This window comes from Zonotrichia leucophrys, chromosome 2 (assembly GCF_028769735.1).
Source record: "Zonotrichia leucophrys gambelii isolate GWCS_2022_RI chromosome 2, RI_Zleu_2.0, whole genome shotgun sequence".
Lineage (NCBI taxonomy): Eukaryota > Metazoa > Chordata > Aves > Passeriformes > Passerellidae > Zonotrichia > Zonotrichia leucophrys.
The window spans coordinates 62607390-62679478 of NC_088171.1; the positions used below are offsets into that span (position 1 = coordinate 62607390).

At 40.9% G+C, this 72089-nt stretch overlaps 1 long non-coding RNA gene across 1 annotated transcript; it reads left to right on the plus strand.

Annotated features, from left to right (window-relative positions):
* Positions 1 to 28404: 28404 nt before the first annotated feature.
* On the plus strand, positions 28405 to 56922 carry LOC135443180 (uncharacterized). The gene is made up of 4 exons (XR_010438864.1): positions 28405 to 28516; positions 38911 to 39137; positions 53634 to 53857; positions 55230 to 56922. It is a non-coding gene; the product is annotated as an uncharacterized LOC135443180 (long non-coding RNA).
* Positions 56923 to 72089: the final 15167 nt, after the last annotated feature.

Genomic DNA, 72089 nt, shown 5'->3' on the forward strand with positions numbered 1-72089 from the left:
GTCTCTTGCAGAAGCTGATAAAAAAATAAGAATGTAATAAAGTGTTTGTGCATGTTTTGTTTTCATGTGCAGAGAGACAGATCTGTGGTACTGTTTGGTTTTGCCAATCCAGGCAGTAGGATGTTACTTTGTGCACTATGATCTGGTCATCTCTAGAAGCAGATATTAAATAGCCCAAATATAATTAGTATGATTCCATTTCTGGAAACCTTTTTCTAATCCTTGTTCAGGGCTTGCTGGAGGTGAAAGTCCTTGTCTCAGCGAGTGACATTAAGTAGCTGCGTCACCTCTTGAGAAGCTGCAGGCTTTCATTGTTGTCAAGTGGTGCATCCTATCAACATGTGTCCTCCTTCTTCCTGTTCCGCTTCTAGTGGCAGCTCTTAAATGTCCTAAACATCAGGGATTTATTTGAACCTATTACCTTGATGGGATTACACAAGAGAGTATTGTGCATGTCCTCCCTGCACTTATGGGCACCGCTCTATGTATCATACCAGCCATTTGTGATTTATAAATGAGGGAAAATACATCATTTGTCATTTCTTCATACTTTTTCCAAGGCTGCATTTAATTCTGCATAGAATTGCAGATCCATTTTGAGGGAGGGAATATGATACAACATCTTTTCTGAGAGAACTACATGGAATTACCTGGAGGCTGCCTGCACAAGTACCTGCATGAAGCACTGCTGTCTGATGCGCTTCTGAGGCATGGTGCTCCACTTGCCATGTGCCTGATCCACAAAGGATGCTTTAGCACACCTGCTGGACTAGACTTCTCAAACATCTTGAGGTTCATTTCTAAACCATGTTGGCAACTGTGAGTACCTGGGGCAGAGGGTAAAATCACCCAGGTTTTCATTTGACAGGTGCAATGTTTCATGGAGCAGTGCTTGTTTGTGGGTGCTAAAACACGGCATGAGTATCATGTATGCCTAAAGTCTGTTGACTTTTGGATTTTGGCTAAATCTTCTCTGCAATTTTGCAGCTTCTCAAACCATACTAATTGCCAACTTTGAAGAATGCTCCAAAGTTTCTCTCTTCCTGCCTCTCACCCTTGGTGTGAGATTTTATTTTGGAACAATTTTGGATTAAGTGACATTTCCTTGCAAGTTCTAAAATAGTAGTCATTTCCTCTGAAGGAATGATGTCAGGATGTTTGACAGAAATTGGTAAATCTAATGACCTTTGATTAAAGCCTGCAGCTGTATGATAATACAGGCAAAGATGACTTTGAAGATGGATTCAGAAGCCAGGCATTTAGAAACCATTTTCAACATTTCAGCCTACACAGATTACTAAATCGAGAATTTCAACAAGTGAGACAATGTTTTTGTTTGTAAAAGTGGGCGCTTAGTACAGCGGGGTGATGAATTAAGGACAGCCGGAATACATCAGAGTATACTTTCCCACACATCCAGTACAGTTGAGCATTAATACATTTTCATCCCTTTGTAATTATTTTTTCTTTGCAGCTATTTCTAGATTGTTACCATCTGCAACTGTGACACTTTTACAAGAAAATTAATTTAGTCAATTCAGTTTCTGTGATTTTTATTCTTGTTGTCATTGCTTCTAATCCAGAACCTTCTAACTTGGCTTGAATTCTTCAAACCTCTTATATTGTGCAACCAATAAACAACTTTTTTTTTTTTTCCAGAAACCTGAATTTTTGTTTGTTTGCTCTTATGACTTTAGATAGGCTCCCTAACAGACAATGGTCATGTCCTCTGGTGATATTCCAATAAAGGGATGAGCAGTTTTGCAAATTAAAGAGATTGGGGACCGAGGAGGCAGCCATTTCATAGCTGTTTTTGAAAGTTGTGCACTGGACAATGGAAGAAATAGCTGGATTGTAAACATGTATTGTATGACTGAGACAGGCTTTGGGGCTGGCTAAATTGAATTCTTTCAAGACAAAGGTAGTTTGAGAAACTATCCTTTGAAAATCCAGTCATGTTGTTGTACTTACCTCCTTATGAAATGCTAAAGTGTGTCACTTCCATTGAATTCAAGGGAATTGGAGTCCATTAGCACATTCAGGGCTCTTGATAGAAATTATCTAGACAACCAGAAAGTACAGATTTTTTTAAAACAATATAATGCACACCATTTGAAATTGGTCTATTTCCAATTAATTTTTCTATGCTGTGTTACACTAAAAACTAGACTCCAAATAATTTTTGAACAATTTTAAAAACAACTTTTGAAAATGCCAATTCACAAAAACAGTAGGGGTTACATTCTTTTTTAGTGAAGGCTAAGAAAAGACTGTTTGTAATGAAATAAAAATGTCAGTGATTTTGAAAATTGCTTCAAAATGATGTGAACATATAAAATAAAATAATGGGGAAACATTTCTTGTGAAAGATGAAAAAAGAATTAGTGACAATTTTCCAGTAATGCTGTTTCAGTGACAAAAATGGTGTGGGGACTATTTAAAAGACAAATGTGTATTGTGTGTGTGGGGAGGGAAAACCTTCTCTGTGATGCAGAGTTGGGTTGTGTGATTGCTGTGCTTGCTGGTGCATGTAGCATAATGCCTTTAGAGATGTATTATTATATATCTGAGTTAAACTGATCTAGCTGCCAGTTGTACAGGGGTTTTCTAAGCCTCTCCAAGCCGCTATGCTGAACGAGAAGCTCACGTGCAAGCTCTGGGTTGCAAAGAATCCCAGACTTTTGTGAGCTTCCATGTTTGGGCTGGATGAACATCCTTGCAGATCTGCAATTTCCCACAAGAGCTCTCCTGTGCGTGCCGGTTTCTGTTGGGGGAGTTAAAAAGGGGCTGACACTTATTCCAGAAGTATGGTATGAGCACCAGAAGGTTTTCAGTCACTGCAATCAGTTGTCTGATGGGTAAAGCAAAACAAGACATGCTCTTACATAAAGATATGACATAGCAGATGTCATCTGCTACGACAGGTGATTTACTTTGTGTTGCATATGATGCATCCTCCTACCAAGCAGCCTTCCTCATAGGAGTGTGTGTTGGTTTTGCCCCACGGTGATATTCCAAGTAATGGTTTCAGTGGCAGGTGGGCATTATTCAGGTCATGAATATTCCGGTCAGGTGTTGTATTTGTAGTGGCTGTACACGTAAAAGTAAAACACAAGAGCAAAAAGTGAAGTGATTTACAGAGGAAGACTCGACTTGTTCTCAGCAGCTTCAGTGACGAAGCCATTGTGGTAGGTTAAAACAGTTGCTACAATTACGAGTGTATAGATGTCATCTTGAAGAAAAATGAAGACAAAAAGAAGTGCCTAGGAGGCATTTTGTTTGGAAAAGGAGGAAAGACAAGGAGGTAGCCCTTTGACTGCCATGAAGGGGAAAAATGCATACTTGTAAAAGTCAGTGAAAGTTGTTGTCTTGTTGATTTCAGTGGGAAGGAAGATCATCCCCAAGATCAGGCAATTAACATTGGCACCAAAAATGGTTTGAATGATGAGCTTTCCTGTAAGTGGTGAATGTAGAATGGCTGGCTAGCTAATGATTAATGCATATTTCATATTAATAAATCATATTAATTGTTCTCTTCATCTCTCCCTTTGTGTTTTATTTCTCCCTGTATGTAAAAAGCACTCTATATGGGTCTGAAACCAAAACAATATATGAGAAGAGGCTATTATGCTTAGGTCAAAAAAGCATTAAAGGAGATTTGGACAAAAATTTCGTATTCCTTGTAAAACTACCAATCTGAATTGGTAGATATTTGAGATTATTGAGAGTTTTGGACTACAACCTGGATGTTTAGCAGTCTGGTTTTCGAAGGTGTGGCTTTTGTATTTCATGTTGTTACATGACATTGCGTTATTTATGGCCATTAATTGCTATGGACATGACTCATGTATTCCAAGAGGACATAAAATGGAGGTAACTATGAAAAATATGAATCCTAAATAAATAAAATAAATACAGAACATGAGCATATTTTCCACAATTCTTCTGAAACTGTAAAAAAGTTAACAGAAAAAGCTAAGATGAAAGTAGAATAGGTATTTACAAACAGATAATGTGAAATTGAACAGAGTAATAAGATACCTGAATAAAGTCTGAAGATTTGTGTATTCATCCAGTCTCTGAATCAGAGAAATGCTTTAGCATGTCCTTGTCCCTTAAACTTGAGGGTGGAATATGAGCAAACCCTTCATGTAATTCTTTGTTTTGGAAGTTCAGCATCTTCTGCGTACTCTAAAACTCATAAAAACACAAGGGATACCTTTTGGGAAAAAAGTGGATAAGGTTAGCCTGCAGTGACTTCAGATTGGTTCCTGTTTGTCCTCAGCCTCCTAAGGGAAACAGTGCAAAGTGATTACACTCTTTCCTGCTTGTACCAACAGTGGGTAAATAGCCCTGCCTTTGTCTCTCAAGTATTTTGAAGATGATTGTTGGGCATCAGGCAGCTGACATTTATGCTGTTGAAAATTATTTCCTTATATCAACTACCATGGTAACACTCAAAAGACAACTTGAAAACTTGTTTTTCATCAGAAAACATTCCAGAGTACTGCAAAATGTGCACAAAGTCTCCAAGCTGTTCCTTGTGTCCAATTTTACACAAAGTTCAGATACTCACATTATTAAGACCCACTTACCTGAGTAGGATGTTGCAGTATTAAGTCTTTAGTCCACTCCCAACATTTGCAGCTGTTTTTTTTTTCAAGTTTTGTACTTGAAAAGCTTTGTACTTTGTAAAGCTCCCTTTAGTGGTTATCTCCAACTGCCTGTAAGTTTCAGGCATGAAGTCTACAAAATTTGTAAATTGAGATACTAATAAAACAAGAAAGAGGCAGATTAGAGTGTCTGATGTAGAATACATTTTCACCCCATTTTTCCACTCCTTTATTAAGGAAAAGTGTTGTTGTGGAACCTGAAGCTCAGGCCACATTATAGGTTTTAAAGTGGGTCTCTTTTTTTTGTTTTGTGGTTTTTTTTTTTGTTTGTTTTGTTTTGTGTTTTTTTTTTTTTTATTTTGTTTTGCTGTTTCTGTGATGGCAAATCTGGAGATTCTATCTCCAGCAATCCTATGAATTCTGATTCTATGAAAAAATTAGGAAAGCTTTTTTAGGAGGTACTTAATGATAAAAGAGATAAAAATAAGCAAACTGTGGTCATTTCCTAGATGTCTGATTCATTGAAGGAATATCCAGATTTGAAAGTTCAAGAGGAAAATTTCAAAGGGTAATAAGAATTCCATGGAAAAAAAATGTCCAATGTCTGAATAGTTTTCCCTGTGTCCTTTAAGCTCTCTTGTCACAAGGAGTCTCCCCTTCAAGGCCAAATAACGCTTCATTCTTATTAGTCTTTGGCCTTTGGGAAGATTACAACTGGAGGCAGCAAAATGATGTCTTTAAAACAGTGAAGACCTGTTTTATTCATAGTGGTGAAGCATTATTAGATGAAGTAATGCAGGTTTTTCACTACTGACTTTTCCCTGATACTGCCTCTTGGTAATGTGTTGACTACTGAAACTAACTTGCTGAAGGTGGTACTGAGGTGGTCTTGTGCATGTAGCAAAGTACCCAAACACGTCTTGAGGCTGATAGAGAGTGGTGGGATACTTTTTTTAGTAATGGTGATCTCAGCAAATTTATGAGTTTACTGACACTGTTAAATATCACTTCTCTATCATCCAGAAGGACCATTATGTAATCTAAAAGTAGACTTTTCTTTTTGTTCATCTTACCGTTTTTCCTTGCTGGCTCTGAAGTCAACCTTCAGGTTCTTAGAATCAATTAATCTAATTAATTTGTGTTATTTAACTTTATATGGTTTTACTACTTTCAAAATAGTTGTTGTAAATGTGTGCTGGGAAAGAAATCAGCACCCTGAATTATTTGTTGCAAATGAATTATACAACAAACAACCTACTTTATATTGTTTGCAGACCATGCCTGTCATCTCTGTGTTGGTTGTAAGCAATAGGTGCATCTGTTTTGGCCTATGGATTATTCATGATGGGTTCACTCCAGCAAGACAATGCTTGTGATATATAATAGATTATCCAGTTCATATCCATCCTTTCCCTGTTTCCTCATTGGGTGACTGAAACTTTTCTTGAAGAAATGAATATTTGTGAAATAATCATGAGCCAGAAATATTTTGCAAATGACCTGGCAATTATCTGTACACAATGAATAATGCAACTTGGTGAATAATATCAGAGCTAACTTGTTTAATGACCTAGTTCTGAATTAGTTCACTGTTTGACCAGATCTACTTACTTTATCCAACTAGTTAGGAATGCAGATTGGTACTCTTTTTCTCCCTCACTGACTCCACTGGTGCTGACAGAAGTCTAATTCCCTGATCAGAGATGTAAATGATGAGAAGCATGTTCTCTGCATGCGACTGACAAATGACTGTGACCACACTCCGTACTGGATATTGCATTTATGCTCCTCTAGTGCAGTAATGACAGGTGAGACTGGCTCAAATCTTGCCCTAATATCACAGTGTTATCCCAGAGCTCAGTTATGCAGACAAGTTTACATGCAATGTTAATTTAAAAGAACATGAACAAATATCCCAAAAGGTTTTGTTATGTTAGGTATTAGTTCTTATTGACTAAAGTGCTGACATGGCACACGGATGACCCACCAGATTCTATTTGACCCACCAGTTAACACTTGAGAGTTGAAGAATTTGAAGTTGTCTACTTTCTTGGCAGTTACCCCACAAGACTGAGATTTTAGAAAGCTTCTTGGTGAGAAAAACGTAAGCGATGGTTATATGAGAAGTGCCTGTCATGAAAAGTCTTCAAGATTTTGGCTGGGTGGTCAGAAAACAAACCCGTTTCCTGTGAGTTTAGCAACTCTGTCATGAATTATCTCAGTTTGTTTAACACAGTTTTCAAAGGTGTGTTTTTTGTTAATACTGTGTATGATAAGTGCTGCAATGTTCCTGACAGCTTGGATAAGAAGTGATGAACACAGTGAATAAGCTCCATCAAGTGAGGCCAGGAATTATATCTGTTCTAGTAACGTCAGCTTGTCTTAATGCTGCATTACTTGGCACTATACCTATATCACATTTCATAGCTTTCTTTGCCTCTTCAATCCCTGCCCCCAGTTAGATTGTCTTCTGACACCTACATTTCTGTCACATTTCTGTATTTCTCTCGGTAAAATCCAGACCTGTTGAGGTATGAGATAGATGATCAAGTTACAGCATTTCTCAAGTTTGTTCCTTGTCAAAGCTTCATCTTTTGGAAATTTGCAATAGATCTGCTTCTCTTTATGCTTTTTTTTTTTTTTTAATTTATCATTTCTTGGCAAGTCACTTGTTTTCCAGTGAAAGCTGTTGCCTTTACTGTAAATGACCATTCAGAACTTTGAGCACCACAAGAATAATGTGTCTGTTTGGCTAGAAGACATGAGCCTGGGGATAATCTTCTACCTCTTCTCGTACAAAAAGATCTGTTAATGAGCCAGCACATTACTCAAGCGCTGGCAGCAGACAGCCTGCATTTTAGAATGAGATCTAACTTTAAAAATATCCATCAACTCAACAGTGTGTCAGGTAACTGTACCTCATGGCAAATGAAAGTCCAATTTGCTAGGTCATGAAGAATTAATTTTTTAACACAGATTGTTCTGTAATTTCTATAGAATTTTTTTATACACAAAATCTCTTGCAGCTTTTCTGCATCACTCTTCAAAATACTATTGGTACAAAGGAAAAAGTCAGTTTTGTTCTATCTTTTGTGAACTATAATAGAATTTTTTTATCTCCCAAATGGACTAGTTCTGAATATTAGCAGAATCAAATATGGTCTCAGCCTGGCCTCACTGCTTATTTTTTCATGTGTGCATGGCAGGAGCACACGCTGTGATATAAAATTGAAGAAACTTTCCACAATTTATGTGTTCCCCTGGCTATGAGCTAATTTCACTTTCTAGATCTTATCTGCCAATACTGGGTTGTTTTAAGGTCGTATTCAGTGCAGGGAGCTATTTAGATAAATACATCTCTTTGTTTAGGCAAATCACGGGACAGAAGTAGCCTGTAGAGTTTGGTATATGTTTCAGAAGTACTGTGTTCATTTGATTTATATCCACAGTAGCACATGAACATCTCCATATGACTGTCCCTGCTGACTGGAACAAGGACAGTAGAGAATCCACTAGAACTACATTGGTTGTCTTTTGAAATTTGCAGACTATTTTTACTAATTTAAGTAAACTGTCTAGATTTTTGCTATTTTTAATAATGGATGTCATATTTCAGATAAATTGCCCAGCTCAGCTCCTTGCACATTCTATGTCAAAAAGACGAGAATATTTTCCTTTTGTAAAGAGACACACGAGGGGCAGAAGTCATGGAGGAATCCTCATGGAATTACTCTAAATTTTCTGAATTTCTAAATTACTCCACATTTTCATTTTCAGATACAACTGAATGAGACAGCGCTCTCATTCAGGTACCAAATGAGATGGTGATTCAAGCAAGGCTGAGAGATGCAGTCCCAGAAATCAGAAGGACATATTAATGGCATGTTATGCAGCTTTTCCTTCACGGTTTAGCCCATCTCCTTCTGTTATGAAGGTAAAATCAGAAGTGCTTCTGTAACTGAATGGAGTTCCTCTTTCCCCACAACTGAGCTGTGCCATTCATATACAGCCATGTACCACAGGTTCTGCCACCACAAAAATAGATTCCATGTTTGTGTTTGCAGCCAGAAAGAGTCCAGGCTTGCACTGACAATTCAAATGGATCTTCTGGTTGGAGAACCTCCCAACACAGCTGAAAGAGTTATCTTTTATCTCAGCTGAAATCCCGTTCTCTTTGAATACGACTGTTCTCTGACTGTTGCAAAGTCCTTGCTGTTTGGCATTTTTCCTGGTGTTTTTATGATACTTGTTTTAACATACTGCCCATTTTTCATTCTGGGACAGTGCTCAAAAATTTTCCCATAAATGCCACTTTAACTGAGTGAATGCTGCTTTTTATCACTGAATTGCTAAAGGCATTTCTGGTGTTTTTCCAGACCATTGCTTTAGTTTGTTGATGTTGAAACCAATTTCAGCACAGGCACAATGGGTTAACATTTTCCTGCTTGTTTGTTCAGTGATTGATTGTTTGTCCGGTTATGAGACCAAACTGTAGCAGACAACAGAATACAGACATTTTATAAGAGACACACATAAAGATTTGCTCACATTTATGAGAGGGGCATTCTAGGGGACAGAGAAAGGAAAGAGACAGGAACACAGAAAAACTATGGTTGTTTTCTGATGAAATACAATGGAACAGGATTAACATTAATTCTCCCATTTCATGCCCTCCACAATTTTTCACTGTGAAGATTCTTGTATAGGAAAGGCTTCTGTTGATAAGGGGTGCCCAACTTTCAGTGCCCTCAGGTGGGGTACAGAGTTGAGGAGCCTTGAGGAGGGGGCAGTAGGAAATGAGTGCACACCCATGTTGTGCTATGAACAGAGTAGCACTGAACCATTGAATGACTCATTTCTATTCCAGCTTTTAAAAATGAGAACTAAATGGCAACAGTCTTCTCTTTGGTCCCTTTAATTTCATCTCCTTTCCAGATTAGCTGGACTGAACAGTTATAGAGTCACAGAATGGCTTGGGTTGGAAGAAATCTTAAAGCTCATCCAGTTCCATCCCCCTGCCATGGGCAGTGACACCTTCTATCAGACTAGGTAGACAAAAGGATGCAACATTCTCTTCTCTGACCCTCCATTAGAGGTGCCTGAGTAGCACAGGAGACTCAATCCACTTGCTTCACAGTGGGAGCCTGTCAGTGAGATTAGTCCAGTGAGATTAGGAACAGCAAGACTGGTCCCCGACAGCTGCAGCTCATGCCGGGGTTGCTTTCAACCCCAGGGGCTGCTGAGATTTTCTTTACAATCTACTGTGTGGAAAGCCTCATCACAAAAATCCTGCTTTGTTTTTCAACCAGATCAAGCAGATATTTTAATTAAAAACTAGCAGTGGCAGTACTGGTATAGTAGGGCACTAGGAACCCTTTCTCTGTGGCAGCTTCTCATCACAAATGATTCTGTGTGGTTGTGGTCACATATTTGATTGACTTGGTTCCCAAGCTGATGTTCACAGTGCTGTATTCATCTTGTTCAGATGGCTGTGACATGCTGCCTGAATGCACTGATGCTGACAGTCAGTGTGAGGAGAACCAGACAGTTGACAGCATCTCCATTTTTCAGAGCTGATGTAGGATGATCTATCACATGATGCTAGGCCACAGCCTGTCATTTATACAGCTACAGCTGTAATGTGGGTAAAATGAGCAGAAATGAGAGAGAAGTGACAAGAGGGGAGAAAGAAAAAGAGGGGAGGTGTTGACACTACTTTGCACGAACATATTTTATTTAAACGAAAACTATATTTATCCTACATCTCAGGTCTACCTGCTACTTCTATGTGTTGAAACAGCACTGAGAGCCCATCCTTGCCTGCTGTTTGGGGAAATGTGTCTGCCCAAGGGCAGGCACTGGAGATCTTTTGGGCTGGTCCCACACCCCATCCATCATGGCTGTTAGGGAAGCCTTTCTCAATGTTGCTTGGAATGCACAAGCATCAGCCAGAAATGCAAGGGATTTAAAAAAAAAAATCTCTTGAGCTAAATAACTGCATGCTCAAGCTGGGACCTGTAACAACCTTGTATATAAGAGGTGTAGATGAGGGAGAACCCTAGGGATGCATTCAATGCTGCTATTGAGCACATAAGATGGATATGGAGACCTCTTCTGGAAGCAGATTAATAGGTGACTTAAGTCTCGCTTTGAGGTCAAGCATAGCACCTCTGTGCAGTTACTGGGGAGATCAGCATAACTCTGTGTTTCCAGTTCTTTACCTGGATTTTTTCTTGTGCATCAACTAATGCTGTTCCCTGTTTTGCTGGCCTTCCCTGTAATTTGGGAAGAACAGTTCTTGTAGCTCTGGACTCTCTGGAGCTGTCTAAGGGAAATACTGCATTAGAAGGGCAGTTTTCAGGAATGTCTTCCACTTGGTGACTGCCTGTTTGCCCACCTGTTCCCATGCCATCCCAGAAACAGGAGGTTGAAACCTATTGTCAAGTGGTGTGGCATGAGCTGGACTGTTCCAGGCTTTGTGCTAAGAGCTGTGAGGCTGAATGGTATCTTGTGAGCCCCAGCTGACCCTCTAGTTCACTTTTCCTCTAGAACGTGCTATGCATTGCTGGTGGCCTAAATATGCAGGGAATGTGAGGTGCACTGGCTGCCACGCTGGGGGCTTAGGAGAGAAACAGAACAAAGCTCCTGCCCATTCCTCTCATCCTCTGATCACCTTCTCACAAGTGAATGGAAAGTCAGTGGCACTCAGCTAACTTGTCCCTGGTTATGGAGGTCACACCACTTGCAGAGGTGGGTCTGTGTGTGTGTGTAAGGAAGGCTGCTCCTGTGCATCTTTAAAGCCCTGCTTGGCTCTGTCAATTGCATTCTTGTGCCTAACTTGGGTTAAAAAGAAAGCCCCATGGTGTCTGTGGTATTTCAGTGACAAATGTTACATTTTTCTTAGAATCACATACTTCTGTTGAGATGACTGGAGCACCACACTTGACAATGATGAATTATTTACAGCAGACCGACAGCCATTTATCCTGTGGTACCATCTGCCATAAAGATCACATTTTTGTCTTAGCAGTTTTCTCCCTTTGTTACTCTTTGAAAGAATATCTGAAGATGTGGAGGCAGTGAGGAATGGATAACCACCTCTGGGCCATGGTTTCAGTGGTGTGCTCAGATGCTTCTGGACAACAATGTTAAAGGTTAAATGCTCTTGGCATTTGATTGGGAAAACTCTAGCAGAGGTGAAGTGAATGATGCAAGCCTAGCATGAGCTTTAACTGTTTAGGATGTTTCCCATGTGCATCCTTTGCTGGTCTCCTTGGTATGAGGGTCATGGTGTGGGCAAGGAGGAGGTGTGACTGGAGCAGAACTGGCAGATGGTCCCTTGAAGGTCGTTTCTTGTTGCTATCTCCTGTAGAGCTGCCATATGCTGTGCAGGGGGATGTTTCCTTCCTCTTCATGGAGTGTAAACTCATCAAAACAGCAAGTGCAGCATGCCATCAACCCTCAGCTCTTGAAGTTTCTGAATAGGTCTGTGGCTTTAAGACATTTTTAGTATATGGTCAAAGAGTAAATAGAACAAGAATTTTTGAAAATAATTTTTTTTTAATCTGTCCATTGTGAAGGTGAAGGGTTTCTTTTAATGATTTAACATTTTTCTCCTGAAATGGTCTTTCTGCTTATGAGAATTTTTATTTCTTTTCCCCTAAGACCTTTCTTGTAATATGTGAACATCCAGAGCATGGACAGTACTACATAAGAATTTTGGGGGGATTAAGTACTAGCATTGCTTCTGGAATCATAGCCACTCCTCTCAGCTGGTAACAGCACAAATTTCCAACAGAAAATATCTGAAGAAAACAGCCACACCAACTGGGGGGGTAAAAAGTGCATCAAACGTTATTGCTTATGTATTGAATTAAGTTGATATTTCTGAGCTGCTTGTGCAAATTTAAATCCATTTCATAGTGGAGTCTTTCTAAAACTGGGAATGAAAGCACATGCAAACCGTTGTTGCTCCATATAGAACATGATCTTTAGATAATCTGTTTCCCCCTTCCTTTTGTTATGTTAGTTGTGATTAATAACATCAAGAGTTGTTTATCCTGAAAGAATAGACAATGGTAAAAATGAGTTTGTAGAGGTACAAATCCTGCTATAATCTTTCAAGGAAATTTATTATCAAACTAAAAGACAGCAAGTCTGAGTAAAACAGCAGAATCAGGATGTCTTTGCCCATTCAAATGACTTGAAACCTTTCAGAAAGGGCTTGACTATCTTAGTGTTAGGCCACCTTATGCCACTAGAATTGGTGTTTAAAATTACTCAGTTATCAGTGCTGGCTATGACTGGGTTGGCTCTGACAATAATCATGAACTTTGCAGCTTTGAAGTGACTCAATCAACTGACCTAGAACTAAGGTAAAGACCCAAGAGTTTCTAGTAGTCAGGCCAGGAAGGCTCAGAATGATATAACTTTGATTTACTTTACTCTTCTCTTTAGCTCCTTAGGCTTCATTGACATATGTGTGTCCGTCTGTTTAGTTTGCTGTTAAAGCTATTTTTGAACACAGTACTTAATGAGGTAAATAGCAATAGGTGGGTTTAGGATTGCAAGGACTGCACATGAAGTTAAAAAATCAGTTAGCAAGCAGTGATATTTGATACTACTATTTAAAGCTGTAATATTTATCTGTGGGTTGTAATTAAATTCTACAGAATTACAGAATCACTTACGTTGGGAAAGGCCTCTGAGATTATTGATAGAGTCCAAACTATGACCGAGCACCACCATGTTAACTAGACCCTGGCACTGAGTACCACAGCCAGCCTTTCCTAAAACACCTTCAGGAATGGTGCCACCTCCCTGGGTAGTGCATTCCAAAGTCTAATCACCTTTTGTGTAAAGAAATTCTTCCCAATGTCCAACCTAAACCTCTCCTGGCACACCTTAATTCTGTGTCCTCTTGTCCTATCGCAGGTTGCCTGGTAGAAAAGCCTGACCCCACCTGGCTGCAGCCTCCTTTCAGGCAGTTGTAGAGAGCAATAAATTCCCCCCTGAGTTCCCTTTTCACCAGACTAAACACCCCCAGCTCCCTCTGACACTCCTCATCTGACTTGTGCCCCAGACCCTTCCCCATCTTTGTTGCCCTTCTCTGGACACACTGCAGCCCCTCAATGTCTTCCTTGTGGCGAGGGGCTCAGAACTGAACACAGCACTTGAGTGTGGCCTCACCAGAGCCAAGCACAGGGGAAAAATCACTTCCCTGGCCCTGCTGGCCACGCTATTGCTGACACAGGCCAGGATGCTGTTGGCCTTTTGGGCACTTGAGCACACTTTGGCTCATGTTCAGTCGCCTTCAACCAGCACCCCAGGTCCTTTTCTGCTGGGCAGCTTTCCAGCCACTGTCTCCTATAGTGCTGCATGAGACTATTGTGGCCCACATGTACAACCTGCTACTTGGTCTTGTTGAACCTCATACTTTTGGTCCCAGTCCATCCATCCAGCCTGTCCAGACCCCCCTGCAGAGCCCTCCTACCTTACAACAGATCAACACTCCCACCCATCTTGGTGATACCTGCAAATCTGCTAAAAGTACAACCAATTCCCTCATCCAGATTATCAACGAAGACATTAAGCACGACATATATAAGCAGAAATCCTAACAGTGTATGCAGTTATGCAATTTCTCTTAACAACAAATGCTTAGAAATAATTTACTGTATGTGTAAATGTTGATCCAATGATGGATATCATCCCAGTGTATCAAATTATTAACCTTGTTAAATGCCTGCATTTTCTGGGGCGGTGGGGGGGGGGTAGTGGTGGTGGTGTATGTAACAAGCTACATAATTTATGTTGCTGAACTGACCCTTTATCTATGAGACTTTTCTTCTTGGTTGTCCAAAAATCATAACCAAAGTTCATGTAGCTTCCTTGATCACTTCTGCCCCTGCAGCAAGGCAATACTTTTGTACCCTGGTAAGTTCAGACAAGTGGAAACGGCAAAGTTTAAAAGAAAACAATGATCCTAATAAATTTTGCCTTCTTTATCCTTTGACATTGAAAGATGATTATCACACTGACTCGAAGATATGGAAATTTAAAAATCATGGTCTGACTTATGTTTGTTTCATTCTCTTCTCTAGAATGGCAATTTGAAACACCAGTGTCCTTTCATTCCTGACCACTGAAAATACAACTTTTGCTACTACTTCTGACATGGCTTATTGTAGTGTTCTTGTTGAGGAGAAAAGTGATCTCCTTCTTATGCAGAAAATATGGTATGATATGGCCTGGCCTTCCTCTCTTTAAGGAAGAGGATTGTAGCCAATAGTTTTAGATGTGTTGCTGGGCTTTCCGTAGGTCTAAAAAATTTTGTAATTTGGTGGAAGCAACTCTTGTGTTTAATTTGGTTGAGATTGTTGTAGTATTATAATTGGCATGGTGGTGGAGAAGGATTTTAGAAATATTCAGAACACCCAGGTACAAAGTGTTATGCAGGAAGCTGGGGAGATGCAATTAATCTTCAGGACAAATGCAGCTTCTCTGGCTGAGTGCATTGATGGAGCATCTCAATGTGAAAAGGCCACCTGTAGCACCTGCTCCCCATGCCCATCATCCACAGCAGCCAATTACTTCACTAAGAGTAAGTCTTTGTGTTAATGGGAGTGTATGACAATGTAATGTGACTTTTGGAAGCATTACAACAAGTTCTGAATGATAGATGAAATGAAAAATCCCTGTCTGGTGAAGAGAAAGCATGTACTGCTCTGGATGATACACTGCCAACTGTTCTAACAAGAGGCTCCTTCACAGATTTTCCACCTCAATCAGCAATGCAGTTGCTGTCCCCTGAGCAAAATCTCTCCTCTACTTTTTTTTTCTGTTCTGCGCAAGCAAAGAAATATTCTTTAGCTTTATAGCTTACCAACTGCCTAAAATATTCAATAATCTTTCTCTCCTTCCAGTGGTGACAGTCTATATAGGAATCCTCTCCTCCAAATTAATTCAGCTTGTTCAAGAACTTTTACAGTACTTTTACTCCATACACTGGGGGAGTGGACCAGACTTAATCAATCATATAATCCTTATAAATCAATCATATAAACCTTAATCAATCATATAATCAGTAATGTATACAATGTGTAATGTATTCATCTGCTGATGTATAACATCGAGTTTGAGGAAAAGGTTAGCAAGAAAATAAACAATAAGGCCAAATAAAGAGTAATTGCCTTTAAGATTTCTCACATTTTAAGATCTTAAGATTTCTTAAGATTTAAGATTGAGATTTCTGTTGCAACCAAAAGGTGTTTTTTAATACAATCAAGCCTGGGCTGGTATATATTGGTTTGGAGAACAGAGTAAATCACATTTTGGAAAATAGTGGGTTATGGATGGACTTACATGGCATCACAGATAATTTCTTTGATTTTAATTATTGCTTCTGTGTTGTGGCAAAAAAGGGATAGTGTGATCCATGAAAAGGAGAAACATTTAGTACTGTTTGTAGGCTTCTTCATCAGGTGATGTGTCCTGTTTTGTCTAAGCTGGGCTATAATGTGAGTTAAGGACTGGAAAACAAATCAGGATGAGGGGCGTCAAGAATTCAGAGTATTCAGGTAATTTGAGAGCAGGCCAATAGGTCATTCTGAAGAAGACACCTGACAGCACAGGCTTTTCCACCTGGCTGACAGAAGCTGAAGTTCAGCTAACTCAGTCTTGAAATAAGAAGCTGCTTTCTGGCTGTGACATCTCTTGATAATGAGAGCTCAAGCCTGGCCGGCTTGCCTTTCTCATCCTTTTCCTTAATGGGAAAGCATTCAACTCAAAAGCTCGTAGACAGCAACTCCACATTAAGACAATTAACAGACCCAAATTTCTCTGAAGATGACCAGGGCAGATTTCTTTCCATCTCCTCCCTTGCGCAAGGAGCAAAGGTTTCTGTACGCAGCTTCTTTTCTTTGTTCTGAACTGCTTTCCCCTGCAGCACAAGAGATTGGCCAGAGCAGGAGATCTCTTTGTAGGTGGCATAGAGAGTGATTATGGATTGCCTTAGTTGGTTTGGGAGGGAATTTTCCCTGGGTCAGGTTGGCAGGCTTGGTTTGGGAGGGAATTTTCCCTGGGTCAGGTTGGCAGGCTCTGTGGATCTTTCACCTCATATAGCATGAGGTGTGGTTCGTCTGCTAGGATCATTTGTGTACATCTCAGATGATTAATTCCTTGCCATTGCATGGCTTTCTCAGGTCTTGCCAACCCTGTGCCTGTAGCAGATAATTTTCTAAGCAGAAAAATGATTTTCCCTCACTAAAGTCTTTGAGCATCAACTAGATGTTTTGGTTAAAATTAATGGTCTGCGAATACACAGTAGGTGCATCTGGTATCCTTTTTGGCCCAACTTTTAGGAAATGATATCTATATATGCCGTCTGATTGGTTAAGGCTGGGGTGGTTATTTAGGAAAGCTCTCTTTTCTGTTCTGAAAAGTGGCCTGACTCCCTTGAAGGTCTTGTTCTGACAGCCTGAGAAAATCTTACTCTCTATGGAGCAGAAGTCCAGCTTGCTTTAGTTTAATTTCAAACAACAGTGAACATAGACAGTCAAATGGTGCATTTCCATCCATGCAATTCTATAGACTGAGCTCAACTGAACATCTGTACTACCTGAAAGAATATCCTCTTCGATGAGCTTTCTGACTCTGTGTGGAAATTACCAGTGCAAAAGTAAAGGTAATTTACGTTATGTGGTGTTCTGGTAGTTAAAGTAGCTCAACAGCCAATGGATTCCTGTCTTGTTGTGTGCTGGTACCAGAGGATCATCCTTTCTACAGTGACTTTTTTCATTTCAGTGAAGTTAAACTCAGGTATTCCCGAGTTTGAATTCTTTTTTCAGAAAGCATTTAGCCCTTAAGTCTGTCTACTTCAGCAAAATAACAAATCCTACCTTCAAAATACAGACTTTACAGCCTCAGGGGCCCTGTGATATATGTGACACAGAACCTGACCTTCTCTATATTCAAGCAAGTATTTGTAAATGTTTATGTGCATAGGATTGTAATATGATGTGTACTTTAAGAAAACTTTTGCTTCACTGGAGCTAGAATTTCACCATACAGGTATACACAGGTGTGCAAAACCAATGCATGCATGAAATGTTAAGTCCAAGTTCTGCGATTTGTGAAATATGCAGCAGCACCACAGAAACAGACCTCATATAAGCAGTGGTGTTTGATAGCTGTCTTTCACATTATGATCAAAACCAGAGATATTTCAGAGGTTTTTTTTTGAAGAGGCCTTTGTGGAAACACCATAAGTAATCAAGTTTCACTCTGTCCATATCGGGAGAAACGATGCCACTTGCTCGCATTCGGCTTCATCCTGTAAAGTGGAAAACAGCAGAAATTGTGTGACTCTGTTCAAGTGCTGTCTGTTGTTCTGCATCTTTCTTCTCTGCACTCCAAATTAAAAACTTTCAAATAAAAATAACTGAAAACCAGAATACTGTATTTCTAAGATGAGTTGTCCTTAAAAATTTGAATGAGTCATTTAGATAACATTCACAATACCAGCAGCTCCAGGGCACTTCAGAGAATATGTTTCAGCACAGAGACATTTGAAACAAAAATTGTAATGTTCTAAATGGAATTAGATGAGCAAAACCATGTCATACAGAGATGAAATATAAATAAGTGCTTTAGGCCCCCTCCATGAAAAATGTATGTGCTTTTTTGAAAAGAATTTTTATTCTGCAATGGTTTAATTTCTGTAAAAAACAGTGGTTGGTTGTGAGTTGTTTTTGTTGTGTTTTCTTTTTTCTTCCAAGTGCATTCTCCCAGAATGTGCTTTTGCCACTCCATAAAGCCCTCTTTCTACTAAATGTCTGTCTCTCTATTAAGCCCCCAAGGAACTGTACAAGCCAAAGGCAGATGGAAACAATAGGCATTCCATGTTCAAATGTACAACCTACAGAAAGTTCATTTGTCAGAAGTCTGAGGAACACTTCCAAGGAGGCTGCTTCATAAACAACATCCACATGGGGCAGATCTGACTTGTGCTACCACTTTTCATGCACACATTCCATAAGAATTTAATAGGATGTTTACTCTTCAATTAATACTTAAAGCAACATTTACAGAACCTTGTTCCAAATCCCAGTCTCATTTCTCCTTTCCTTCCCCTCCCACTCTACATTTTAAATCTCTTCATCTTTTACATGCACCAACTACTTTATTTATTTTTACTGAAGACATATCCTAGCTCTCTATTAAGAGCAAATCAGTCTCAGACTTCTTGAACTCTTTATTCTCTTAGACTTTTTGAACTGTATTTTTGTACCTGTTGGAGCTAATCTCCACCTTCACTGGTGAGTATGCAAATCCCACCATGGTATCAATCTTTTAGATATCAATAGCTATGCCAGTATTGTAGTGTTGAAAGTCAATCTAACCTTCTAACTCATGCCTGGAAGAGAGAAGTTACTCTGGTTGGTGCTGTCTAGCAGACAGCATACTTGTTTTTTAAGGCTTCAATTACTTATAGTAAAGATTCGCCTTCATTCCTTGGCTTTATATTAATTAAATATTTTTAATGTGATTAAGATGCTGATTCTCTAAAGCTGTGAAATCACTTTGGCTCCCATGGACTTCAGCAGCTTCCCCGATCAAACCCCAGATTAGGGGCAAGGAAAACAGGGAAGACATTGTCAATACCTGGATATAGGGACCCTGCTTTGAGTACCATCAATACCTGAACTTGTTCAGAAGTAATCCAGAGCTGAGACCAGCAGAGCTGAAAAGACATCAGCCAGCTATTCTACCTAAATACCTTCTGCCAAAATAGACAGCTGCATCAAAGGACTCTCATCATACAAATGGTAGTAGCCACCTACTGTATTAGGCCAATTTGAATTAACCTAGGATACCCAAAGCCTATATCTGGTGCTTAAAATAGTGTGTAGTAGTTTCTGGTGCTAAAGCAAGATTATTAAATTGTGATATTAGAAAATTAGTCACCCACCAAATGCAAGATTCAGTTTTGATTCTGCACTTAATCCATGGCCATGTGTTGGTCTGCAAAATAACAAAGCGTTGGTAGTTGACTTGAAACCAGAGGTACATAATATATATTTCTATAGATAATCTAGCACTAAAAAATGCATAACCAATTCTTAGTTTCTGGACTTCAAAAATGGCATTTGCAAGTAATAGATCTGAAAAAGTGAAAACCACTGCTGAAGAGTGGAAGCTACTCAATGGCAGCTTGCCATGTGCAAGCAACCTTGTTGTTTCTGCCCAAGAGACATCAAATTCATCTGAATGAGCCGTTACTCAGAACTTGGATTTCCCCCTTTCCTGAGCTGCACAGAGGTGCAACAGTGTGAATGAGCAGGAAGCCAATGGTATGTTGACAGCTTTGGGTAAGTTTTCTCTAGTGGAAGTACTTGCCTCAGACACTAAGGTCACCAGTAAATGTTTGTCTGTTAGGACCATGGAAGTTGTTGGCTTTCCAGGGTCTGACCAGTACAAGAGAAGTTGCAGCCTGAGCCTTGTGTTGGGTGGAAGTGCAGAGTGGATGTGGTTTTTACATGGATCCAGATCTCTTCATCGGAGCTGCTAAGTGTGTTTATGGCTGTCATAGGAGCTTTCACCTGCCAGACTTGGGGCCAAAACTCTCCACCTGCAAAATGCTGACGCAGTCTGTGTGTTTCATTGCCCTCTGGTGGCACGTCCACCAGAGCAGGAGGCTGTTGCTGAGCCCAGTTGCAGGAGTCTGTGCTACTGGTGTAAGAGAAGCAGGTGCTACAGGAAATGAAGAAAAATCCAGCAAGTATCAGTCAAGACCTTATTTTTAGGAATTGTTTTCTGCTGTTGCTTTAGTTTACTGCAAGAGTTGTAAAAGAAGAACAGTGGGCTAAAGTCTGCTACTAGTTATCCCTGTGCAAATCCAGACTTCTGCTGGAGTCTGATGCAAGGGAAGACTTAGCAGTCTGGATTTACACCTGTGCAAAAAAAGTTGGAAAGTGGCTTGAAAAGACAGGAAACCCTTAAACTGGTTGACTATTACAATAGCAAAGTTATGAGTTTGCCCTTGCAGCACATAGAAATTTGTCTCTTAGAGCACAAGAAAGAAAAGCAAATTCTCAGTGATTATCCAAGTGTCTTTACTACTGTACGGTCTCTGAAGCCAATATTCAAGTAGGCTGAATCGAGAACCTCTTCTGTAATAGTCACTCTCTGGACTCTGAGACTGGGCACCTCACTTCCAAGGTGCCACAGCCTTAAATCACTTCCAGCCCTTGACACCTTACACTGGATTCTAGCAGATGAGGTTATCTGCTTCCTTCAATTGTGCTGGTACTAGTACAGTCAACCTATATTTACAGCTGTCTGAGATGTGGGAGAATAAGAGCATTATACTGCAAAACACTACTATTTCATTCTTGGTAGAAATGGTTCTGAGGAGAAAAAATACTCTGAAAAGAAGTGACAGTCGAGGAATCAGATACTGTAGTTTTTGTTTATGTTGGTTTGTTGACTTCAGTGGCTGTGTGCATATATATTATGGATCATTTGCATGTCTGTGGTATTTTCATAGGTGGGGAAGAAGTCAAATCTATTTAAGTGTGCTTCCAGGAATAGGTCTTTGCAACCCATGGCAAAACGCATGGTAGGAAGTAATCCAGAGAAACAATGGTTTTTCCATTTATGCTGCAAGTTTTTTGTCTCCCCAAGGTTATCTGTTAGCAGAAAGAAGTCCTGATCAGGAGAGGCAATGGAGAATTTTCTTTGTGGATTGTTTGTATCTCAGTTACTTTTACTTGCATTTGTCATGGAATATATTAAAGTAGTCATATTGCAGAGTCCACACAGCATGTCAGCTTTGAGACAAGCACTCTGAAATGTGTTCACAGATGATAAATTGCACACTATGTCAACTACATCTTTGTCATGAGATTCTGTTTTCTATTTATAGTTGAAATGAAACACTTGAGAAAATTTTAAACCAGAACAATTTCACAGAAATCTCGCAGATTTTTCCTTATGTGTATATCAGTGAAAAGACCCTCCTGTTCTATCTCTTTGCTCTGTGGGATTCCAACAATCAACTTCTGAGATCAAAGTAGAATGCTCTCAAGATTGTGAAACTTATAATGTGCCCATGTAATCTAGCTGGTGTGCCTTTGGAGTATGTTCCCTTTTAAACATGAAGGAGAAAGAGCATATAACCAGAGCAGAGTGCAAATGCATAAAAAATTTGATACAGTTTTTGGGAATCAAAACCCATTATCTCCATAAGAGAAGAGATTATTTAGTTACTTCTTTGGCTTGTCATACTAGTTTTGTTTGAAGCTGTCTGTGCAGTACTTTGCTTTTGTTTCACCCTCTTTTTAGGATGATTCTTTTCACTTCTGCATCTTAAACACATAATCTGCTGTAATGCAGTAGTGGGTAGCAAAAACTGAAAAAAGGCACTAGGTATGCTTTGCAGCTAAAAATACAGCTCTGATTTGTTGTGATTTGTTTTTATTTTTTCTCTGATTCCAGCAGCCTACTTTAGGAAAAGCATGTCTGGATAGCAGTAATGGTGCACTTTGATGGGAGAAAGCTCATGCTGGCCTAGACAGGGCAGGATATCCTGTAACCTGCTGAATGAATATTTAAGTTAAGTAGGCCTTGTGACAGCTTCCTTCTACCTTGGGCACTTATATCTTCATGGACAGAAAGCACAAGGAAAGTTTCTCAGAGAATCATCCAGGCAAGAATGGGTAATGTACACACAGGAGAGAGAAACTAGTCAGAATTCTATGTATGGGATTCAAACAACAGCTTGCTTGAGAAAGAACTGGTATCTCTCTGCATGGTGAGAAGAGCATTTGTTCAGAAGGATCCAGGATCCAGATCTCATAACCCCACATGCTGGGGAAGCCTGGAACAAAAGAAAGTTACAGCTTCCTTGCAGTTGTGGAAGTGGTTTTGTATGTGATACCAATAGAAGTGTTTTCATTTCTGTGGCCCTTGTGGCTTTCCCTTATTACTTCTGGGCTTCTCAAAGTATACCTTCTACCCAGCTGTCCTTTGATAAATCTAAGGGGAGTTTTGTCAGTTTATTCCAGATTTGTGGGTGTGTGTATATACATATGTCTGATTTGAAAAGCAGCTCTAATTTGAGCCCTAGAATGGCCTATAAACCTGAAGATATCGATACTTGTTCAAAATGTGTGTTCCTCCTTCTGACTAAGCTCTAAAATTGTAGTTTTAGAAGAGAGAGGCCTTGGATTTAATCCCTTCAACTCTGTATCCTCAGCCATCCATTGATCAGAGTGCCATGATCTAGTTTAGAAATGCACATGTAGGGCATAGACTGAAAAACCCCTGCAACATCAGTGTACCAACCTGGAAAGGTTAAGACACTTACTGAAACTTGGTGTGACTAGAAAGGTCACTGATAGTATTCAGCAACATTTTTACACCTAGTGAGCCAATAGCTTGTGCCCTGTCTTGCAAAATGGTGCAATAAGTGCCTTTCTTTAAATTGTCTTATGGAGGAAGGGATATTTAAAAGCTACATATAAAAAAATAAATAATCCTGATGTTAATAAAATCACCAAGGAGAACATAAAGTCCATTTTCCTTGTTTGGAGTCAGTACCATAAAAACAGTCTGGCCTTTTTTCATAATTTCTTTTCTCTCTTCCATCTCTCCTTACTCATTTCTGGATCTTTCATTTTGTTCCTATTCAATACACTTACTCTATGCACTCTTTCATATTTTGGATGACCTTAGAAAGTGAACCTCCCACCGTGGCACACTGGGTTTGCTCATACTGCAAGTTTTTTGACAGCATTGTGTTTAATCAGGCAGCTTCCTCCTCTGCAACAGGTCTGTCCTGTTTAACTAAATCTTTTCACCCAGAGCAGCAATAGTGTTTTGCTTAACTGGTGTGTTGGCAGAGATTACCGAAGGTATCTGTCTGGATGCTGATGTGATATGCACTTGGGTCAGCATCTTTAACTTTTACTACACGGCTTTGTTGTTAGCTTGTTTCTTTAAAATACCTGATTGTTAAATTTGCAATCATGAAAAATAAGCTAACTGGCATCGGGCTCCAAAACTGTTTGGGGGGAGGGTTACCCACTTGAAAACAAGCAAGAAGTCTTACAAATATTTGGACTGATTAATTCACCAGCTTTTATTTACAGAGCTCTATTGTGCTATAAAGCTATTCATTGACCAAGAGAGTACATTGTCCATTTAGTTACTGTTTTGTATCTTGAGTCAAACAAAAGACACTGCCTCCTACAACAGTAACAGCTGAATATTTTCACTGCTCATGCAGTTTCCTCTTCTAGCTGCTGGATCATCAAAAATTCTAATCAACTCTGATCTAACGCAACATACTACATGGCATTCATCATCTGTTTTAGCCTTTAATGCACCATGCAGGTTTTAATCAAAGGTATGCAACCATTAGCAAAAAGAAAGACAAGAATTATGATGGTGTCCTAAGCAGAGCTCTTAAGCCAACATCACAGGCAGCAGATAAGTTCACCTCCCCCTGCTGAGTGCAAATACAGGAGAATAAGATGGGTCTTTTTTTGAAATAATTGCAGGAGAGCGCCACTGAGGTTTCAGGGCCATGACTTCTGTTGTTTTCTCTCAGTATAACTGCTGAGACTTATTTGCTTGGCTTTCCTGAATATTGAAAACAAATGTTGGCACTGAAGCCTTAGTGTGGGGGGGCTGCTGGATCATCTACTCAGTTCAGCCTATGCCTGTATCTTCTGCTGGTGCCAGAGAGAGCCAAGGGCATTGGCAGTGACTGCAAAAGAGCTCAGAGCCTTCCTTGTGGCAGACAGGGCTTTGGGTCTCTCACCTCCTCCTAAGCAAACTCCATTAGTCACCTTTCCTCTCTTCCTTAAATGCAGGAGTGATGGTGTCACTGTTGGATCCTGGGTAGAATTAGATGCATGTGCTCTTCTTCCTTACTAGCAGCAAACTTATCTCACTTCTTCTGTATTTGGCCTCTATTCCAGCACCCCTTGCTTTCCTGCTTTTTTAACCAGAGATACCCATCCCTAACAGGGTGGCAAGCAGCCCCCTCCTGCCTTTGCCCAACTCATTACTCACAAAACACCAGGGTTTTGTTTGACTGTAAAGATACACATTCTGTATCACGTCAAGCAGTTTCTCCTCCTGCTTCCCCACCCACACCAGCCCAGTAAATCAAAGCCAAGCAGCAACCAGCCACTAGCATGGTGTCAGACTTTGAGTCCAGATTGGCATGGGGAACAGGCACTGGTCCATACTGCAAAACTGTTTAATTTCTGTCCAAGTGAGGAAAGGGTGAAAGTAGTCTTTTTGGGGAGGGGAGCAGCCTGTGGACACAGTAGTGTGATGTTTCTGCCACATGAACTTATGAATGTCACCATGCTGGAAGTGGCTCAGGTGAGGGTGGCAGACCCGACATTCCTTCACGTGTCCTGAGCAATCCTATTGGATTTGAGGGTTCGCTCCCCTACGAAAACCTCTCTTGTTTTCTCAGCCTTCCCCATTGCCCACTTCTTCCCTGGTTCTGGTATTGGCAGTGTAGTTTCAGGTCCTGGCTCAAGAACAAGCAGCTGTGACCTGTGCCAGCTTGTAGTGCTTCCTTGAAGCCATGATGGGAACAGAGAACGAAGCTACGTATTGCTCTTTGGCTGTGCCCCACCTAGCTGGTGTGGGCAGAGTGGGGAGCTGGCAATTACCCAGGGAGTCACAATTTAACTGAGAGATCTGGAGGCCTCTGGGCTTGTGAATCCATGCAAATGGTGTGTGTGTGTGGAATTCTAACTCAAGCCAGCTGATGTGGGGTATGAGCTTTGTAAATTATGTTGACTTTGGGGTATGCAGGAGAATTTCCCCATGCTGTGGCAAATGTAGAGTACTTTCTGTGGGCTCAAATCCCCCTTATAAGTCATTACCACTAGCTTGAGCTGGCTCTGGTCAGACATTAAAAATCAGCCTTTCTAATGTGTTGTCTGGGGGCCGATTCTGCGCGTGTGCTTTGTTCGATGCACAGCTGCCAGTGGGGGACAGGGCTCAGTAGGACTCAGTGTGTGCCTGCCTGCATCAGCTCCTGTGTTCAGCCTCCTGCCAGATGGAGGTCCCAGGCGTGCCTGGGCTTTCACACTAGCAGAAACCCTATGTAAATTGCTGGCTTTGATTTCCACATGGCCTTTAATGTGCAACATGTGCGTCTTTTAATGACCACCTCTGGCAAAAGCTTAATTTGGTTGGGGGTGGGAGGAATGGATGATTTAAATCTACCTGTGCTTCCTGTGTCTGGCCTATGCCCAGCTATGCATGGGAGCCAGAGATTTTCCACAGCACTAAACAGTGGGATTATATATCCAATTTCTTACTTAACTAGGCAAAAAATAAACAAGTTTCTGTTGTTTTAACCCAGATAGGTCATTAGCTTTACCCAATTTCCTAGTATTGGTTCATCATTGCAGTTTATTGTTGTGAGTTCCAGAGGTGGATAATCAGCAGCACAGTGTTGTAAGGATCTGGTTCCAGGTCACAGACAAGTAATGAAAAAACAGCAGTCACTGAGGATTTGATTTACACACTGCAATGACTATGTGATAGCCCCTTTTGCAAGGAAGAAAGTGTCCCTCTGGAGACCTCATTCTAACCAGCAGCAAACATTCGAGCTCCCTGGTGCTTCAGATGTCAATTATACCAAAGCCTCTTATTGTATAATGCAGGTCTGTCATAATAATACTGTCTGAGGCAGCAATAATAATGCTGAATGAATTTTCAAACAGTGGAGATGGGAGGGGGAGGTTGATCAATACAGTACTAATGATGGCCTTGTCTTTCACTGAAATAATTGTGATAGGGTTTATAGCACTTCCTTCCTATAGCATGCTGTGCAGCAGTGCTAGTTTACTACCTGCTGTTATTGCTTTTGTATAAAAAGGTGTTAAAAAGAAACGTCTGTCAAGTTTTAAGGCTGGGAGTCTTAATGCAGCAGGGTTGTTCTACCCAAGATGGTCTGAGGATATGAGAGGTGCAGCACTGGCAGGGAGAAGTGAAATCTTTTCTTGGACATACTGACACGGTGAAGAATAAAGAAGCTTTTGGGCTCAGAGACCTGTAGTAAGGTCCCAATTTTTATAGGGGATTGCTTGTATTTTATTATAAAGGTGCCATTGGAAGGACAGATTTTTTTTTTTCAAGTGGACTAATTCTGCTTGCTTGGATATACAAAGGTGTCTGCTTTGAGAGGAAACGTGAATTCTTGAACACATAAGGGTACAAAAGAAAAGCTCTCTGGCACTCTAGAAATCTTTTCTATTTATGTGACCCTATTTCTCACTTGATGATTATGGGGTTTTCTCTGTTACTCCACCATGTCTGTAGCATGCATATTAAGACCTGCAGGACCTATGACAAGTCATATCCTGGTGTGTTCCTGAATGTTTGGGGGAGAAAACTGAGAAAATCCTGTGAAGCAGGAGGATAACAGTATATTGGAACTTTAATGCTGGAGGGGGGGAGGGTGTTTTTTTGTTTGTTTTGTTGTGTTTGTCTTTGGTTTTTGTGGGTTGTTGGGGGTTTTTTTGTTATATAATAAGTTCTAACATTTTCTGCAGCATTTCAGAGTTACTTCATTTCTCAATATGCTGGAATGATGAATTCCATACTTTTTTTGGTGAAGTGAGAGAAATTGAAAGAAAATATAGCCAGAGTCTAATGATAAAAATCCTCTCTGTTGAAGCTCTTCATTACAGTACTTTTCAGAAGAGAAAAGACAAACTGCTTTTGCAGTGGCACAAGTCCAATCTCAAACTAGAATCAATTGCTTTGCCAACGCTGAACACAAAGGATGTTCATTGTTTGCAAACTGAATTTTTCTTAGTGTGTGCGCACAAAACCAATGATCATATTATTATTTTTTCCTTTAGAGAAACCCCTGCAGTGAAAAAACTGCAGCTGATTCTGTGCTCCTCATCCTCGTTTGCAGGAAGTCTTCTTGCTTCACAGTGTGATTTCTTCATAATAGCTGCATGACAACAATATGCCAATATTTTGAAAAAAACAACATCCAAAGTTATAACGTGGTTGCTTATGTTAGCTACTCACTGCTGGGGTTTGGGTTTTTTATTTTCTTTGAGGAAATAAATTTGCTTTTGTTCATATTGTTTTGTTCATATTGTTCTGTTCATATTGTTTTGAGACTCACCTTGCTATGTACAACCAACCTTCTTCTATGTCTGTTTCTCCTTCTATGTATATTCATTTTGATAGCAGTGGAGGGACCTTCCCAGGCCTGTCCCTTCCTGCAACAAGTAACTGCATTGTATTATGTTTAGCATCAACCATCTTAAAAATGAGGAAAGGATTTCTTCCCTTGTTATATTTGTGTAATATCTGCCCCAGGGTCACTTTTTCCCCTGAAGCTTATGAACTTTTTTTCTAATATCTAAACATATTTCTGGCTGACTTCTCCCTATTGCTGTGCCAACATTGTTTTTACATTCCTCTTTCCTCCTATCACACACTTTGTCCTTGGTATGTTTGCAGAGAGTAATCACATCCCTTTCCATGTCTTTTGACACTGAGCCAGCATCTGAAAATTTAAGGTCACAATGGGGTGGCAAAAACTCACCCAGACATTCATGTTTAATCCACACAGTGGATATGGCATCTGCCTGGAGTCATCCCGACTCTGACTGCATCATTTTGTCCCTTAGGGACTGAATCCTGACTGAACACCAGTGATGCTAATTTTGTGGAGATCTATTTATTTATTGGCCATATCCCTCCTGCATAGCATTGCCTGGGATTCCCTGACACAGAAAGCAGCTCCATATAAGAGCACAGGCTCTACATGGTCCATGGAAAACAGTCCCACTTGCTGACAGGAGAGTGAGAGTAACCTAGATGCTGCATTGACTTATGTAAGTATGAAAGCTGCCTCATTTGCTTATTTGAATCTCACCTTTTTACGCAACACCTCCCAGCTGGCTGCTGTTTCTTCAGAAGCCTTTGCAGCTGACAGATATGTTGTAAATTATTCTGTGGTTTCTGGAGGTGTTCAATATTGGTAATTTAAGCTGTACAGCGTGTTTGTTATTGGTCATGTGGCACAGTTTTTCTTCCCTGAGTGAATGAGCTTAGCAGGTCAAAATTTTCTGTTGAATCCTCACAGGAAGTTATTTGAAAACTTTTTGCAGAATATGCAGAGTTAAAGATTTGCTGGCTCTTGCACATTTGCTCTGGTATAACATGACCACAGAAATGCTGGTGGAAAGCTTAACGGGGGGCTGTGTATATAGTAGCACTAATTTGTTTTAGGGCATCCTACAGAAAATTACTTGCAGTATTCCTGAACAATTATGTCAATATATCAGCATAAAAGCTTCCCTTGACATTTGCTGATATGTATCTCAAGCTGACACACGTCTCTTTTGAGAATATTTGCTAAATATTTAACCCAGGGCTGTAATGAGAATTTCTTTCCTGTGTTATATATTCTCATATATTTTGTGATATCTACTGTTACAGGATATTCCCTGGTTCTCTTGGTAAGATGTTTCACAGTATCAGTTATGACATTTTTCAAGTAAAAGAAGCAGCATACATTTTGTGAAGCATTCTGCTTTGCCTGTATTTGCAGATTTTTTGCCCTGCTTGTTCACTAATTGGCAGTGCTGAGTAATTTGTAATCTGTCTTCCCACTGAACCAGTGAGTGTTCTGTGTGTGTATGCATATGTTTACAAAGTCTTAGGATTCATCTATGTAGTAACAAGAACCAAAGGAAATAACTGCATTCTAATTAATAATATTTTGATTAAGGTCTATTTGTAAACCCTAGTTTTGATGTAATTTAAGCTGAAAAAAGAAATCACATTTAGCTGTACTAAAATGGCCCTGAAATCTCTGTCTCATGCTAACTACTGATGAAATGTTAAGAGTGTGATTTACAGCTGATTTAATTGGATTGGTTTCATTTACCATCTAAACAAGCCCTCAAATGTTGCAGTGTTTACCACCTGTTGTGACTTGTACCTTACAGAGATTTTTTGTTCACAGGCAGGAGAGTGCACACTGTAATGAGAGAGGAAAAGGAGGGCTATAAATGTTCATCTCAGTTTGTGCGTGCTTGTAAATTTGACCCTGGAAAACTGCGAAGATTTTTCTAGAACTTTTGATAATTTTTAATATGTTGATGGTGATTTCTTCTAGTTTCTGACAAGCAGTGCATTCACTTCTCATCAGCTGGGATAACAAATGTGGAAAAAGGTTTCTTTGTTGTAGTTGTGTTATATAATGCTAGCTGTTCTGCTGTTTCTGTACAGATCCAGGTCTTGTAACAGGTTGTGAGCAACTATGATAAACAATCCTGAAGGATATGAAGGATTTTTTTGACATTTACTTGGGAGTTGGATTTTTGGTGTTGAGTCTTTGCCATAGTCTGAGAGAAAGATACATGGGAGAAATGTCTATACCAGAGAAACCCCACGAGATATTTTGGTGTAACCAGGTAGGACTGTTGACACAAGCAGTCACCCTGCTTTTCTCATAATCTTCTCTGCAAATTAGAGTTGAGTCTTCCTTTGCTAATCCCCTGCAATAATTCTGTCTTATTTGCCATACTGCAGAACAGATGGGTCAAATGAGATGATCCTTCCCTTCCCTCAATCCAGGTTCCTCCAGAAGCTGGAGCTCTGGATCCTGCTCTGGGCTCCCCAGTGTCCAGCAAAGGGTCGTGAAGATGATTAAAGTACTGGAGTATCTGACATTGGGAGAGGATGAGAGAGCTGGAACTGTTTACCCTCGACAAGTGAGAGTCTCGTGGGGTAGGCCTTTTCAATGTGCAAAAATACATGATGAGGCAGTGGTAAAGAAGACAAAACCAAACTCTTCTTGGCAAGGCCCAGTGTAAGAACAAGGGGTAATGAGCACAAACTGAAACACAGGAAACTCTGTGTAAACTTGAAAGACAACTTTTGTTGTATAAAACAGGTTGAATACTGGAACAAGTTGCCTAGAGAGATTGAGGAGCCTCCATCCTTCAGTTACTCAAAACCTTACTGGATCAACCTCTCTAGTTGCCCCTGCTTGGGACACAGATGTGGTATTAGACAATCTCCGGAGGGTCCTTCACACCTCAGCAGTTCCATGAATCCATCATTTTTGTACTGTTGTCTACTTGAGGTAAATTGATTGTAGACTCTGGTAGATACATGCTTTTATGGGGAAGCTAAACTGAAACAACAACAATGAAAAAACCAATCTGATCTTAAACTGAGATAGACGAGGTCACAACACCACCAGTAGACTTGGGGAAATATATGTAAAGAAATGCAGCAATCCAAAAGTAGGAAGTTATCCTCCTTTCTCCAACACGTTTTCCCTACTTGTACCATCTACTTCCTTCCTCTTTGACTCCTGGTAACACTTTACTCTGTCGCTTCTCCTTTTTGATGTTCCACCTTCCACTGCATCTTCTCTCTCTGCAATGTTAAATATAACCAGCCCAGTAGGCTCACCATTTTCTGCTGGGCCAGCAATCACAATTAAAATGTCCTACATTAGAGTCTGATTCAAGCAGAAAGGGCTACTGGGACATGAGCTCGGTGGCAAAAGCAATGATCAAGGTTTCAAGATTTTCTCACGACCTTGTTGCATTCCTGAGATGCTGAGAAATTGGGTATTTTTAGGCACCAAATTCTGTCATCTTATTCAGACTTTAATTTCCATCTTCAGTCCTTCCATTTTCTCCACTACTTAGCCCCAAATTCCCTGTGTTCTCTAGGATGCCATAATGCAATTAGCACATCCTTTATTATTTCCCAGAGTCCTTCAGAATTATGGATCTTTCTGTCTGCATACCACTGCTCAGCTCTTAGCCACCTCCTTATTCCATTCAGAGTCAAGATGTAAAAATGGAACATATTATTTGGGTGGAGGTCTCTGTTGCTCATATGCTGTCACCAGTGAGCATCTCAAATTGCTTCACACATTGGTTTTCACAGCATTCTTCTTCATTTGCTTCCAGCACCTCTGTTTTCAAGCTTTAGTGGATTCAAGATGCCAGATTAAGTCAATAAATGGGTCTCTAAGACACATGTGTTTATTGACTATCATGCACTCCCTCTCATTAAGGTTGTTTGTCATCTTGTACTCAGAATTATTATAATTCATCTATAAGGTGAAGAGTAACCTAGATCATATCTGCCTACCTTGGACATATTCTCTGTTCTCCCTGTCTATCACTCCTCTCCTCTTTCATTCTTTCTAACTCTGGATGCATCTAGCATATATTTTCATTTACAATTTATATATATTTTTAATATATTTTTATATAGCTATGTAGTTTAAATTTTATAGTCTCTTTAAAATGTATTATAATTTGTTTTATTCCTCCAGAATGGACCCTAAGAATTTCAAAAAGCCAGGCACAGCTTTCAGGATGCCAAAGGGAGTCTTTAATTGGATGACCCATTTGTGCTTGCAAGTAATCATGCTGATTCTCTGTACAAACATGTACAGAGGTACAAACTCTTCTCATACGTAGAGACTGACAAGCCATTAGTATCATTACTTGGCATTTTTGCTGCTTTTTTGGTGGTACAGAGGCCATTAAGAAAGAAAGAATTCAATTTATAGATAGATTATGAATTCTACTGAAAAATAATCTGTCCATGTCCTCCTAATTCTCCAAATGCTGAAGTTTTGTGCTGTTAGTTGTATATTAAAATAATAGTAATTTTTTTAAAAAGCACAAGTTTTTGGGGAGAAAGACCATGTTATGTTTGTAAAAGTGTGTATATACTGCTGGCTCTAAGATGTATCTTTCTGTACAAGAATATGTTTACATTTTCATGCTTTTAAAGGTTTTATTAGTATTAGATAGGACATTGTGCCTGGCAGTGTTGTCCCTATTTTGTGAGCCTACTGAATCCTAGAATTGGATTGGAATGTTCTCCAAGCTGATGAATAGCTTCCCTCTAACAGTCAGAGCCCACCATCATGGACTCCCTTTGCAATGAATCTTCTAGAGCCATCCAGAAATAAAAACTATAATAGCTCAATCTCTTACTTGGAGCCTAAAAGCTTCTTCTGTCCAGATAATAATGTGGAAGTCTTGGATATACTTTTCACTTTTCCTTTTTGGCAAAGAGGAGGCAGGAAAAGGTGGGATTTTTTACTGATGTTTCTAGAAACAGCAACAGTTCTCATTTCATTTGGTAACAGCATGGATTTATGCTTCTGAAAGTTATACCGTGGGGGAGAGTCCCACTGATTAAATTGAACCTAAATCTGTATTTCTTCCTCTTTGGGTTAGAGTACGCCACCGAAAATTATGGGGAGACTTGTATTGTCTCAGAGACATGCAGGTGGGACATGTAGGTATGAGGGCATTGAAGGTAAAACATGAAGTGCAAACAAATCTTCGTGATAAAGCTCATTGAAAGAAATTATAAAGATTTTAGATTTACACATTGTTTTGCATCAGGATGCTGACAGCAATTAGATTTTGCATGCCTACCAGTTTATAGCAGATTAATCCATTTTTTTGGTCTTTTGAGTGGAAGGTGTAGTGTATAGACTGAACTGAAATGCTATAATTCTTGGTAGGACTGAAGATCCTGGAGAGACAAGAACAAGATTGTGGTGTGACACAGTATATGTAGTTAGGTACATTTGGCCTTTCCACATACTTCCTTCTGAAATCCCTTTTGGCTTTTAGTTCTCCTCCACAGGCAACTTGTAAACATTTCAGCAGAGATTACAATGCAGTGAATCTCTTGCAAATTAAGTGTGATTGGACCAAGTTAAATTCTGTTTCCAGTACTGTTTTAGATTTAGGACAATTAATTGCAGCAATGATAAAATCAATGGAAGTTGCAGAATAGGAACACTAGAGCAAAGGAATGAACACTATTGCAAATAATGGAGGTAATCATTGCCTGGCAAATGTAGTCAGAATTCTTCTGAACTAGAATCTATCCTGAACTTAAATTGCTTAAATCTTAATTAAATAAACACATTTTGAAATTGCAGGGGAATCTGACTGTTTACATCATCTTTGTAGCCAATTGATTGTAACAGACTTCTTCTTAATAAAAAATATTTTATCTGTCAAAAGGCTTCATCCTTCCTCAAAACTCTTGTAATTCCATTGTTCTTAAAGCTGTTAAATTTTAGCAAAATCAGCATAGGAAAATGAATGAGGTCTGCCAATGGAAAAGTGAGTTAGAAGGAACTGATCTATAGAGAACACTTTTCTAAGAAGTATCATTTGTCTCATGACTGTTGTCCTCAGCTAGAAAAAGCCAAGCAGCCTACTTAAAATTTTCATTTCTTTCTAAAGTTTCATTTCTTTCTAAAGTGAAACAGAAATAGCAATAACAACCAATGCTCTCTAAAATGTTTCTATTTGTCAGTCTCATAATTACAGTATCATTATCTGGATTTTATAAAGTGTTTTTGCAGTGCTGAAATTATCTTAAAATCATGAACACACACCTGTGCACAAAGTAGATGACATTATCCAAGGTATATCTATACTTTGTGGGTTTAAATATCAGGTTAAAGCAAACAGGCAAAATACTTCTTGTGAGCATATGCCTCTTCAGATGTCACTATGGTTGCTGATGAATCTTCTGTTGATATCTTTGCTAAAAGTTGCTCCACTGCCAAGTTACACAAAAACATGAAGTCCTACACATGAGATGCAAATAAGCGTTTAGAGGTTTTTGGGCATTTGGATTGCTTTTGTGGTTGAGGTGTTATTTGTTTTTTTTGTTTTGTTTTTTTTGTTTGTTTGCTTGTTTTCTGTAGGATAATTTCTGCTGACTCATTAAAGTTGTTGCTCTGGGTCGATGGTGTTGAGAATCTGAAAAATCCTTCTGATGGCTCTACTTTGTTCATTTGTCCCTTCTATCTTCAAATCCATAAGTCACTCATGCTTCTGTTTTGTGAGGAGATTTATGGTTAAGCAGTCTTTCAGGCTTGGAATTTGGCACACTAGACTCCTGTCCACTTGCATATGGGCAAGAGTAATGAGCTGCCTTTAATACAAGGTGGTCTTCAGACTTTTTAAGGTCTACAAAACAAACCTAAATTGCTTGTTAATTCGAGGGGAGCTGTGGATAGCAAGGCTGTCTGCAATTTTACTGTTTCTTTTACTAGGGCTGGTTGTGGCCAGGTAAAGAAACATTGCTGCTTCAGGAACATATTTAAATCATCTACTCCTTTTTAGAAGCTGCCAGTTGCATAGTCAGTCTTGTGTTTCATGTACATCTAAATGCTTCATTGACTCATGCCAAGAGATGGAAACTAGCCTGCTTGTTTTAATACATTCCTGATGATTTTGATGGAAAATCTAAATGTGTGAAGAACACAAGATCCTGCCCACTAGCAGCCAAAAGGATACCATTTCACATTTGTTACTCTTGGGAATCAGAGGAAAAACAAACAAACCAAAAAACCCCAAACAAACAAACAAACCCCAGACCCAACAAAAAAAGTAAGAACAAGCTCTTGAAATTAGAAATAAACCAAGGAGGAAAAGCTGCAGTTAATATGAGAACCATGCATCGTTGAGATCTTTCAAATTTATGGAATCACAGAAGGGGTCTTGGAAGGTCCTTTTGTCCAGGCTTTCATGGAAGAGGGAGCCTAGATGACATTATCCAGTATCCTGTTCAATCTTCTCACACAGCAAATTTTTCTGGTTCCCCATACCCTGTAAGGGGGAGAGCTAAGTGGTGCTTCCTAGCCTGCTTCATCCCATTGCTGTGTCGGTGGCTTTTGATCTGGTAGTAATTCTTTTTTTATTGCATGTTTTTATATTAGACGCTTCGCTTTTCTTTGTAATTAGACATCGTGATTGTAGTATCCTTTTATATTACACTGGAGTGCTCCTTTAATGCAGAAATCAAATAAACAAAACACTTAAAATACAGGAAAAAAATTACAACAGTAATGCTTGGGTCCGAAGGAGCAAAGAATTGGGAAAAACCAAGTTGCAGTTATTGCTTTTGGCATCAGCAACACAGTTCATATTTTTTATTATCCTCCAAATTAGGTTTATTCATTTATTACAATTCAGTCAATGCATTAAATATAAAACCAATCCAGATTTTTAAAGACAGACACGTGTTGTAGTTAAACAGAACTTTTTTGTTCTTTTTCAAATACTGAAAAACATTTTTCTTCTTAGGGTAAATGTTTTCTGAGGAAAGGGTTATGTGGGGTGAGGAGAGAACACTCAGGGCAGAAGAATAAGTAGTAGAGTATTTAATAGCACAGAGCAGGGCTGTGCTGTTCCTCCGTGGCAGCATCCACACAGTCATCAGCAGTCTAACGCCTTCCCTTTATCTAAGGAACAACACATTTATTCCACGTGGTCCCATCTGGGAGTTTGTTTCAGAACAGTATTACCTTCCTCATGATAAGAATCTCTGCTTGTGAAATTATTTTGGAAAAAGGCCATCTGCTAGGGAAAATAATAATAAAAAAATATGAATCTGTGATTCAGATAATAAAACTTTGATTACTGCTCTCTTAGGAGGATGGATGAGGAAGCAACAGTCCAAGGAGCTGTCCCTGGAACATGTTTTAGAACAAGCTGTTGGGATTGACTGTAATGTCATGCAGAGGCTTGTTGTGTGAGGTACACCACTCAGTTGGCTCCCAGGAAAGGAATCAGGTCTCCTTCACCAGCCTTGGCTCCAAATGGTTCCTGAACGGGGTATGGGTAGTGAGGAAAGAGATTCCTTCCTGATAAAAGCACAATCAGCTCTTGGTGGCATCTAGTGGGTGGGATAATAGGGTGCAATACAACTGCCCTGAGGAGGCAAGTCCTCAGCTGTTTGTTGCACCCAAGATGGTTCAAACTAAAATGGTTTTACAGCAGTTCAGCAGCTAATACATCAGTGCCCCAACAGAAGCAGTAGTGCAGAGTTGACATTTTATCAGTCAGATATTAGTCACACCTTCTACAAAATGATCTGATCCCATTCAGCATAGAATTCTAAGTAATAAAAGATTTCAATCCAAGGAAAGCTAAAATCTGAATGAACTCTCATTTTTACATTATTTTAAAAACTGGTTTGATTCTCCCCGTTGCTTAAACAAGTATAAATCAGGAATAACTTTTGGAGTGATTGCATTCCAGAGGAAGGTTAGCAAACGAAATAAATCCTCTACTTTGTTGGAGACCTGGGTGGAGGAGGACAATCATTCTGGTAAGTGCTGTGTTTGAAAGTGCACAGAAGATGAGATACACCAGCTGTGTTAAAACAAGCCATTTTCATCTCACACATACACCCTGCAATTCTACTTTTTAATTTCTAGGCAATCACACTGCTGGAATCTTTTCCAGCCATTGAGTAAAATATATGTTTGTCTTGCAATTATGTAAATAAGGTAAGTGGTTAAGATTTAGATCTAGAATAATAATGTTAACATCATTGTCCCTTCAATAAACAGCAAGCAAGTTTTGGATGTAATGTTGTTTTTGCTCTGTATGTTCCATGCCACAGAAAAACACAGGCAGACACAGAGATGATGTGGTATTCTTATTGTATTTAAAACAATATTTAGCAGTGTAGCTCCTATTGCCTTTTACATGTGTTTGAAGGAAAGCCCTGCTTCATCAATGGGAATGTGTCAAAATTTTGTAATAAAGCATGCTGTGTAATATATTTAAACACAGTCCAAATTAATTAAAGTGTAGTGGACATGAAAGATACATACTCAATGTGACATTTCAAATAGGGAGAAAATATGATAATGAGCTATTTCCATGTGTTGCCATCCTTCTGGTTAAATAATACTTCTGTTTTCAATGAAGCCACTGAGCAATAACATTCATTTTTGGAGTTCCACAGCGGTTAGAACTGATTGTATACAGGCTGTAATCATTATCCTAATTCTGCCCAGGAAACCCTCTCTCCCCACCATGGAGAAATTTGGAATAAAAAGTCTCGTTCCAGGAAAAAGAATTTCCAAATAATCCTGGGCACCAGATCAAAATATGAGCTCCAAATCCGTTCCTTTTTCTTAATAAGAATCAGCACTTTGAAAAATGCTGCTCTGCAAGGAAATAATTGCATTAGTCAGCCTCTTGGCACTGGCGTGGGCTGGAGCCTTCTCTTCAAATGAGGCCCAGCCTCGCCCTGCAGTGCATCCAAATCCCCCAAAGATGCAAATAGCCCCAAGACCCTTGGCTTTGTTCTTACAGGCAAAAAACTAAAACATGGGACAAAAGTACAGAAAGCGACCTGGAAACACAATCTGTCTAATGCTGAGGCAACCTTGGGTAAGACAGGCATCTTTTGTTTGCTGAAGAGTAGAAACCAAAACAGGAACTGGAAATAAGAGATTGTGGGATCTCAGGATCTGAGTCCTGAGATGCCGAGCCACCGAGACCACCCTTGGGGGGCTCGGGACTCCTGGAATGTTGCCAGAAGTGTCTGGTGGCAGGACTTTGACCCTACACGGGAGACGACACCTGTATGAAGATAAGAGGACTCCACCGGGGTGAATGGCGAAGGGATTAGTTAATTAGAGGGTGAGACACAGGGTTTAGGATTTCTGTACAGGGGGGTTTAGAGAAGTAAGATGGAGGAATTGGGGTGTGTCCTGTCCTTCTTTTTCTTCTTCTTCTCCTCCATCTTCTTTGGTGATGGTGGCACTTTTAGATTGGTTATTACTGAAAGTGCACCGAGTAATAAGAATAAATGGTATTGGGGAAAAATGATAAATATTATACACGTAACAATGGGTATAAAGATAGGTGGCTTTACGGAGAGCGGCACAGTGTGCTCATGGCTGACTGCTGAGCAGATCTCTGTCGGGCTGAAAGAACATCTTTTAGATAAACAATTAATAAACATAAAAACCGAAAGAAGAACTGAAGCCTCTTCTCGTCCTTCGATACGCGGGCTGTCCCAAGGCCACTCCGGGCCTTTCCAGGCCCTTCAAACAGCCGAAAACCCGACAAGAGATTACTGTTTTCATGCTATCCTTTCCTTCTGAAGGATCTGATCACACAGATGCAGGGTCTTTAGCTAACTGTACAGACCAAAGGACTGGTGATACATGATTATGTATTTGCCTCTTGACAGGATCATAGTGCTTATGATCAGGACAACTCCAATGCTCAGGTCCTGACAAGCACTAGCAAGATTACTTCGGTTGCTCTGTGCTGGAGAGATCTTGCATTTAGTCCAGAGAGTAAGCCTGTGTGTCTTTCATTTGAAGGATTTTTAGAATCACACCAAAATATTCCTTTTTATTAAGTCTCTGCTTATCTGGTTGTCTGATTTTCAGCGGTGAAAAGGCTGCACATCATTGGTGAGGGATGAAAGACAAACTGGACTGTTGGAATCCTGAATGGAACCTTGGACTCTTGGAACCATGCATTATTGGATATCAAAAGTGCAATGCTGGAGCCTTGATCTACAGGAACAGAAACAAGACTTGCCTGGCACTGAGACATTAATTCTCAAAAAAAAAAATCGTTCTAAACTGATCAACACCCTGGAATTCACCAGGAGGTAGGTGTTGAAGTGTTTATCGTGTGCCTGTTTTGTCCTTACATTGTTTGAACTTTTGAGTCATCCACATCGCCACCACTATTTCCTTCCCAGAGCTCTTCAAACACTTTGCTTACAACACCAGTTGTAAGCAATATAGGGCAGCCTGTAATGTAAACTATTAAGATTAGTGTCGAACAGAACGGACAGCTCATTACTTTGTTCAAAGACTACCAAGAAACAGACCTATTTCCTGCAACACAGGAAGAGTACTTCATTTCCAAGATAGTTGTATGCAAAACTTTGCATGTTAGCTCTGATGAGTTCTATTGGATACCCAGGAACGGAGTCCCTCAGTGAGGTGGATGAGCAGGGCAGGCAGCCAGTGCCCACCCCAATGCTCCTGCTAATTGTTTTGTTGGCAGTGCATTTCAGGTGCTCTATATTCTTCCCTCTTTGGGCTAATATTGTACCAACTGTTTTCTCCTATTCAGCTAAAGAACAAGAAGCAAATGCTCCTTTGTTGGCTGATATTGACCTAATGGGAAAACACTATGAAGATGCAGCTTTCAGTCATCATCTGAATGGAGTAGAGGAGGAAGGTGCTTTAACCTGCTCATTCTAAAACTAAAGACAGGAATGTGCATGTGTCAGTAGGGAAAGCATGTGACCTCACTATGCTAAATCAGAGCTTGCCAGAGCCCTCACCACCTAGTAGAGTCATGGATGGAGTCAGATTTTGTTTGCCCAAACAAGATCATCTACTCTGTGCATTAAATACCAGACTGTGCTGGGTTTTTCTGCATTTAGATTTAGCTCTTCTGCTGCTGGAGTGTTCTAGTATTGTGGTCTCAGGTGTTACAAGGTGTCTGAACAAAGAACCAACCTGCCCTGAGAATGGTTGCTTCAGAAAGAAACACAATGGGTAAAGTTCAGACCAATAGGGTCTAAGTGAGCCTTTCTGCTCTGGTGTGCACCTGTCTGCCCAGAGCCTGGCAGTGCCCAGCAAACACCCTGAGGGGAAGGAGTGCTGCTGGAAAAGGGATCGCCATGGGGTGTCTTGTCCTGAAGAAGGCAGGGTTATCCTCAGGTGAGACACACGTGCCGTGTGTTTGGGACTAGCAAGGGATAATGATAATAAACCTAATGTCTTCTGTCACCAAAAAAAGAGTAACTCAGGAAGAATGTGTAAATTAGCAGAGGCAGTGTGAGATGTTTAGGGCATTGAGGGTGTGAGAGTTTAGTACTGGTCTGAAATTTTCCACTAAGGTGTTTTTCTGATGTGAAGATTGCACAGTATTTTTAAATGGACAGAGTTTTATGTGAGAAAGACTCATCCTCACATTCAGAGAGTGCTGAGTGTGATAAGGGCATGTATGTACCTTTTCTTCCCAGTCTTCTCTTGCTTCCCAGTACCTGGGACAGGAATCTGAGGTTTAAGTGATGCATGCCCCTTTGCCTACTGCAGATCAGACACTGATAATTCACTACAGCATTTTCTGTATGTTTATCGTCGTGAACAGGAGCTACACTGTCTCAGGCTGAATGACAGTTGGCCCTCTGGCTTTGGTAGTTCAGAGATCTCTGCTCTTTACCAAATAGAAAATTAAAAAAAAAAAACAAACTTTCCATGGAGTACTGGGAAAACTAGACTTGCTTCTGATCAGTGCAGTCACCCCTGGCAGAGGGATGGTGGGAGCTGATTGAAGAGAAGATAGTGGGTTGCAAGGCAAACCCAAGAAAGCTGTTTGATGCAGCAAATGAGCGACAACTGGTGGAATGATGCATGGAGGGAGCAGCATCCAAGAGTGAAAATAATACATCACATAGCAATGTTACTTGGAGGAAGAACAGAAGTGCCAGCTCCACAGATCAACAACTCAGACAAATTAAAAAACTAGCCCAGGAGAGGTTTAGACAGAAGCAACCCAGTTTTCTTGCATTATGCTCCCAGAGTGTGCGAGAATATCACTGAATTGAATAAGGCCCATGGGAGCACAGAAGGCAAATGTTGATAAAAACCTGTGTGAGAGAGAGAGATGAGGGCCCAGGCAGAGCTGCTGGGTTCAGAAAAAGGAGGATTGAAGAGAGCTGCAAGGGCAGCTGCTGATTTGGACCATTCCAAACATGAGGTAGGATCAAGAGACTGTGGGGAGGGCATAAAATGGGTGAGACTGTAAGGAAATAAATCTAGCTGGGAGAGGAATGAGAATAAATAACACAGGACCTCTGGTAAGTAAGGGAGTGAGAGGACATGATATCTAGAGAACAGGCAGAAAAGACAGAAGGAGGGGGATTGCCTTTCTAATTATGGGTATCTGTAACTTTCCTGAGATATAATGGGCAGAGGATGACTAACAAATGGCTGAGTCACAGAAACCATGTGACTGAGATTCTAAATTCATCTGCTAAGGGGCTTGAATATTCACACAAAGCTTAGAAATTTTCCTCTAATACTATTCTGGTGCAGGTGATCCTAAACTGCCTATACCAAAAAAGCTTTCCAACTGCTGTTTGGAAATATCTCAGTAAATTAGTCAATATTCATGTTGGCAGGCAAGTATATTACCTTATTCCTCCATTCCTGGTGGAGAAAGCCACTTTTGGCCAACTAAAAAATTGTCCATTTTTATCCATAGAACCTTCTACAGGGAGCTTTATATGGAAGGTTGTTTGAGCCTTCACCATAGCAATTTGGTAAATGATGTTGCTTAGAGTCAGAACAGCGTTCTGCCAGCCTTTGTAAGACAACTTATTAACTGTCTACTACTTATAGGATTTTCAAATACTTGATGTGTCATGAAATAAGAAGAATGTGTATCCTCTGTTTCAAGGTGCTGACTAGTACTTTATTTCATGCAACATTAGTGCTGGCAGAAATTGGTAGAACCATCAAAAGAAGTTACTCACGCCTTGCACTCACCCTTGTCCTCCCATGAGACTTAGATTCAGGAACTGATGTAGGTTAAAATTATCTGTTGTCCTGGCCATCATCTGATTAATCAGGTACAATCATAGTTGTTTGAATTATTTCAGATAATATGTTTAGGAGAAAGACATAAATGTGAAATTCCACCCCCTACCCCCCTGCCCCACTGCTAAAGAATGGGATAATTTCTTTTCCTTATAGCAATTACTGAAGAAATACATTCTGATGAAAATCAGGATTAATGTCTCTCCCCAGCTGAGTTGGAGTTTCTGTGTGCACAGTTAGGGAGATTTGGATAGCAGTGAGCTTTTGTGAGTACTGTTACATTAATGAAGTTTCCTTCCCTTTGACTTTGCAATCTCTAGTTTACTTGAGATGAGTGAGTTGACTCACTTCTCTCTTACATTTTTGTCATAGGGAAAGAGCAATAAAACAAGCAAGCTGGCTACTGAGGGCAAATCTAGAGCAAGCAGGCTTTTAGCCCCAGGTCTAGGACATTAGTCACATGCAAATGGGTGATGATAAATCAGTGCCACCTGGCTCACAAAGCTGCCTAGGAAATCACCAAATGAAAACATGATTTTTAAAACTAGACAGCTAATCCCCCTCAACATAAAGAAACAGTCCTGACTTCCGTGTCTAGCAATATTTTTCAGAGCAGGAGCTGGACTTTTCCACATGGTTCTCCTGGAAGTTCCAAGGAGTTACCTGACTCCTAGTCCTTCATTAAAAAGCACTCTTCTATCTCTTTTTCCTAAGAGCCAGAGAGTCTCAGCATCTGATGCCTGTATGAAACAGCAGAGAGGAGGTGGTTCTGATTGTGTTTCTTTGTAAAAAGTTTCGCTGCCACAATTCCCTGGATGGTACACAGTGCTCTGAGCTTCTGCCTGCACAATAACTGGTTTTAAACATTTCTGTTTAATCAAGAGTGAAGTAAATGTCAGAGATTCAATGTTCTAGATCAGCAGTTTCCAACACTGATACATCTTAATCAAGCAATTAGGTGCCTTTTTTTGTCATTGTTTGGTGTTTTCCGCGCTGGAGAAGGGAACAGATTTGCTGCTTTGCTCTGATGACTGCTAGCAGCAGTGTTTGTTGTTAACAGAGACATGTACACCTAACCACCAGTTGGCAGGTGTTAACACTTTGTTACTCGCTATTCCCACATGCTGAGGATTGTGGGAAAGCTGTCAAGCTCTCTGTCTTGTGTAACACTCTGCTTTTACAATAACAACAACAACATCAACAAGCTCTGAACAAATTCAGCAGCTTTGTAGGAATGCAGCAATGCAGCACTAGCAAGGGAGACAATAGGATGGATTCTCCTGGCTTTGATGGGAGCTAATATCAGACTTTGTGGAAAGTCTGAGATACTTCCTTATCTTTGCTTGAAAGCAGGTAGATGGAAGCTGAGAGTTCTTTTTTTTTTTTTTCCTTCTTTCTTTTTTTAATTGGTGATATATCTGATGTTTAGAAGAAACCAAGAATGCATTGTGTGTGCCCCAGCATTTCTAGTCTGCATCTGACATTTGTACTTGCCCATATTCAGGAAAGAAAGTCATGAATACAGCACACAAACAGAGGAAATAGTGCAGAAAAGCATAGGAACGTTTGTCTTTTTTTTCCTCTTCTTTTTTTGCCTTTTTTTTTCTTTTGGATGGGGGGTATGTCTATCAAGCGAGAAATGAGAATTTCTTTTAGTATACTACAACCCTTCTGGCAAGCTCAGATGTGCCAAGAAGAAAAGGTCCTGTGTGAGTCTTAAGTATTATTAAAATACTTCTTTTTCTCTGTTCCTTGCTGTCATCCAGGTGCTCAAACATAGTCTGCCTTTGCAGCTACAAACTCATGGTTTTATAGCTGAGTAATCCAAAGAATTGATTTATTACTGAAGAAGTGAGGTTTGATGGATTTTTGATTTACATGAAGACAGTTAAGAAGAAGGAGTGGGAGTTGCAGGGCAGCTGCAGCTGGAGTACAAGATAGACACTCAAAAGAGCAAGTGGGCCAAAGAGTGCAATGGATTAGATGAGCAACCAGTTTATATGGCTGGTTTGAATAGTGCTGCACTGCATAACTGTATCCCTTCTTCCCAAACAGCATAATACTGACCACTTCTTGAACCTGCAGAATTATGCTCTGTGTGAGGAGAGATTTCATGCATTTGCTTTTTGATGAGAGTGCTTCAGATGATGGGAGCATGATCAAAGGAGTGATCATGGGTTTTCTGGCATGTAGGCTATGGCTGGGCTGCCTTTGAGCACATTTCCAAGTCTGGGGTTGCTCTCCAGTTCATCTTGCATCCAAACTGAACACTCCTTGCACTCTGGATGGGCTGGGTTCAGGATAAGGCATTTCTTGAGATACACCCATGCTGACTTGAGTCTGCTAATCCCTGTCCTGTGAAACATGAGGAAATGATCCCTGACAGGTGGGTGGGCCAAGTTCTTTCCTGGAAAGGTTCCTACTGCATGACATGGATACTCCGTGGGATATGGAGGAGGTTGAGCAGCAGGTTCTCAACAATACAGTTACACAGTCATATTTTAGTGGCCTGCCCCCAGGTCTGTGTTCCACAAGGCAGTGTTGACACAGCCCTGAAGACAGTGACTTTTAAGTTAATTTTAATTCTGGAATACAGGTTTGAGCTTAGTCAAAAGTTAGGGGCTTAATGAAGTGGAACGTGCAAGACAACTGCAGAAATGAATGGATGAAATCCCCTGGGCTGTGTTTTACATTGGGTGGGATTCCAATGGTCTCTCCCAACTTCACAGGTCTCTGAATCACTGCAGAAAGCAGGTTTTTTTAATGGACTTAACATTATTTTCTTGACATGAAAATCATCCCTGTACCTGTGCACTGCTTTAAAAAGCCTTCCTGCTTGCAGGACCACCTCCTGCAAGCTGGTTCTGAAAGATTTGTCTGCCAGACTTGGGGGTGAGAGGGAGTAATGGCTCACATACATCCGCAAGTTGTATTTCCTAGCTTCAGATTTCTCTTAAAAATTTATTTGCTCTTGTTTGGCCACAGGAAACCAGTCAGGGGAGTCACTAACACTGGTAAGATCAATACATAGATCAAATATTGATAAACATCTACTTTGTGTATGCATGGTCCTGGATTTGTTCCTGCACATATTAAAGGATACTTTTGACTTTTAAAAATGCTAGAGAGAGAAATCTTGTTGCTTAGGGAAGCCATGGGGAAAGTGAGAGGAGAGAAGACTGACCATTTCATGAATGGGATTGATAAGGTGGGTTCAATTTCCACTATACACCCACCCTCTGTTGATCAATTAGCTTGCACAATGCTTGTCTTTTTTAAGTGGGCACATGTAGTGTGATATGTAGACTTTTCAAGGCTTGTTTTTGAGGTACTTAGGTGAAAAATAAGTGATTTGGTGCAATGAAATTGCAGATTTGATTTGAGAGTATTGCTACAGGCTGACAAAAGACCAAGTTAACAGGCAAAAAGAAGGCCCTTTCTTGAGACTGGAATTCTGTCCTCCCACCTGAAGGCTTGGCATAGCTGTGAGCACAGTCCCATCCACTGGCACTGGGAAAAATCCCATTTACATGCTGGCTAGTGGCATTTCCCTCTGCTGTGCAACAGGTTGGAAAAGATACCTGCAATTCCTTGCGTGTTCCTCCGTTGTGGGCTGAGATCTCCCTGAAACATGGCAGTGGCTTTGCTGTGGTCATATGCTCTTCCCTGCAGTTGCTGTTTTCTGCTTGTACTGCGGAGGTGCCTGGAGGACTGGAACAGAACTGGTTTGGGCTGTGGGCATACCCGGGAGTCAGTTCCTCCTTAAGGATTAGAACCGTTGTGCTGATCCTGCAGACAGGAGACCTATCACTTAAGCTACTTGCTTATATGAATTATCTGAAGGACTGCAGCTGAGCTTCATGGATTCTCAGCACCTCAGCTGCCCTAGTTTGAGCAAGTCATCAGCATTTTGCAGGGGAATTCATATTAATTTGGATTTTTTAATCTCCATAAGCAAAACAAGGAAGAAAAGATTTCCTGAACTTCTGGCAGGATTTCTGCACATTTTTTCCCTCTTCTTTAGCAACTTCATTTGTTTCTCTTTTTCCTTCTTCTTTTTCCCACCCCACCCAGCCTTAAACAGTGCCAGGAAATTCTGTACTTACCCAGCTGTACTGTCTGAGGAATGCCAAGCTGTTTTTTTTCCATGCATCAAAATTTTAATAGTTTAAAATTACTTATTAACTCTCTGAGTTTCCCAGAGAGAAGACATCATATATTTAACTGATATGCCCCTTGTACTCAGACAAAAGGCCAAAGGTTAGGGCAAGTGGATACACATGACAACTTTATCCAAGTCCTTAAGGATTTCCCATTGACTAAGTCACAGTTTCATTCTTGTTTTTTTCCAAGTGAAAATAATTAACATGACTCAAGTAAAATGAGTTAATTTATTTTCATTGCAGGTCTCTTCCTGCTGCAGACTCTGCAGTCTGTGGACAAAGAAGGTATAGTTGTTACTCAGATGACTGTCTTGCCCCAAAACATGCAGTGATCACCTCAAACAGCTCACCTCAAATAGCTCACATCAAACTGGGTCATTGCTTGAGAACACATACTATGAAATACTTTTAGAACAAGTTGATTTATATGTTAGCAAATGGATCAAATAAACATTTCCTTGTGTGTAACCACTGCTGCTGTGTTGATGACAAAAATGTGTTACGGATGTTTCTGTGTCACTTCATAGCAGTGTGACTTTTTTCTTGCTACTATTACATGAAGTTCCAAAACACTGCAATTCTGTGGATTACTACTCTTTTGCTCTGCTAGGAAGGGAAAAACATTTGTTTGGACTGGCAGGAAACACTGTTATTTAATTTACTGTGCTTTTTGGTGGGCATATTATGTGTTGTGGGCTATGGTGAGTGATTATTCCCTGTGTAATCCTGCAGCATTCACAAGCATCCACACCCACATCAGGATGGTGAAACCTTTATCAATAAAAACATTGTGACCTAGAACTCAGTATTATTGCGTCTGGAGTTTCCAAAATGTCTGGGGAATGCTCAAGCGACAAAAAATGGTGCACCAAAATAGAATTCTGCATGAGAAAGCCTCCAGGCTGCAATAATATTTCCTCAGCCACCCTCACTGTTGGGCCCTTCCTGGCAGAGCTGGACCACGTCCACAGGTCATGTTGACTTTGTCTGGATTGATGGTGTTTCAGCAGCTGTCCCCTGCTGCTTTCAGGAAGCCAGGTTTGGAGCCATTAGGTGAAACAGCCCTGTAAGATTAAGAACAAGCGCCAGTGCCTGGCATGAGCAGCAGTATGATTTTGTGTGTGAGAGAATAGCATCCAGGAACACGCATTGTGCACATACCCTTGACTGGGTGTGTCAGAGGACTCCATGGGAAGATACATGGAATCTGGGGGCAAATCTGGGGCATGTAGGTCTGTAGTTCCCTTGCTCTTCTGATCCTATAGAAACCTCCAGCAGATGTGGGGCATAGCTCCCCAGTCATTGCCCAGTTCTTGCCTTATGATTATGTGGGTTCCTTGCTGGTTTGAGATCTGTGCCCACCCTTGAGACTCTGGTGGCACAAAAGTTCTGCTGCCTAATGCACTGCTTGCTATGTTGTGTAGGTTTCAGGAAAGTATCAGAAAAGAAATGGAAAAGGGGTCTGAATTTCCACAGAGCAGGCAAATAATTGAAATCTGCTGAGCCTACAATAATGCCTCAGAAATCTCATCCTTTCTCCTGTGTTTGTTTATATCTCACCTGCACTTCACTGCTGGACTTGGGACTTGGAGCTAAAAAACAGTTTTTCAAGCAGCAAGTTTGAACTGTAGGACTTGGGGAGTAAAGGAATGGTCTTCTCTCATCCAAAGGTCACTCCTTGAATACAGATGTTTCACAGACCTTTGCTTTGATACCAATTAATTTTCTGGATTTTTGAATAGTTGGATCCTAAGTGGCAAATACTTGGATCCAGGTGGTAACTGGTACAGATAGCAGAAAGTGAAAAGCAACTGTGCTGCTTTTTTTTTTTCCTTGGGAACTTAAAAATTCCAATCTTGCTGCATTAAACTAAGTCATGCAGAAATGCTCCAGCTGTTCTTTGCACTGTGGAAGCCAAATTCAGCATTTTGATGGGTTTTTTTCCTTTGTTTTTGAGAGACCAGTTGTGAAACTGTTTGATGTCTTAGGTAACAAAATCATACCTGTACTCTCCTTCCAGTTATTTGGGTTTTCCTAGTTATTTTATTTAAGGTGGACTCCTTACAGGTCATTGTGTAAAATACCAAGTTCACCAGGAGGTAAACTGGTCAGCCTTCTTTGCAAGCTGGGATGTCCTGTAGCACTGACAGACTTTTAGTCTTTTAGACTTCCTCTTCTTTTTCACTGAATACTCTGATGGCAGCTGAACTCACAAGAGTTTTGGTCAAAAGCAGTAGAACACACCAGTAAATAATTCCTGTGGCATGAGTTCTGTTTCCAGTAAGAGTTTTATTTGCTACAAAGTGTGATGAGCCCTTCTCAACTCCATCCATTTGCAGGAATAGGCAACCCTTATTTAAATACTCCTAGAATCCATTGAAGTGGTTTTTATTATTATTTTGAAAATTAGATGTGCCCTATTTTTCCTAGCAATTTTCAGGTGTAAGAGTTCTCTGAAATGTAGACAATATTCATAATGGTGTTTAAATGAAGACTTCTGTCTCTGCTTAACAGTGAGTTTTCTGCCCCTCACTTCCTTCTCAGTGCATTCAGGAACAGGAGCACTGAGTTTGGGAACACTTACTTCACAGCATTGATGCCTAGAGCAATCTTTATGCTGTGGTTTCTGGATGCATGATCAGGAGAGCAGTACATACTGTATGGAGCAGCTTGTACCTGAGCAGATGCAAGGATTGACCTAGACACTGGGTAACCTCATGCTTACATGCCACATGGGTTAGTCCCCTATCCCTCCAGTGGCCATGGACTTTCAGTGCTCAGTTCCTGCTGGTTTCAAGGAGAAGAAAGTGATCTGTGTCCATTATCAAATTATGTAGAGTCCTTTCCACAGGGCTTGTAATTTCAAAGTCATGCCTCTTGTTTCAGTGAAGCTATTTGAGGATTCCCAGGGTTACTAGTAATTTTAATTTAAGCCTTTTTAACTTAAAAGTTAGTCAGCTCTCATAAGGCCCGAGCCAGGTGACAAGTGAAGGTCACAGCAAACTGACACGTGCAGCAATATCTAGCCTGTTATCAGTAACTGCACCAGGCACAGTTCAGTACCTGACCATATGACAGCACAGTAGCCTGCTTTGATCTTCATTTTCTCACTTTAATTGGGTGGCCTTTCTCATGTCTCTCCCTGCCTCTAGTCTTATTAACTTGTGAGTGTGGAATGGACTGGCTGAGATATCAAAAGACTGGGTACTTAAGATGAGCAAAACCATCCAGCAGTTTGTAGTAATTCAAAGAATATGGAAGCATTTGCACTTTCTGATACCACCTGCTTGGTGTGCCAAAGATTGTAATGGGAACAAAAAGCTTGCAAGTTTTGGGATGGGGAAAAAAAGGTTTTCTGTGGAAAGAAATTAAAGAAAAGGGCAACAGAAGTTGTCTTGGGATGTGAGTGAAACAGAAACGCTGGTCAGGAGCTGAGTGTAGGAAGTAGATCTAATTACAAAGGAAGGTTCTTAGCAGCCATTTACATTGCAGATACTAAGCCCTGCTGCAGAGCTATAGATTGGGCTGTTGTAGGTAAACATGGAAAATGTCAGTCCAGTCCTTTTTATGGGAATTGCCAGGATCACAGAGATACTCATAAAGAAATTTATCAAATACTGTTATCTCCGGATATGTCTTAATAATATTCTTAATCTTCACTATATTTTCTCTTGGGCCTATATGCTGCGTGAATATTTCTTGGCATGCCTACAGATCTCTAATTGTTTGTATATTTGGCTTGCCTCAGGCCTACTTCAAATGAATGTATGCAGGAATCTCTGCTATGTATGGGACTATTTAAGTGCCATTACCATACCTGTGTAGTATTGTTTACCATGTGTCATACCATTAAAAAAAACCAAAAACCAAACCACTACCAAAAAACCAAACCAAATCAAAGAAGATCCAGAAGAGGAATCCTGTCAAGTTTTTGATCAACATGATCTGTTGAGCAATCCAGTCAGTGATATTCAAAAATGTTAGGGCTACATCTGCACACTTAAAATTCTGTTGGTTGAACTAAACCACCACTAAGGCACCATATTTTTTCAGAGTTACCTAAGAGGGTGTAGGGCTGTGCTTGCAACTCATCTAGCTCTAAGCTACTTTGTCCAATAGCACTGAGTTCAATGTGGACAGAAGTCTTGCCTCTGAAACTTGATAAATACACAAGAAACGCTCCCTCTCAGCTGATCTTATTCCTTAGTCTGAATCATAGCTGAGCAATTGTTTTGGTTTTCTTCCCTCAGCAATCCTTCCCTTGGATGTCAACATTAAGCATGTTGCATGAAGCTGTGTTTTATGTGCACTGGAGAGCCCTAGGTGCCTCTGGGGGTGGGTAGTCAGTGACTTGAATGCACCTGCAGCAGTGGAGACTGAACTGGGGAGGCAGAGGCAGACACAGATTAGGAAATTGGGCCCTCTAGGTAGCAAAAGAAATTATGAAATACAGTGCCATAAAAATTCTTCTGGGGGTGCCTCAAAGGATTGGCATGTCCCTTTTGTGATTTATGTAATTTCTGGCATGACAGAGAATGGCAGCCCCATTTTTCAGTATTTAGGCTTATTAATTGTGTGTCACTGTCTTTGAGTTGGCTGTTCCAGACAGGTGCCTTCGTGTCATTTCCTTATTCCTGCAGTGTTATTCTGCCTTGCTCTTTCTGTGTGGAAAAAGAAGACAGGGTGAGAAAAATGTGCTGGTGGTGTTTGCCTGAATGGCACACTACAGGAGCTGGATTTCCCACAGAACATTTGTGCCCATGTGGCACCAGCACCCGAAGCAGGGCAGTTGAGTGTGCATAACAGAGCTAGTAGAAATCTGGCTGGTCATGTCTGACACACTCTGATTCAGGCAAAAGTGCAGATTATTAGGTTCAGGGCTGCACCAGTGGCACACTCAGAAATGTTTGGCAATGGTCCTGACAGTGTTAGAGTTAAGACTACAGCAAAAAACGATACTGAGCTGCAAGGATTTGCCCCATAGAGTGTACATGGTCCTTAGACCACTAACTGATCCCCCTAAATGAAGTCATACCATGGTTAGTATCCCCGACTCAGTTCCTGTTGTGAATTCTCTCTGAGGGGTCAAGTTGGACAGAGTTCCAAACTGTTCTAAGTGGTTTGAATGCAGTGATGTGCTGAGTGGGCTGGCTGCAGTCATGCTGAAGCGCATTTGTTTTCAGTTCTTCAGCATATAGGAGTCTCCAGCCCTAAAGCAATGGGCAGACTTCCCAAAAGGCAGGGAGGCAAGCTAGAAGAGTGGCTGCTTGCCATTTCTTTTTGATCCATTCAGGCTAAAAATCAGCTTTGCATGTGAAGAAAGAGAGGAGGTCTCTGTTGGCTGCTTTTCAAGAGGCTTTCACCTTTCTTCTCCTCACTTCTGCAGCAGGGTGTTGTGACTTCTTTTCCCTTTTACGTACCCTTGCCCCATCACTGACCTACCCTGTCTTTAAAGCTATCACAAAGAACTGGTTCTATCTCTCTGCCCTGACCCCAGTATCTTAACCCACTCTCCCTGTGCTCCCTCACTTCTTGTTTTCCTCTTCTCTCACTCCGTTTCACCTCCTGTTAGGCAAAATCTGTGCTCTGTGGAATAGAGGCTGAGCGTGGGCTGAGAGGAGAGAAAGTATTTAGACACCTCTAAGCATAGTGTGTCTTCTTGACAAATAGCCTGGTTATTCTGGATGAAGAAAGAGAAACAGATCTGATTCTTAGCCACCACCACGGAAGTCTGTGCTGCTGCCACACTTCAGGCATTGCTCAGTTCCCGTAAGAGGAGCAGGTCGATGGGAAGGTTTCTGGGGCCAGCGTCCAAAGCGCTCCCTAAGAGTCTCTGGGAGTGTCAGCAGATTCCTCAGTGAGCCAAGAGAAGGGCCTCTGTGCCTGGCCGGGCTGGCTGACGGCACCTCTGAACTATGCACAGGATTAGCTGTTGTCACACGAGCAGCCTTCCTCTAAAGCCAGGGTGTTCAGCCCCATCCACTCCCTCAGAGCCTAGCTCCGGAGGCCTTGGATCCAACCCTGGGGGTTCAGCTCCCTCCACTCCCTCAGAGCCTCACAAAACACAGGGCTCTGCAGGCCTTGGATCCAACTCGGGGTGTTCAGCCTCGTCCACTCCCTCAGAGTCTCACAAAGCATGGGGCTCTGGAACTCTGCAGGCCTTGGATCCAACTCGGGGTGTTCAGCTCCCTCCACTCCCTCAGAGCCTCACAAAACACAGGGCTCTAGAGGCGTTGGATCCAACACGGACTGTTCAGCCTCAAAGCCTCACAAAGCATGGGGCTCTGGAGCTCTGGATGCCTTGGATCTAACCCAGGGTGTTCACCTCTGTCCACTCCCTCGGAGCCTTGCAAAGCACAGGGCTCTGGAGGCATTGGATCTGCTGGTGCAGAGCTCTGGCTAGCTCAGTATCTCTGAGTGGGGAGAGAGAAGGGCAGGAGTTGTGAAAGAGGCTTTTTCATTTCATTACTTTCTTCCCATACCCTGGATCCTGTCTGTGGAGAGCTCTCATCAGACTTGTGGACCTGCGCTGCCGTGTGAAGTGAAAAAAAAGAAAAAAAGTGATGGAGAGTGAGAGAAAACCAAGGGAATCCATTAAAAAATGCCTCTGCTACCTCATTAATCTTTTGCAGCAAATAATATATGCAAAACTTGGGCTAGCAAAGTCTCCAAAGAATAACATTTTTTTTGGTGAGGTTTTAACAAATTAAAGAAATAAATTAAGTCAATAGCACAGCAGGAAAGTGCTTGAGGCCTCCAGGATTTGTATGTTTTACCATTGTTCTAAAAATAAACTGGGGGGGGGGGGAGGGGAATTTAAAAGTCTTTCAGTTGAAAAATAATATTTGCTTTAAGTAGCCATGTTTGGGTTTTGCTCCTGCACAGTACTTCAGCACCTTCCCTGGCCCTGAGGCTGACTTTTGGAAAAAGAAGGTGGAAAATAGTAGAAGCAGAGGTCGCAAAGCCATGTGGTGAAAGGAGAGGCATGCTGGGCGTTAGCGGGAAGGATGTAAAGCAGAAATTAAAACCTTTGTGCCTCACCCCACTGCAACTGCTGAGACCAGGCATGTGTTAGAGATTAGCAATCAGCTTACTGGCACCCTTAGGCCCAAACCAGTGGGAAAATTTCTGGCAGATTTGGTCACTTTTGGAAGAGAGATGGCTGGCACCCTCCTCTCTTGCTGTACTGTAGACTGGTCATTATTTTAATGATCAGAACAAGGCTTCCTAGGTTGCCAGAAACCAGAGAAGTTAAAGGCTGCCTTCTGATTTTCCTTTTCCATGCTCCTTCTCGTAATTTGCAGGACTGACCTGAGTGTGTAACAGCATTACAGCTCTTTTCTTCTTCCCTTAAACTGACCACTTCCCCTCTCATTCCAGCTGCTATCTACTAAGACAATTTTCCACTGCTTCTTCTCTCCTCCCCGAGCCACCTCTTCCCATCTGCTGCCTGCTGTCATTTTTTCCAGTTCCACCCAGGCCTTGCCTCACTCCCTAGCCTGTCCCAGAATTGGAACAATGGCTTTTTGATCTACAATCAAAACCTATCATTTGATCAACGATCTGCAGGCAAACAGCTCTCTGGAGAGAGGTCTACATGGTGGGTAGGTGCCTAGCTTCTTACTTCCTTTACTAGAAGAGAGGTATCATAAAGTTCTCCTACTCCAGCCATTGCTCATGCTGAAACTGAATGCATGTACATTAAAAAAGAAACTAATTGAAGGATGCCCCAGGAGTTGCAAAGGCAAGGCTGTTGTTTTCTAGTAGGTAACCTGCAAATTGACTCTAATTGTCCTGCTACTTATACAAATTTCTCAGTAGTGGGATTTATGTATCTACATGAACAGTATAAGGAATCACTCTGTTCTTCTGCACAGCTTTTTGTTGATAGACCTCTGACACTTTTCCTTCTAACCTCATTTCCCATCCCTCCAGCATTCTCTCAAGGGACTGGACTACCAATTTTATGTAGGTCACCTGTGCATGAAACAATCCCATGTGCAAGGCCTGAATGCACACATACAGGCACCCTCATACATGCACATGTTTGACAATTCTAAGTCAGCAAGTGCCAAAACTCCAGATACTCCTGGTATCTTCTGTTAGTCCCTGTGGGAATGTTTTTCTGTCATAGAATTTAATTACACACGCTTCTGCTCTTTTCCTCCCTTTCATCTCTGCCTTATTTCGTGCACAGCACGGGCTGTGCTTAATTACTGAGCAGCAATTCAATATTTAGTTTTCTCCTTACTGCTCACTGTGTGGCCCCTACCCTTATTGATGGGACAACATTCAAGTCCTTCTCTGATGAGAAAATGGTTGATTCCCTCGTGAGCTTTTCCGTGTCCTCATCATTGCATGTGTATCTGTGGCTACATAAAGCTGTATGGTGGAACTTGTTCTGATACTTGTTCCCAGACCTCTGAAGGTGCCCACTGACTGCTTTCACTCTTGGGATGATTTTAGAATAGAAAAATATGCCCAACAAAGCTGTGTAATTTGCTGTAAAAGGAGGTAGCTATTTTGTTTCTCTGCTAGTGCATGTTCTGTTTTGTTAGGGAAGCTATGGGTGAACAGCAAGGTGTTTTATTCTGCCTGCTTCAGTTCTAAAGACAGGGGAAAACTACCCCTTCTCAGGAGGGTTTTGGGAGGGAAGGAGAGCTTTTACAGAGGGCAGGGTGGGACATCCTATTCTACCTGACACATACCCCCAAAACTGGAGCAGAGCTCTTGGGAAACTCCCAAGCATGGCACTGGGCCATGACATCCCCACCTGGCCCTCATAGAGCATCTCCTGGGAGCCAGCAGGAATGGTCCGGGACTTGGAGCTGCACATTGAAAACTGCTGCACTTAGGGAATGTTTGGGAGCTCCTTAGCATGTGAATACCTAACAGATGGGAAGATGAGGCGGGGAAGGAGTGGTGAGGACTGTTGGGGTTTTTCTGTTCCAAGTTTTGTGTTCTCTTTTTTTGCAGTTGCCTGAACTCACATCTGTGCAGATTCTAACCCCTTGGCATGCTTGGGCTGCTCACATTAAGGAAAAGGTGTGAGAAGGCCACCTCAGAGTGCTGGCCAGCTTCAGATGCAGTTGTAACTGCAACCAATTTGGAAGCAGCTGGATTTCTTTGGCCACATCTGCCTGTGTTGGACACCGTTAAATCCTAGTGGCAGTCCTGGATCTGGGGCTCTGTAGAAAACTTCTGGCTTTTGCTGATTACTGCGCTGACTCCTGAGTATTTTGGGGAGGCAGAATCATCGTGGTGCTGACATTTTCCCCTGAGAAGAAAGAGAATACATTTGTTCCTCTAGGGCTACAACAGCAAGCACTGCCTGTAAGGAGGATCTGAGATATTGTATGGTATTGGACTTGAGTGACTCAGAAGGATGATGCTTACTGGGCTGAAGGTGACAAAGAATAATCCCATTTCTCCTGCATTTTGCTAGTCAGCAAAGTGTCAAAAGTATTACTAGTTGGATGGGACTGAGACCAGATCAGTATTTAACATAAACCCCCAGAAGGCTGTGGAGAAGATCTTTGAGACAGGGATGGATGGTTGTAAGTGTGAGCTTATATGTGAGGACGACTGAAACCAGTGAGGAGGATGCCAGATGCTAATTGAAGGAGAATAAGTGTTCTGCCATCTATAATGTTTTACTGAGGTTCTCCTTTCCATCACCTTAGGAGAATGTTTTGTGTTTTAAAGGCCAGCAGGGGTATCCAATCTAAGACATTGTTGGAAGTCCATGACCTAATCCAAGTATTCCAGAGCAGGTGACTAGACAAAGATGTCTTCAAGAAGCACTCAGCTTCTTGAAGTGTGGGAGGCATCCTTAAGCAGCCATCATTTAAAACATGGGGAAACATATTTCCATGAGTGATATCTCAATTCCACAACTGTGGGAATAAATAAATACTCATTGCCCTGGCTGCTGTGGTGTGCAGCCAAGTCTTGGCAGGAGCTGTGTGGTTCAGTCTCCTCTGAATTGCCAGCTCTCTAAGCAAACTCTGTGTTATTGAAACAGAAGAATCTGTTTTCCACTGGGATTTAAAACAATTTGTGATGAATGCTGGGAGTTTTTGAGCTACCAGATTTTGAAAATATCCTTGTTAAAACAGGAAGGAAGGGGATTCTAGGGCATAGAGATTTTGAGTCAGTGGTCTGGATTTGCTCATCATGTGAGTAGAGGGGAGATCTGCAAGTGGTTTCAATAACCAGGCAGCAATGTTTGTCAAGACAGGGACAGGGATGCCTGGCAGACTCCCCTGTAGCCCTCACCATGTAAGCAAAGAGCACTTGTGTTGTTGCATGTTCCCCTCATCACTCTGATGCCTGATTCCAGCCTGGAGTATCAAAAATCTCTAGCAACAGGTTTCTGGCCTTAGGGGGAGAAGGGCAAGGAGGTGGGCTTTCAAGAGGCTTATAAGGTTATGTTATACTAGACAACTAATATTTGCCTTTGTTTCCCGAACAGTGTATACCAGCTTAGGGTAGGTTCTCTAGAAGTGACCCTAGGACACATGTGGGAAGCCAGGCTATTTTGAAGCTGGAGAAATGCTTTATGGCCAGCAAACTTAGAAAAAGATTAAATTTTTGTTAAAAGAGGGCAGCTTGGAAATTGTGTCTGGTTCCGAACCAGAGCTTAATCCCTGTAAAGGGCAGATGTGGGGTTAAAAAGGGCTGGTCTAGGTAAAGGATATTCCACATACAGCCTTGGATTTGAGGCTGATTTCTGTGATAAGAACCGCCTTTAATGTAAAGCTGAAAAGATATTATAAAGATGAAACAATTGGAAATAAAAGAAGCTTGGCCAAGTTTTTTATTTATATGGTCCATGTAAATCTGTCTCTTGAGCTGTAGTTATTGATCTATTTTTACTTTCTTTGCTTCCCAGAGGCAAAGTAATAGCTCTATGCCAAACAGGCCAGTTTTCCCAGCACTTACCAAAACCAGCATGAGTTCCTCAATGGCCAATGTCACAGAAGTTGCATGTGCAAAATTTTAGAGGGTTTTTTGTAAGCATCGATGTTGTGGACAGAAAGGGGCCAGCTAAACCCCAGGCCCTAGATAAGTTTGGATCGTTATCTACACTTAATATCATGTTTTTTTGATCTAGGTTTCTCTCTGCTTGATGTCTTTCCAAGATTCCCCTGTATTCATTTTATCCTTGACAGGCTAGTGAACATCTACAGGCACTGAATCAAAAGGTTTGCAAAGGCAACAGCTGAACATAATCTTCACATAAACACAACATACCATGGCTACATAAAAATGGTTTTTTTCATGAACAGAAAAGTGAGGCCTATAGCTCTGAAAAGCTTTTGACTTAGATTTTTCCCTAGAGTGTAGTGAAGATCAAGTTATCACAGCTGTGATCCTGTAACATGGTGAGCTGGGCTGTGGAATCTCCCAGGTATATACCTACAGCTTGGCTACTCAGAGGATTTTGAGGTTTATGTTGGGAATGCCCTGATGGGTGGTATGCTGCCAGGGTTTCATGATTTGAGCCTTCTCCAGCTTAGACAAAAGAGAAGAAATGAGCCGCATATTCCACCCCTGATGCAGTATAAGCATACAAACAAATGTATCTATCTCTGCAGGGCCACATTCAGATGCACATGTTGGTTCCTCAGTGCCAGATCCTGCTATGAACTCCAGCTCTGCATGCTGTTAGAAATGGCAGAAGGAGACAGATATCTGTATCTCTATACATACACAGGGTTTTATCTTTTTTTTGACCTGCAGCATATGGTGATGTTTGCTTAATCCATAGAAAACTCACATACCTATACATGATGTAACAGGTAATTTCCTCACAGCATGCAAACCATGGTTTTGAGCTGGGTTGTATTTGTTCCCAGATCCTCTCCATTTCTGCTGCTTAGATAGGCAGGTATGCTTGGTATTTTGGTTCTTTTTTTTTCCTTCTTTTTTTTTTAATCCCCTAGAAAACACATAAATAATTCAGAACACATGCTTTATGTCAACTGTTTCAATTATTTTATCTCTATAAAGAGGGCAGAGGCAAACTCCATTCAGACAAGCGCAGGGAGGAAGATGCACAGTAAAATGATGGCTGGGGTCATGCACTGATATATTTTTGACTGGAAAGCCCAGCTCAGAAAAGTGATACCTGTGTTTTAATGCTTGGGCACTGTGAGTTGCTGAGTGCACGTAAAGAAAGTTGAGAGCCCTCTGAGTGCATCTGCGCAGTCACTATTTCTCTGTGACTGTAGGACAGGACGGGCTTCCAGATGTTCAGAAATCCCACACAAGTATGCTGTAACAAGAGACTCCATTGGAGGGTGCTAAATTTCTTGGCATTCCCTAGGAATTCAGCCCCTTATAAAATACAAAGTTTGGGTCACTTTTCATAAGGGTGAAGCCAAGTCCAAGCTCCTGAAGTCAGATGGAAGTGCTCTGTTTAATTGAAAAAGGGGTTGGAGCCATAAGATCTCATCTTCCATGCAGATGTGGCTGTTTCTTTTGCTTTTCCATCTCATAGATTCTTGACTGACCAACTGCTGAGAGAATTCCTAAAGGTTACTTTATTTTTCAGCACACCTTACATACTCCCCATAGTTCATGTCAGAGCCCTAGTCTCTTGATATAGAGATGTTCCCCCTTACCCCACTGACTGTACTTCAACATTGCTGAGACACCCTGTCCTTAGCCCTTTGTGGCTTCTTGGTTTATTCTAATAATTTCATGAGCTATATAATGTTGTATATCTTGTGACACAGTAGACTTAAACCCATTTCTCTTTTAGCAGGGTGATAATAAATGTCACCTCTACTTGTCTGCCACTCAAGTCCTGATATGCACTGCAAAGCTAAAGTCAGCAAAACAAACTAGGTAATACCCTAGGCTGTCATGTCCACAGCATAGAACACAGCAGGGCAATTCCAGCTTTCAAAAGGCCCATTCCTGAGGATTATTTATCAGCCCTTTTTCAAAAACCTATTTGAAGGACAACTCACCAGTGTTGCTGTGAATATCCTGCCCCGGTATCTCATTTTTCCTCAGTTAGAAGATCCCCTCATGTCCAACACACCTGTATTTGATGTAAATATTGTTCCCTCCTCAGTGGCCTCAGAAGCAATCAGTAACAACCTTTTATGTACCAGATAGATGGGGGACCCTGTAACATAGATGCTCCTGCTGTAATGTGGAACCAGAATTCTGGGGGCCTTTCTCTGACATATATTTTACATCTGCCCTCAGAGAATCTGTTACTTTCTGTACTTTGATACCCCAAAAGAGTGCTGTGAGGGTACATTCATTGCTGTTTCCCAGGGCATTCAGATACTGCACTGGCAGAGGCTACATAGGTGAACAGAGAGAGAGAGAGAGATCAGGCATACATATATTAATCTGGTGAAGGACTGATATTTAACTCAGCAATGCCCCCAAACAGATGTCAAAGACTATATTATCAGCATGTCTCTTATCTCTGGAATTTTGTTTTGTGCTGTGCTGCTTTACTGATTGCTTTGTGGTTTGTTTTGCATCTTCCTGGAAAGGAGAATTTTAAGAACAAGAACAGAAAAAAAGCCTGGTAAAAGCTGTAACTGGCTCTGCCTGTCTGTGCTATGACAGCCAACAATATCACCTGCTGATGATTTACAGATTCCTGGGAGATGTGTTGTTGAGTCTCAAAGAACTGGAACAAGAACAACTTGCTCAAATTGCTTCCCGTGAAACAGCATAACGTATCCACCCGCTTCATACTCTCCTAATTTAGGACACGTGTAGTCTGTAATGATGAACTGGCCAACTGATTATGTTGCTGTAAATCTCGTTCCCCACCTTACAAAACACCCCTGATTGACCCCTTTTTCATGATAGCTCAGTGCAGCATTTCCTGTCCACTTCTTGAGAGGGAGAAAATCAGCACCAGCCACTTGCAAAAGCACTTCTCAAGAGTGAAAAATGCAACATTTTGTTGTTTTTATTTCACTGGGCAGCCTTTTCAAGTTCTGTGACCCACTTTTGCTTCTCTTTAAATTGTGACCAGTATTTATTTATCCCTCTTTGAACACAATAACTTAATTAAGAAACTAATCAGCAGTGTTGAACTGATCTTTCAACTCACCCCTGTCACTGAAGGAAATTTATGAATGCATAATACAAGAAAGATCCTATTATCTAAAAAGCTTTCTACTAAAAGCATTTGGCATCTAAAAAGTAAGACTTGAAATTCTGTGCTAAATTTATAATGTAAATATGTGAACCTTATTTATAGAGTCTGAAATGTACCCCAACTGAATCTAACAATTTTTTTCTGGATTTTTTATTAAAAATAAAATTGTCACAAGTTTAAAGGATTGAATTGTATATTTTGGAGTCTGAAGGACAGATTGTAAAGGTACCTCTGTAAGAGAGAAAAGTTTAATGGTTTTGGTTGCCTCTTCCATCAGTGGAGAGATATTGGCATGTTCCATTTTCTTAGGCACTTATCTTTGCATGGAAATTTATTGGCTGATCATCTCAGCAGGGCATTAACAGAATGTCTGTGGTTAGTCATCATCATCATCATCTGTTATTCCCAGTTCCCTTGGCTTCAGACTGAGAAAATAATTCTGAACCATACCTGGGAGGGAGGCACCTGGGGCAGAAAGTGACCAGATCCCAAAAGGAGAGCTCCCACTGTGCACTCTTGCTCAACCCTGGGAACTGAGCTGCTGCTGGCTGTCTAACAAGACACATTCAATAGGACTTTCTCCTCTCTCCACAGCCATGTGCTGAGTGAATGTCAGCACTAGAGGACCTAGTTCATAAGTCCCAAATGCTTTCTTGGGTAGCATGGCTCCAAGATGTTTGGCTCAATGTAGCCAAAACATTTCTATTTCTGGACAAGCTCAGCTGATGAATTAAAGGTGCTTGAGTAACTGCTCTGGAGGAGAACAGAGTGGTTAGAGAAGGGACAGAAGATCCTTTGCTATCAGGCCTCTCCACCTATCCAAGTGGCACTGTGAGCACCTAGCTGCAGGTTTAGATCCAGTCCTTTGTCCTCCATGGACTTGAACAGACAGGTAGAGATAACAATTTGTTCTATCTAAAAGCGGACCTAAATTTAGGGTCTGATTGTTAGAATTATTGGGTGGCCCATGAGAAGCTTTGGATCTTGTGACTGGATTAACCTGTGTCTAAGAAGGTAGGTGCTCAAGGTTTGCCTGCAGCTGGGAAACTCCTCGAAGTTCTTTCCTCTGGGGATTCCCTGGTGACTAAAAATATGGTGAAAGAGCTCTTAGAGGTCTCTTTTGTTTAACAAATTGCAATTATTTTCTCCCTTCTTACTTTCACATGATTTGTGGGATTTCATCTTTTACTTTCTAGTCCTCTAGTAGCCGGCTTGATAAGTGCCAACAGACTCAAAAGGCTAGAGTGGGGGAGAGAATATAGATAGATAGATAGATAGATAGATAGATAGATAGATAGATAGACAGACAGACAGACAGACGGATGGATACAGGCCAGCACGTAGTGCTTTCCTGAGAAAAGTAAAATTAAAAGGGTGTAGTGTCTGTCCTATGAAACTCCCTGTATCCCTAAGGGATGGGCTAAAGACAAGAGAATGGACTGAGGGATATGTACTGTAATATGTATGGCATATTACAGACTCATGTTAGAAAGGGCAGGTAATTCTTTTAGCAACTTGAGGAGCTCCCCAGTTCAGTTTGCCACTACCTACGCTGCTGGGGTCTGTTGAGCTTGCACAAAGGTGTGACGCAGGAATTAATGTCCTCATGCTTTATGTTGTCACATTTGCTTGGTTATGTATTATATACTCCATATGAGATCTGTAGGAAAAAGAGAAATAAAGATGAAAAGAGAGGACTGCCATTTTTTTCCAGAAAGAGCAGATTGCAAGACTGTGGCATTTTTCCCACACATCTTGAATAGTTTTGTGCTTGGGCTTTTTGAGGAGTTTTTAATTAATTTATTGTTTAAATAACTGTAATGAGAAGAGCCCCTGCCACACTGATTCTAATGAGGATTGCATTTGCTCTGTATCTTTCTCGTTGTGGACTGTATAATTTAAATATCTTAGCCAACATGTGCCGTGGCAGATTTCACTTATATCTGCTTAAATTAAAGCTTGTCAGTTTAGGAGCTAAGAAGCATGCAAATATTTGAGAGATATTTGACATTCACTGCTGAAATCATTGCACTAAATATTTGGCATCAATGACATCACTTGAGAAGGGTTAAAAATTTGTGCTGTGTTGTACAGGCTGGACATTCTGGACTTAACGAAGAAAAATGTGCTTATCCTTATGTGCTCATAATTAAGGTCTCCACCAAAATTTCAGCTTGTTTTTCTTCTATATTTTCTCTGAGCAATATGTGACTATTTGAGTATCTCAAAGTTGCTGCTAGGAGAACAAACAGTACCAATCTCTCAGAAGTAGTTGGAGTAATAGCACGATTTAGCTGTAAAAGGAATGGCATTTCCTTATGTTCTCATCCTCTAGAAATGCAAGGAAGATGGCGCTAAGCTGGAAGAGTCTGATGGAACCTTGGACATTTGAACAGTTCCAGGAGATGAAGATTAATTTCCTGTGAGTGTGTATTTTTTCCTATTATGGGTCAGTATATCAAAACACCATACTATATGTAGTACGTACAGCATGCAAATTTTCTGTGCTGAAAAATACTGGCTTGTTGAACACACTGAAGTCAAAACTGGATATTAAAATAGAGGTGTTAGACATCTAGGTGTAGTCTCAATTGCAATGTAATTGTAGTGCTTTTTAATTGGCCATTACAAAAGGCAGAAGAACCCAAATATTCTAGCACTGAGTCCTTGCTACCAATTATAGAGCTGCTTTTTTTTCTGATACAGGATCAGTTAACCTGCAAACACTATCAGAGAAAGTATGATCACATGATAATTAGGGTGGAAAATATCTCAGGAGGTCTCCAGTCCAACACCCTGCACTAGACAGGACTGCCATAAGATGAGGCCATGCTGCTCAAAGCTTTATCTAAGTGGGCCTTGAAAACCTCCAAGGAGGCTGCACAATCTCTGAGCAACTCTGGTTGTCCCCAGGGGAAAAAAAAAATATCCTTATAACCAGTCTGAACTGCTTTCCACTTATGCCTTGCCTTCCCACCACACACTGCTGTGGAGAGCTTGACTCTTGTCTTTTTGGTGACCTCTTTGCTCAGCAGCAGGGTGCTCTGCTGACCCCCCACTTTTGCTGACAGAGACACAAAGAGGAAGCACCAATGTTCTGACATCTTACATGGTATAAAGGCAAGTAATGGCTGTTAAATACAGTATTTTCTGTTCCAAAGTTTGTGTACCGATCTACTCCCTCACTCTAATCACTCCTTTCATTTTTTTGTTTAGCCTTCGACTACTGAGTCTCCTACTGTTCAAAGGTTTTGAGAGCCAGGGAGAAGGAACATTTTCTTTGATCTCTGTTGATTTATGTTGTTTGCAGTTAGGCATAGGACAAAACACCACTTCCCCCAGAGAATTTTAGTGTTCCATTTTCCCCATTTCCTTCAGGATCTGACTTTTAGCGTTCACCATCCGTCTCATTCGTTGTGAAACTTTGTGTAAGTGGTGGCACAAGCCCTGAGCACGTCCTACTCTCAATCTCATCAGAGCCAAGGAAAAGAGTCATGAACTCAGCTCTTGGCTCTGCTACCTGTTCACTCTAACATGCGTCGGCTCCAATTACTGTCCCTTACACATACAGCACACTGCCATGTCCGGGTTACCAGCTTTGAAGGAGCAGCAACCTGCCCCTGTACCTACTAAAGTCAGCCTAGGTGAAGGTCAGATCTGTCATGCTGATCTATTTATAATTTGAGAGACGCTGCAAAGAACTTGGTGGGCAGAACACTGGTGGGGAAGATGGCGTTGACAGAACTGAGACATCTTTTGTAGCACTTGAACTTCCTTGTAAGGGAATTTTGTTTTGTGTTTGATTCAGGGCAGGTCGGAGTGGAGGTGTTACTCAATCCAGCGGAAACCATGTGGAAGAGTGGGCTCCTTCACCCTAAAACACTGTGCCACTGTGACACTTTGACTAGACTTCTTCATGCCATGGACTCACCTCTGTGATCCTCTCTCTTTCCTCCTGCTTGCCCAGTTTCAGCTCTGGAGCAATTCCTGTTGGCAGCCTCCTTTACACCAGAATGCTGAATGTTTTGGGCTAGCTGGTAAATCTTCACTTTTTGGATAAGAAAGCTTGTATATAGAAAAATGAAATTTCATGGCACTGCCCCATGTGCTTTTCAGAACTGCTGTTTACTGTTGCCTGAGACCCTGTTAGTTGAAAAGCTTAGGAGGGGTTCAGGAACTTCACACACCCAGGGTGCCTCTGCACTTTGTTCTAATTGATGGCATTCAATTAATTTGTTTCCTCTGAAGAATTGGACTGGCTTTCTCCAGATTTGGTGCTGCACATTAATGCTTATGCATAATGTGGCTTAAAGAAAAGATGAATTGGTGAGCAGTCTGGAAACCTGAGGCACATTGCCCTTTTGAGTAATGATTCTGCATATGGAAGGCAGAGGAAAACATTGCCATAGGGCCTCTATGACCTGTTCATGGGTAAATAATTATTTAGAAAACATTGATTTGGAATGAAAAGTCAGCTCAAAGGCCTGATGGTTATACAGCAGTCCACAGGGTTAATCTGGGAAGGCTGTGAAATCAGGCAAAAATCAAATTAATCCTTGAACAAAACTGGCCTGGTGAAGTTTTTATTTTGAAAACTGGAGAGAAAAACAAAGCACTGTTGATTGCTATGGGTGGAGAAAAGCATCCTTCAGGCTTTTGACATTTTTAAGATGCAATGTTGTACATCAGATTAATTAAGCCCAATGCTCTATATATGCACAAGAGCAACATTCTTATGAGTGGTGAGTGGGTAAGTTCTCTGAGGATTTCCAGGAACGTGGAAGACTTTCAAATGGACTCATCTAAATTTTTATGGCATGCCATATAAGTCAGCCAAGTTGGAGAATTGGGCAAGGCACCTAGGAAGTCAGTGGCCCCACACTAATCTTTATTATCTTAGATGTTTCCTTTTCCTGGCTCCTGTTTCCCAACTGAAAAATTAGGATAACACCAAGGTTCAACTAACAGTGTCTGTTTTACTTATCCTCAGTTCAGAGTTTAGATTTCATTGTGATAAGATACAGTTGACTCAATTGCAGCCCTTGTGGGAGGAAGATGGTTCCTTCTACCATTTTTATCCATGAAGTGTCAAGGAAAAGGTGACTTCATAGATGAGGAAGGGTATGGCAGACAGGAAGGAGCAACCGTTTACTACAAGAGGCTTCCAGTGGGCAGGCTGAGACATAATGGATAAAAGCAAGTAGATTCATAATGAAGTGTCTTTGGATGGGAAGAGGACCAGGGCTGGTTATGCATGGCCTGCTCTGCTCTAAAGATTAACTGAGTTGAATGAAACCAGGATAGAAGGCATCCCTGCAAGGATGTAGTGGGCAGGGGAAAATGGATTTATGTCATCCATTTTGGATGGTTATGTTTGACCTAGTCAGTCCATTTTGTGGGAAAACTGGCTGGCTGGTCTGGCCCTGAGTGTGGAACTAAATCCATCTGGCAGCAGGTCACCAGTGGTGTTCCACAGGGCTCATCTTCTGGTCCAGTTTAGCATCTTTGTTGACGATTTGGACAAGGGGGCTGAGTGCATCCCCGGTTAGTTTGCAGACGCATCAAGCTGGGTGGGACTGTTGGTTTGCTGAAGGGCAGCAAGGCTGTACAGAGAAGTCTCCATGGAATGGATCAGTGGGCTGGGGCCACTTGTGTGATCTTTGATAAGGCAAAGTGCCAGGTCCTGCACCTGACTCGCAAGAACCCAAGTCAGCACTACAGGCAGAGTGGCTTGAGAGTTGTGACTCTGAGAGAGCAGAATGGGACATGGGGGTGCTGGCTGACAGCCACTGAAAATGAACCAGGCTGTGCCCGGGCAGCCAAGAAGGCCAATGGCATCCTGGAATGTAGCAGCAATAGTGTGGCCAGCAGCACCTGGGCAGAGATTTTCCCCCTGTACTCAGCACTGGTGATGTCTCAAAATCTGTGTTCAGTTCTGGGCACCACACTTCAAAACGTCCATTGAGGGTCTGGAGCATGTACAGAGCAGGGCCATGAATCTGGTGAAAGGTCTAGAAAATCTGTCTTTTGAGGACTGGGTGAGAGGGCCTGGAGAAAAGGAGGCTCAGGGGGGACCTCATTGCTCTCTACCACTGCCTGGAAGGTGGTGGTGGTGGGGTGGGGATCATCTCTTCTGACATGTACCAAGTGAAAGGACAAGAAGAGACAGCCTTAATTTGCACCAGGGGAGGTTACAAACAGATATTAGAAATAAAATAAATTATTGAAAGAGCGACTAAGCCTTGAGTAAAGCTGCCCAGGGACATGGTGGAGTCACATCTCTGGAAATGTTGGAGAGACTTGTGGCAGGTGGGGATCAGATTTAGGGGTAGCTGTGGCAGTGCTGGGTTGACGGTTGGACTAAATGACATTCAAGGTCTCTTCCAGTCCTGATAATTCCGTGAGAAATTAAGAATTCTCATTTATATTCTAGTAAAGTCCAGTTGTTTTTTGTTCAAAGGCCTTTCTTTTGAGGGGGTCTGAATAAGGGAGGTTTACCTGCTGAACTGGGATCTCATAACACAAGAAAGCTCTTTCATTGCAAGATGATTTGAGGTTACTGGAAAGAAAACTACCAAGAAGTCTGACATAGTAGTTATTGAACTGCTGAATGCTCCCTCAGGTCTAGAAGCCTGTTTCCTGTGTTCATATGCTGTTCCTCCCAGCTGATGAGAGCCTTGCTGAATTTTGCAGAGATTATAGGAAGTTAATCCTTGAAGGTAATCTCTTCTCCTCTATTTAAGCCAAGTACAAGCAAAAGTAGTGGAGATTCTGCTTGTCTTGACTGCAATGGAAATATCTTCAGTCAATTAAACCATTAAAATTATCTTCTGTCCTTTGATCCCTATTTGTACCCACCTGTCCTTTTGTTAAATCTTTTCTAGTGCTGAAGAGAAGGCTCATTTGCTGCTCCTGATTCTCTGGAGGTGGGCAGCTCACTGCATGGTGCTGCTATGGAATGGTTTCCATCAACTCCAGGTCCCAGTGGGGTGTATAATACTTCATAAATGGAAAGGCAACCTTTCAGTCTTTGCCCCCAAGAAACACACAAAGGAAAATGTGCAATATACAGTTCTCTTCCTTTTGATCCCTTTTTCTTTAGATAATGCACACCAAATTTAGGTCGAATAGTCCCAGTGGGATCCACTTTATTAGCACTAATAATTTATATATTTTACAGACATAAACTTCTCTTCCTGCTCACTTCTGAAGTCAGTACACTAAATTCCCAAAATGTAGTCTGAACCTACACAGACATCAAGATCCTAGTAACTGGAACATATTGTTTAAGTCAGTGGGAATTCTGGAAGTCTTTTCACACCCAAAATCACTCATTGATCATAAGTAATAATATTCATTATTATTAATTATGGCTATAGAATTATACTGGACTCTTTCCATTTTTTAATGCTTTAGGCAATGCTCCATGACACTTTGACCAACATTTAGAAAAAGAAAGGACCGTTATGTCTTTTTCTCAGAGCAAATAAATTAAGTTTTATGGAATAGTAAGTGGAGGGTAGAACTGAATAAGCTAGTTGCAATGGAAATAATCTTTCAAAACATTGGAAAAGTTAGACACTTGCAATAGCATGTGGTCTAATTTCCTGAACCTGTGAGAAAGGACATGAATTATTATATAGCTTACTGCTGAACATGTGCCTGATTCCTTATGTATGTAGAAAGCAAGAGTGGAATACGTGTGTGAGTCAGGTCCAGCCTTTCTCATTCTGTCTCTTACAAGGTTAAAACCAAAGCAGACAATGTGATTGACAGGAAGGCATGCCAAGAAGTGAGCCAGAGCAACTTAGAGTAGTCTAGATGCTTCTCAACTGGACTGGACAAGAAGAAAAATAACTTTTGCTAACCTCTCTAATTTGTAAATAGTATTTGTTGTATTTTGTTTAAAAAAAACTTGCCAAAAGTTTTGGAATTATATTTTTTCAGTGTGTATCAAAATAGCAAGTATGGGAATTACATAGGAACCATACTCATCCACTGTTCCTCTGGCATGGCAGTCTTTCTCTAATATTCTGGCACTATTGTTTTCACAGCATTTACAGATAAGTTTACTGAACCTTGTCATAGGGGTAGGGTCAAAGATGATGCAATGAGGTTTTTTAGAGGATTTTTTTTCTGGTTGGTTGGTTTTCATTTAGTTGGGGGTTTGTTTGTTTGGAGTACTTTTTAGAAAGAAACATATACCTGAGTTTAAAATTCAGGTAGAATCTTGGCTCCTTTAAGGTCACATCAAGGTGGGATCCTGCAAACACAGGTTCGGTTGCCACCTAGGGAATGTAGGATGTTCACAACTCACATTCAATTTACTGCTTTTACGTGAAAGGTTTCCGGATTTCAGGGCTGGATGGTGGGGTGACATTGAATACAAGATTGTGTAGCATTTTATAGAACTTCTCTTTTATTACTAGCTCGATAATCACATTAAGTTAGACTGAAAATTTGAACTAATTCTTTCCCTTGAGGCCTGGGCTCTAATAATGGTAAAAATCTGTGAAATAAGATGAATACAATTCAATAATTATATTGATAAATAAAATGAAAATCAACTAATTGTGTCATTCAGTCAGCTGCCTGCCTCCGTTGTTGCTGCCTTTCTGCATCAGCGACTGCTAAACTTTTTCTGTCACACTTCAATAAATTTAATTGTGCAGAATAAATGAGCTAATTTTTGAAGTCACAGGCACTGTTTGCAAGATAAGGATGATGATTTATTGACCTCCTTCTAACTGTGTAACAATGTCACCCTCCTTTTTCCTGACAACCATAAAAAGGGGTTTTGTCCCTCTTCACCCAGCATCTTGCTAAATCCTACTTTGTATATTTACCTTCCCATCTCATTTTCTTGAAGTCACATAATGCAGCACAACAGATCAAAGATCCCTGCTTGAATTTGGTGGCCATATAGAATATTCCAAATGATTATCAGAACCATGGGGATTTTTTCTTTCATTTTATGATACTTTCTTCTGATGGTCTTTTCATTTTCTGTATTTTGGAAGGGTGTGGGCTAACAGGAAGTACAAGAGAAAAAGCACAGATTAATACCTTTTTTTTCCTGGATGCTGTGTTCTAATCTCAGTCATGGTTCTGTGAGTTCATATACCCTGCCAGGATGGACACACACTCCAGTGCTTGTTCTCATTGATAGTTTATCCAGGAAAACAGGTAAAATGGCTGATATCAGTCATTGGACATGCCTCAGAAAAAAAAAAAAAAAAAAAGCCAGCTTTTAAAACTTTTGTTTCTGTTTCTCAGGCTTAGATGATGAGAAGATAACACTGACTATCTTGTCTTTTTATACAGCTGCAATTTGACAGCAATGGGTTTGTTAAACTCAAAAGAAATGGTAGGAGTGAATAGGCTGCACCCATTCTTTCCCACCTCTCTGATTTTCTTTGTGAGTTAGGGCTTTTTTCAGCAAAACATCTGTATGACAGCCACAACTCCCCTTTTTCATAAGGCTGGATATTTTGTTCTGTTCTTTAAATTAAAGTATCCAAGTAACCTATATGTGTATGAAAAAGGTTGATCAGATACTGTGGAACAGTTGTGGTACAACTGTGTCTCTGTTACAGCAGACAAATCGGTTGTCATGCTGCAGCAATGTGATCCCTGAATCTAAAATCTTGGTAATCTATTGAGTCAATAAAACTCTTTAGAGAAAAAATAAGATCAGCATCAACACATCAGCTGTGTCAAAAAATGCTCTCCAAGTTCTCCCTCCCTGCCTCTGTCAAATAAATCCAATAAATGACAAGGATGGGGACACCTTCTTTGTGCATGAAATGGCTGCCTCCGGAGGTAGGGCTGTGCAAACCATCTCACTGTGTGCTGTGTTTCTTCTTCACACAGAGATTGAATCTGCTATTCTTTGACTATGATGCCAGGCAACACAGTAGGTCAAATATATATGAAAGTTAGCTAGATGTTGACAAACCTGGCATCCTGGAAGTGCACAGTAAAAGACTTTTTATGGAGCCAGGATTTCAGCCAGCCACCTAAAACACAAACTGTGAGAAAGCCCTTTTTTCATGTTTTAGTTGTTATATTGGACCCCTTCCTGCTGTAACTTTCTTCTAAAGAAGACTTATAACCTCCTAAATATTTCCTGTCAGGTGTTGGCTAGGTGAAATGCATCCTAGGGAATTGCAGCTGGAGGAATCACAACATCCCACATACGGAGCAGTCCAAATTTCTGCCAAACTGTTCACTGTGTCTTAAACCCCTTGCACTCTTTGTGACTGATGCTCGTAGCAAAAAGGCAGACCTAACCCAGAAAAGTCTTCTGCATCTTAGCTCTGCCTTCCTTCAAACAAAAACTTATGTGTTAGCAGCCTGCCTGGGAGCTCCACACAAACCTAACACAGACAGCCTTTGCCAGATTTTGCTTTTTTAATGGTAATTGCTCTCCCTCCATGTTTTCGCCATGTAGTTGGTGTTTGTGCCTTGGTTGCTGTGGGTCACTTAATTTACACTATCTCAGGAACCTGCACTGGAGTGATTATATTGATTTTGGGAGGAGCACTAAAAGCAAATTAACTCTGAACAAAACTTACTCTTTGGCAAAGAAAGCACTGCCAACTTTAAAAGGACAAAATTCCACCAGCATGTAATGTATTATTGGGCTGTAGTGAAATACTTTGGAGAAAGATTTCCAGTTCATAAAGCACTTCCAAAATGTTGATTGACCTTCTGGTTTGTGGTGCACTATAATTTTTCTTTTGCAAACCAAGTTCCAACTGTCCCGCAGATTTCTTGCACGAAGAACAAGAAATAAAGTGTGTAATAAACCTTGGACACTGTGGGAGGTACAGGAGATTTCTGAAAATGCTAAGTCTCATTCAGATAGCATTTCTAAAGCCATGGCATCCACTGAAGAAGTTCTGTGTGCTTTCTTTGAAAGAAAGAGGAAAGTCAGTAGTCTTGCAATTAAAGTGGTGCTAATTTTCCAGTTCAGATTTTTTTTCTACTGTGCCATTCGTCAGATCCTAAATTGCAAGTAGATGAATAGAACACATTTTATAATTAATCCAAATTGAACATATTCATCATGTTCTGTAAATTGTAACACAGTTCTGCCCTTCTTTATCATTTTATGTTTGTTTTCTGATTATGTGGGTATGACTGAGCGTTGCTGGTCTGCTCTGGAAGTGACTTGGCAAAATGCCACTCGCTTGTCACTCAAGTCTGATTTACAGACTAGCTGAAGGGTACAAGCTTTGGTGAAGTAATTTGTCCACAGTTGAAACCAAAGTTAGGCAAATAAGGACTTCTCATGAAAGAAAACCTATCTTCCTTGTTGCTGAATGTAGAAGCTGAACTTTTCAGGTGTGGGGATAAATCAGAGCCAAGTACAGAGATAAGATTCTGGTGAAATTTTGTTGTCTTTCTAACATACCAGGCTTTTGTTTCATTCTGATGAAGATGTGGAAGTCAGCTCCATTACCAAGGCAATGTATGGACAAGATCAGGGTTTAGGTTTGGTGTTTTCCTAAAAATATGGGGCTTTGTGTTCATTCTGCTGAATAAATGGAACATAGGAAGCCAGGCCCATTATTCAGGCAATGCATGGATTTGAGATGATTCTGTGTTCTTTGATGTTTGAAAACTAAGTTGGCAATAACAGAACCGTCCAATTATGTAAAAATCAGGAGCTTGAGGGTGTATTGAAG